Here is a 56,230-nt window from a genome sequence, read left to right on the forward strand (position 1 = left end):
TGACCTTGCCCCTAGGTATTCCTGCACCATGTAAATCAGATGCTGGCGATGGTTGCTGGAACCGATCAAAGCTTGGGGCTGCGGACAAAAAAATTGTCTGAACGCATCGGTCAGACGGCCACCTTCTCCACTGCTCCTTCTGACCGATGCCTCAGCAACACGTTGTCCAGGACCAGGAGTTTGTAACCTCCCAGTCTCTGGGAACGCGTTGCACATACCTTTCTGCAAGACCTCCCGGAGATGTCTCATCCTCTGCTCCCTCTGCGACTGCAAGATAAGGTCAGCAACCTTATCCTTGTACCGTGGATCAAGGAGAGTGGCCAGCCAGTAATAGTCCCTCTCCTTGATCCGAAGAAAACAAGGATCCTTCCACAGGCTTTGCAGGATCAGGGAGGCCATGCAGCGTAGGTTAGCTGAGGCATTCGGTCCGGAGTCCTCTGGGTCACTAAGAACAACATGATCCGCAGCTACCTCCTCCCAGCCACGTGCAAGTCCAAGGGTTTCTTGGGACTGTAAATCATCCCTAAAAGACTGCTGCTGCTGCTGATGCTGAGTGCCAGCCTCCACCTCCATGCTGACACAATCATCCTCCTCCTCCTACTCCTCCTCATCCTCTTCCTGTGTGATGGGTGGCACAGCAGGAACACTGTCTGGATAAAGGGGGCCTTGAGAGGCAAGGAAGTCCTCCTCGTCCTGCCTCTGTTCTGCCTCAAGTGCCCTGTCCATTATTCCATGCAGCATATGCTCCTAGAGGTGGACAAGAGGTACAGTGTCACTGATGCATGCACTGTCACTGCTCACCATCCTTGTGGCCTCCTCAAACGGTGACAGGACAGTGCATGCATCCTTGATCATGCCCCACTGGCATGGTGAGAAAAAACCGAGCTCCCCTGACCCTGTCCTTGTGCCGTAGTTGCACAGGTACTCATTGTTAGCCCTCTGCTGCTTGTGCAGCCGCTGCAGCATGGCCAACGTTGAGTTCCACCTGGTGGGCATGTCACATATAAGGCGGTTCTTGGGCAGGTTCAACTCAATTTGGAGCTCAGCCAGCCGAGCACAGGCATTAAATGATTGGCGGAAATGCACACAGACTTTCCTGGCCTGCTTCAGGACATCCTGTAAGCCCGGGTACCTGCCCAAAAACCGCTGCACCACCAGGTTAAGGACATGAGCCACACAGGGCACATGGGTCAGTTGTCCCTGTCGGAGGGCGGAAAGGAGGTTGGTGCCATTGTCGCAAACCACCATTCCTGGCTTAAGCTGGCGTGGCGTCAACCACCTCTCGGCCTGCCCCTGCAGAGCTGACAAAACATCCGCCCCAGTGTGGCTCCTGTCCCCCAAACAAACCAGCGCAAGCACGGCATGGCATCGTTTTGCCTGCGTACTTGCGTAGCCCCTGGAACGCCTACAGAGCACCTCTGGTTCTGAGGACAGAGCACTGGAAGAGGCCATGGAGGAATAAGAAGAGGAGGGGTGGAGGAGACTGGTACAACTGAATGCAAGCTCTATTTAAAAAGAGCAAGATAGCTAGCTATATAGGTGGATATAGCGGTGTATACTGTGGTCAGGGCACGCAGACAGCACGCACAATCTCCTACAACTGACTGCAAGCTCTATTTAAAAAGAGCAAGATAGCTAGCTATATAGGTGGATGTAACGGTGTATTCTGCGGTCAGGGCACGCAGACAGCACGCACAATCTCCTACAACTGACTGCAAGCTCTATTTAAAAAGAGCAAGATAGCTAGCTATATAGGTGGATGTAACGGTGTATTCTGCGGTCAGGGCAGGCAGACAGCACGCACAATCTCCTACAACTGACTGCAAGCTCTATTTAAAAAGAGCAAGATAGCTAGCTATAAAGGTGGATATAACGGTGTATTCTGCGGTCAGGGCACGCAGACAGCACACACAATCTCCTACAACTGACTGCAAGCTCTATTTAAAAAGAGCAAGATAGCTAGCTATATAGGTGGATATAACGGTGTATTCTGCGGTCAGGGCACGCAAGCAGCACACACAATCTCCTACAACTGACTGCAAGCTCTATTTAAAAAGAGCAAGATAGCTAGCTATATAGGTGGATATAACTGTGTATTCTGCGGTCAGGGCACGCAGACAGCACGCACAATCTCCTACAACTGACTGCAAGCTCTATTTAAAAAGAGCAAGATAGCTAGCTATATAGGTGGATATAACGGTGTATTCTGCGGTCAGAGCACGCAGACAGCACGCACAATCTCCTACAACTGACTGCAAGCTCTATTTAAAAAGAGCAAGATAGCTAGCTATATAGGTGGATATAACGGTGTATTCTGCGGTCAGGGCATGCAGACAGCACGCACAATCTCCTACAGCTGACTGCAAGCTCTATTTAAAAAGAGCAAGATAGCTAGCTATATAGGTGGATATAATGGTGTATACTGCGGTCAGGGCATGCAGACAACAACCACTACAGAAGAGCAAGACCGCAAAATCGGCCGATAATGAACGGTGTATACTGTGTTGAAGGTACACAGAACACCCACTAACTCCTACAGACGCCAACACACTACACAAGGCCGCAGCGCTGGCGGCCTTATATAGTGTGGGGCGTGTACTACACAGCCTGAGCTATGATCATGGCTCTCCTCGCTGCCGGAGCTGTGATTGGCCAAGCATGTGGGGTCACAGTGCATGCTTAGCCAATCATGAGCCAGCAATGCACTGCGATGGCGCAGTGCATTGTGGGCCGTGAGCGCCACACAAATTTGGCGAATGGCCCATAACGTTCGGTATTCGCCAAACGGACGAACAGCCGATGTTCGAGTCGAACGTACTTTCAACTCGAACACGAAACTCATCCCTAGCAGGGAGCGTCAATAGTTTCAAAAAACAATTAGATGGGCATCTTAACTACCACAACATGCAGGGATACTGTATAAGAATTACTTTTGAAATAAACACATACACACACACCCACACAGGTTGAACTGGATGGACTGGTGTCTTTTTTCAAGCTTACAGACTATGTGACTATGTAACTATGTAAAAAAAAAAAGGGGAGAAGAGCTGCTGCAGATGTGCACAGTGCTGAACTGAGATAGGGCTCATGTGAGTATTTAGGAGGGCTGGGGGGAGCTACTACTAAAAGGTTTTTTTTTTTACCTTAAAGTGGTATTCATGAAGATTAATCTAAATATTACTCTAAATATTATTATATTAATCTAAATATATATATATATATATATATATATATATATATATATATATATATATATTGTAGACATGTCACTGGAGAAGTGATCGAGGGGGTGTACATCTCACCTAGGTTGCTACACAGTGTGAGATGGTAAATCCAGGATGGATCAGTTTCTCAGCAGCAATATGCTGCTGAGTTGTTATTTAATTTTGCCGGGCCTGGGTTTATATGGAATGGCAGGTAGGTTTGGTAGAGGGACCTGTCATTCCACATCCCCCGATCCAGTTCTGGGTTTGGGATCAGGTGAGCTTTGATCCTAATTAGCCTGGGAAGCTAAAGGCTCTGTAGGGTCTGCAGGTGTTTGCTCTCAGCCTGGGAATGAACAGTCTGTGTGTTGAAGGAAGCTGCAAGCACAGCCACTGCTGGAGCTAAAACTCACCCTGCCATATCCAGGCGAAAGACGCTGTGTTTGTAAGTGTCAGATAGGTGAGCAGAACCTGTTAGTAAGCGCCCAGCCGGGCTAGGACTTTTATTTTTGTTGTACTTAGAAAGCACGGTGTTGCTGTATATTTTGTTTGCTGGACTGTTTGTACCACGAATAAACGCCAAGATCTGCTTTATAAATTCCAAGTCTGCTGTGAACTGTGTCCAAACACACCCTACCCCGGGAAGATCCCTTACAATATATATATATATCTGTAGTGTTTACTATCTCTCTCCAAAGCTCTAAGCCCTTGTACACACGGTCGGAGATTCCGACAACCAAATCCGTCGGATTTTGTCCGTCGGATCTTGTCCGAAACTGTTGCATACACACGGTCGGACAAAGTTGTCGAAAAATCTGATCTTTCAGAACGTGATGACGTAATTTTGTTACGATGGGACTACGTTCAGGCTAGTAGCCAATAGCTTTGATGTAGGAATTTGATCTGAGCATGCGTGGCACTTTGTCCGATCGGAATTCTCTACACATGATCGGAGTATGTCCTATCAGTTTGTTGGAAAATATTTCCATCAAGTTGGAAAATTCTGGTCCGACGGATATTCCGATGGAAACAGTCTGATGCATACCACACACAGTCGGAATATCCGACAAAACGGTCCAATAGGACACATTCCGACGGAATCTCCGACTGTGTGTACAAGGGCTAAGTGTCGTTTCTCTCTGGTGCTCCATTCCTCTGTTATCAGCATGAGTCACTTCTGACAAGTTCTCTGACACATGAGGTAACAGCAGCTAAAAAATATGTGTCGTGTAGGGTGCTTAGAGGCAGAAGGGCAGAGAGCTGGTCAATTCACAGCACAGCTCTGCAAGTTTCTTCATTCCTCTGCCTATGTGAAGGGGGGTGTGTGTGCCTTTCCTCCAATCAGCTCTCAAACAATGTATGACCAGACTCCCCTCCCACTGCTGAAAGAGGAAGAAAGATATCTAACATGGTCACAATCTGCACTTTACAAAGAATGTAGAAAGCTGAAGACAGCAGATATACATGTAAAACTTATGTAGGAGGATTTGTTTCATCTCTGTGTATCATCTGAGGCTGTTCACTTCACTGGGTATCTGTGAGGATTTACATCCACTTTAATACAGAGGATGCTTTAAGGTAAAAAACAAACAAAAAAAAATGTTTATCTTTACAGCCACTTTAAACCAAAAAGCAAATGTTTATCATATTGCAGCTTACCAATTCTTAGAAGTGATGACTGCTTTGTTTTTTTTTTTTTTTCCATAAAGATTTTATTATTTTTCAAAGAGAAAACACATAACAATGATCATTGTTGAACAAATGAAGCAAGACAATCAGCAGGATGTATAAGCAAATAATACACAGGGTACATCTTATGCATAGCATATGGAACACACTGAACCGACAGCACACTCTTAGGAATATAGATCATAGCTCGTGGAGGGAGGATCTTCAATCCATATCCCCTCTCTCCCCCCTCCCCAGGCGGCAATCTGCAGCCCATGAGAGGGGGGAGTCAATCAGGTGATTCCGGTTCCAAGAGATCGCAAAGAGTATCCTCCGGGATAACTGGAAAGGGCCCAAGCGAGGCCTACTACCTGTGGGTGAACGTCAGACACTCCGACGAGATGGGAAGGGGAAGAGGGTTAGGACAGACAAAAGGGAGAAAAGAAGGAAGGAAACAAAGAGAACAAGAAAAAAGGGGGGTCTGGGGATGCTGCACGTCAGTCAGTCCCGGCGGAGCCCACCCCCCCCCCCCCCCGGGGCTCCCAGACAGATAACCGCTCTAACTCGTCAGCTGTCGATACCGGCCAGTGGTCGTAAAATGAACCAACACGCCCAGGTGAACGAGAATTTATGCATCCTGTCTTGCGAGGTGTGTATTAGTTCTTCCATTTCTCTAATGGCGGAGACCTTCCGAAGCCATTCACCAATTGTGGGTGCGCGAGTCAAGCGCCAATGTATTGGGATACAGAGTCTAGCCGTGTTTACCATGTGCATGGCCAGCGATTTAAAGTATGCTTTTCTTGTCAGGGAAGAGTGGTGTAGGAGAAATTGTTCTGGCGTATAGTCCAAATTATATGTTGTAACTTGTGCAATGATCTCACTGACCTCCTTCCAGAAGGGTTGCAACCTCTCGCAGGACCACCAGATGTGTAGCATAGTGCCTCCACTCTCGCCACATCTCCAACATGTATCGGGGATGGAGGGAGAGAATTTATGGAGACGCGCCGGTGTACGGTACCATCTAGTGGCAATCTTGTAAGCATTCTCCTGGACAGCTACGTTGAGGGAGCATCTGTGAGTGTTATCGTATATCGCCTCCCATTGGTCCGCCGAGAGGGGAGAGCCCAAGTCTCTATTCCAGGCTATTTGCGTGGAAATCAGGGGTGCGGACTGATTCGAGGAGAGGAGCGCGTATATAATCGAAATTAGGTGTCTCTGCGTCGTTTTCTGGTGACATAGGGACTCGAACTGCGTGAGCTGCCTGGACCAGCATGACTGGTCGGTGTGGGTCGTTAGAAAGTGGCGAATTTGGCGAAAGGACCAGAAGGAGAATGAGGACGTGTTTAAGATAGCTGTCAGGGCTTCAAATGAAAGGGGGGCACCCCGAGAGTAGAAGTGAAGGGCCAAGACATCGTCATGGGGCCATTCTCGGAGTAAGAAGGAATGCGCCACGCCCGGGGGGAAGGCCGGGTTACCCCTTAGGGGAGTCAGTGGCCCGGCTCCGAGGCAGCCAAGCCGGCCTTCAATGCCTGTCTAAAGGCAGAGAGGGAGGGAAAAATGAGAGGGTGCGAGCGGAGTTCCTGTGGCCAGTGCTCGGGGGAAAGCCAGGGGAGTTGGTGCAGAGGGGTCACTGAAGCCGAAGACTCCAAGGCTATCCAGGTTTTCCCGGAATCGTGGATGCTCCAGTCTACCAATCTTGTTAGGTGGCTAGCTAAGTAGTATCGTCGGAGATCTGGGAGACCAATACCCCCAAGTCTCCTCCGCAGAGTGAGCGTAGAGTATCTTATTCGAGGGGGCGAGCCCCTCCAAATAAACGCAGAGCAAGCCTTGCGATAGGTGGCAAAGAAGACAGGGGGGAGGTGAATCGGGATGGTTTGCATTAAATAGAGGAGCCTTGGCAAGACGATCATTTTGATTAGTGCAGAGCGACCAAACCAAGACACGTTCAGTCCCATCCATTCCTTAAGATGGGACTGAATCCCCGCAAGAGCCACCTGAAAATTGGCTGCGTACAAGTCCGTTAGTTTGGAGGTAATCTTAATTCCCAGAAAAGTAATAGTTTCCTCCTCCCAACGAAAGGGGAAGACTTCCCGGCAGTGAGCCACTTCCGAAGCAGGGAGGGTAACGTTCAGGGCTTGCGACTTAGTGTAATTGATCTTCAAATTAGAAAGGGTATGGAAGTGTTCCAGCTCCTTCAAAAGGTTGGGAAGGGTTATGCGAGGCGAACGAAGGGAAAGCAACACGTCATCTGCAAACGCAGCGACTTTGAACTCCCTGTCACCCACTGAGATGCCCTCAATATCAGGATTGGTTCTAATGCTATTAAGTAGGGGCTCCAGGGTCAAGATGTAGATTAAGGGGGACAGGGGGCATCCCTGGCGCGTGCCATTGCTGATAGAGAAGGCATTCGACAGGTGGCCATTAACCCTCACTCGTGCCGAAGGGTTGGAGTATAGGGACATCACAAAGGCAAGCATACGAGGCGCCAGACCAACAGCCACTAGCGTCTCCCGCATGTAATCCCAGGCCACTCTGTCGAATGCCTTCTCAGCATCCAGCGATAGAAGGAAACCCTTTGAGGAGGAGGACGTAAGCCAGTGGTGTATATTTAGGGTACGAATCGTGTTGTCCCTCGCCTCCCTACCTGGGACAAATCCTACCTGGTCAGGAGAAATAATCTCAGGGATCAGAGGAAGCAGCCTGTTCGCCAGCATTTTTGCAAACATTTTTATATCCACGTTCAGGAGTGATATGGGCCGATAATTGGAGACAAGGGACGGGTCCTTCCCCTCTTTTGGAATAACAGCGATATGCGCCATGAGCATGTCGCGGGGCAGGGTCTGGGGGTCTGAAAGCGCATTAAAGGTCGCGAGGAGTTTGGGGGCTAGCGTGTCTAGGAAAAGTTTGTAATATTGGAGCGTGAATCCGTCCGGGCCTGGGCTCTTGCCGGGTTTCATCTGTTTAATGGCCAGATCCAGCTCATCCCTGGTGAGCGGAGCTTCCATGGCTTGAGCTTATTGGGGAGATATTGGCGTCGGGGAATTACGCGAAAGGAACTGCCTAATGAGATCCAACCGAGTGGTAGACGAGGGCGAACCAGACTGGGGCCGGGATAAGTTATATAGATCGGAGTAAAAGGCCTCGAACTCTATAGCCATATCCTCATTCTTATTCAAAAGTGATCCACGAGCATTCCTCAAGTAATGTATAGTAGACGAGGCTTTAGAGGCCTGGACCGAGCGGGCCAAAAGGCGGCCGCTCTTGTTTCCCTGCTCGTAAAACACCTTTTGACCCAGTACGTATCGGCGCCTAGTTCGCTTGTTCAGTTCCTCTAGAAGGAGCGCGCGTGCATGCAGTAGCTCTTGCAAGGTGGACTGGGCTCGCGATTGTTTGTGTGCTGTTTTCAGGGTTGCAATCTTTTTGGTCAGGTCGGATATATACGTTTGGTGCAGCTTCTTAGCCTTTCCGGCTAGCGCGATAAGTTCCCCCCGAATAACGCATTTGTGCGCTTCCCAAAGAGAAACTACCGAAACGTCCGGGGAGGCATTTTCATCGAAGTAGAGGGAAATACGGCTCTTTAAGTACTCCAGCGTCACCGGGTCGGAGAGAACCGAAGGGTTCAGTCTCCATGTTTTAGATCTGGTGGTCCTATCAGGGAAGGTGAGTGAGATCGTGATGGGGTGATGGTCAGACAAGAACATCGGTTCAATGGTCATACGTTGCAATAGGGACAGGTCTGTTTGGGTGATAAAAAAATAATCTATTCTCGAATATTTATTATGGGGAGCCGAATAGAAGGTGTAGTCCCTCCCGGAGGGGTTTAAGGTGCGCCAGGCATCGTGCAAGGTCAGATTCTGAAGTTGCAATTTAATTTGCCTGAGAGCCATGTACGGTAAGGCCGAAGCTCCCGATGAGGAGTCAAGAACAGGGTTCAGAGGTACGTTGAAATCCCCTCCCAGGAGAACCAGGCCAGTCTGAAAGGAAGAGAGAAGGTCACCCAGTTTCCTGAAAAAGGAAACTTGGTGTTCGTTAGGACAATATATATTCGCAAGAGTTATAGGTTTGGAAGCGTACGTACCCTTGAGGAAGACGAATCTACCCTCCGGGTCGATCAGGGAGTCAGTTTGGTGGAAGTTGGCGTGTCTGGATATCAATATGGAAGTACCTTTTGTTTTTGCCACTGGGTTCGTGTCGTGAATCGCCGTGCGGTATATATGATTGGATAGTTTGGGTATCGCATCCGAGCGGAAGTGTGTCTCCTGGAGGAAAATTAAGTGCGCTTTATATTTGGACAAGGAGGTCAGAATTTGCGATCTCTTTTCAGGGGCGTTAAGTCCCTTCACATTCAGAGAGACACACTTCAGCTCGACAGGCGTGGTAAAAGCGGCTCTGTGCGGCATGTCAGCGGCCAAGCGGCTATGAACTGGGAAACCTCCAACCACAGGAAAACGGTAAGGAGGCTCAGGGACCCGAGGGGGGGGGGCGTACCGGGATCAAGGAACGGGCCCCACCAGGCAAGCAATAAGATGGGGGACGAGCAGAACCAGTCCCAGAAGAGTACAGAAAAACAGGAGGAAAGAGAAAGAAATAAAAAGTTAGGGGTAAGGGGGCAAAGGGAAGCAGGGGGGACAAGGACTGGGGAAAATTACCAGAGGTGAGAACAGAGACACTATTCCACCTAGACAAAAGTAGACTGGGAAGTCAGCAGGGATCCAGTATGGACCCGCTGTGTGGGAACGAGAGAAAGGACAGGAGAACCACAGGTGGCTCTGCAGTCCAGGGACCGCAGGGGTAGAACCCAGCTAAAGGAAAGTGCGTATAACATTGGGGAGTCAGCATGCAAAATTAGTGCAACAAATATACATAACACCGTAAACAAACCAAAACCTGAGTCTTAAACATGCGAATGTATTTTTTGTAACAGTTAGAGAGGCAAGGAGGGACATCCAAATTTGCAAGTCTCCTCCTGTCCCCTCCGTGTGAACCATGAACCTCCATGACTACCATATCCGGCACCTCGCACCTGTGGTCCAGGCCAATATAAGAGTAAATATCCTCCCCACCCACTCCACATCCAGGGGGGGGGGTAAGGGCCAAGGGGGAGGAGAGAAAAAAGAAAAAAGGGGATAGGGGGGGAAGGGAAGGCAGGGACAAAGGGAGGGCCAGAGGGGGACTGGGAGGGCCAGGGGGGGACCGGGAGGGGGGGAGGGATGAGGACGGGGGGAGGGAGAAGGGAAAAGAGGGGGACGGGATAGAAGGGAGAGGGAAGGGGGGAGGGAACCACCCCATAGTAGGGAGAGGAGGAAACCCCCGGGCGAAAACCTAGAACCAAGCCTCAAAAAAAAAAAAAATCCCCCACCCAGACACTGCAACAAAACAAATAACAATGCGATGATCCCACCCCCACCCACAAACCTCCACCCCCGCCCCCGGGACAAAGCAGCCCCCCATAGAGGGAAAACTGAGGGGAGTAAGCGGAGGGCAATCCGCGCCCGTCTCCCCAGAGGCACCAGCAACCAACGGGCCAGGTCACCTGACTAGGAGGACGTGCTCGGAGCCCCCCCCCCCCCTTGGTAATAGCAAACATCCAGTCCAAAAAAAAAAAAAATAGACATAGGGGCAGGGACAAGCCAAAAAGCGTAAGTACTTTAAGTAGGAACTGAGTAAACAAAGCAAAGAGGGCCAAAAACGTGGACGGGCCAGAGAAGGGCGGTTGAAGCACCTCCACAACCGAGCAAGTCACTGCGTAGTTCCGGCTCCGAGGGTCAGGGCACAATCGAGGCTGTAAGAGCTTAATGTGGGTCCCTGCTACAAGGGCCAGAGGACAGTCGTTCCCAGATCCATGAAGGCGCAGGGGCCATCCCTCAATTCAATTGTAAAGGCAAGGCAACGTGTCCTTTGGCAGGGTGATGCTATCGGAGTATCCAGAACATGGAAGGGGAGGGGGTGGAGGACATTGTCTAGGGGGACAGAAGGCAAGACATCCCCCGGCCGGGGAGCAGAAAAGCTTACCTGCCCTCGGAGCCGATCATACCCGAAGAAACCGGTCCAGAGAATATGGAGAGTTCGCGGCATCACCAAGAACGTCCAGGTCGAGGCAGGTGTCATCAGGGGCTGTAAAGGGCACAAGTCCTTCTGACCCATGGCAGGATCTGACAAAAACAAAAATGAAAGAAAGAGAAAGAGAAAAAAAAAAAAAAAGGGGGGGGGGGGGTGTAGGGAACGGGAGAATCAGGGGGGAGGGGGAGGGGGGGGGAAGCGAGGGGCAGTCGGCCAGAGAGTAGCTCCAGAAATCGGGCCTTGTAAGGGTGAGGGAGTAAAAGATCATCCATCAGATGGCTTGGGCATGGCAGCATGGAGTAAGGATAAGGCGAAAATCTCAGGCATCCAAACGATCCCTCCTGGCCGAAGGTGAGGACGGAGAACCAGGGCCCTGCTGGTACAGGTCTCGGCGGGAGGAGCGGATACCCGGGGAAAGAGGACCATCCCGGTGTCTTCTGGATCTCTGTCGTTGAGATTTCGGCGAGGGGTTGACAGACACCGGCAACCAGGGTTCAGCTGGATAATAGAACGAGTACCAGTCCGGAAGGTCCACACGAGGAAGGTCCAGTTGGTCACAAAAAGCTGGTAAGTCTTCTGGCGTACGGAGCAGGGCCGTGCGTCCCCTGGCGGACGCAGACAGACCAAACGGGAACCTCCACCTGTACTGAATGTTGCGAGCCCGTAGGGCCTCCAGCAAGGGGCGTACTGCTCTCCTGTTTTGCAAAGTTATCTGGGATAAGTCCTGAAACAACTTAATTTCTGCGCCATCGTGCACAATGCGCCCCCTCTCCCTGGCCTTTTTAAGGATCTCCTCTTTCAGGGGGAAGTTTACGATGCAGCAGACCACATCTCTGGGCGGTTCGTTCTCCCTGAGTTGGGGGCGCAACGCTCGGTGTATCCTCTCCATGTCAATGGGGGAGTCAGCTGGGCGATCAATTAATGAATTAAAAATGTTACTCACAGTTTGCTGGAGGAGTCCCGGGTCAATATGTTCAGGCACGCCGCGGACCCTGATGTTGTGTCTGCGTCCGCGGTTATCCAGGTCCTCGACGTGCCTGTGCAATTCCAGGAGGTGGGTGAGCTGGGCATCGTATGTCCCTTGAACCTGGCGTATAGCAGCAGCATGGGTTCTCGAGGCCTCTTCCACTTCACTGATGCGGTGCGCCACGGCCTGTATGTCTGAGCGGAGGTCAGCCACTGCCGCCATCACGGTGGACTTGATGTCCGTCGCAAACTTCTCCAGATCGGAGAAGGCTCGGCGGCTGAGAAGGAGGTGGAGACCGTGCGCCCGTGGTATGCATTGGCGCGGCCGGGGGAAGCTCAGGCGAGTCCGGTGCTTGGGCCTGCGCCGCCGCGTGGGAGGCCGCCAGCGCGGCCTGTGATAGTTGGTGCTGTGTCCGGAACAGCTCCGGGATGTTACGGTGCGGCTGTGACCCGGTTTCCACCGAAGCTTGGGAGACAGAAGAGCTTCTGGTGGACCTGCTCATATTCAAAAGTGCGTCGGGCTCCCCAAATTGTGCCGTGCAGTCCCCAGAAGGCAGGAGCCCTGAACTCAAGCGGCCATCTAGGTCCCCGTCCAGGCCACGCCCCCCTGTTTTTTGTTTTTTATACTTTTTTTTTTCTTTTATTCTTATCTGGTGATCCAACCAATAAGTTAGAAAAACCTCTCCTGCAGTTGTATCAATTAGAATGTTGAGATAGGCCATTTACCACTGACAGGAGTGCTTACAATGATCAGCTTTTCTTTATTCATTTAAAACCTTTATCCCAAAATAAAATAAAACCGAGTTGCTGTAACTGCTTGTGTAACTGCAGTGTGAGCTGGAGTTTGGATTGAATTTGTTAGTGTGTCTAGACTAGTCCATCTAACACTCCCCTCCCCCAGACTGACAATGCCATTGTCAAAAGGTGCCCCCTGTGTTCCTTTATATGGGAACACTCTAATACAGGAGGTGTGTTACTGACGAGATCCTGCACTGAGGGGAAGTGATGTCACGAGCCCAGGCACTGAAGAAGGCAGACTACGAAGGACCCCCTAGCAACAGCCATCTAGAGGTGAGTTAAAAAAAAAAAAATTCCAATTTTTTTTTTTTTTTAGGAATTTTGATATTTTTTTTTTTTTTTGTGCAACAACACTTGGTGAAAAACCTTGAGGGTTTTTTAACCACTTCCCGCCCGTTGGCCGTCAAATGAAGGCTGGGCTGCGTGGCTCTCATTCTGGGAGGCCATCATATGACTTCCACCCAAAATGACCACTCATGCGCGCCCGTGGGGGCGTGCATCGCGGCGATTGGTGGTGCGGTGTGTCAGTCAGACACACCGCTACACCAATCTCAGTAAAGAGCTGCTGAGGAAGGCTCTTTACCACGTGATCAGCCATGTCCAATCACAGCTGATCACAATGTAAACAGGAAGAGCCGTTGATCGGCTTTCCTCACTCGCATCTGAGAGATGTAAGTAGAGGAGAGCCGATCGTCTGCTCTCCTGACAGGGGTGGTCTGTGCTGATTGTTTATCAGCACAGCCCCCCTTGGATGCCCACCCAGGACCACCAGGATGCCGCCAGCACCACTAGGGATTGGCCCCACCCTGGACCACCAGGTATGTCACCCTAGACCACCAGGGAAATGCCAATCAGTGCCCAGTCAGCTGCCAATCAGTGCCCATCCCCAATGCATGCCAATGCCATCATTGATGCCTATCAATGCAATCTATCTGTGCCACATATCAGTGCCCATCAGTGCCACGTATCTGTGCACAGCAGTGCCACCCATCAGTGCCCAGCAGTGCTGCCTATCAGTGCCCATCAGTGCCCAGCAGTTCTGCCTTTCAGTGCCACCCATAAGTACCCATCATTGCAGCCTATCAGTGCCAACCAGTGCCACCCATGAGTGCCCATCAGTGCTGCCTATCAATGCCCATCGGTGCTGTATAGCAGTGCCACTCATCAGTGCCGCCTACCAGTGCCCATCAGTGCTGCCTATCAGTGCCCATCATCAGTGCCACCGCATTGGTGCTATCTCATCAGTGCCACCTTACCAGTGCCCATTAGTGCCCACCAGTGCCACCCAGGAGTGCCCATCAGTGCCGTCTATCAATGCCCATCAGTGCTGTATATCATTGCCACCCATCAGTGCCACCTACCAGTGCCCATCAGTGCCGCCTATCAGTGCCCATTGTCAGTGCCTGTCAGTGCCACCTCATCAGTGCCAACTTATCAGTGCCCGTCAGTTCCGCCTTATCAGTGCCCATTAGGGCCGGTTCACACTGCGGCGCGAGGCGAGGCGACACGGCTCGCCTCGCCTCGCTCCCGCAAGTCGTCCCCATTGAGTACAATGGAACCGTTCTGAGAGGAGCGACTCGAGTCGCTCCGACTCAGAAAAAAGGTTCCTGTACTACTTCGGGGCGACTTCGGGGGCGACTTGCATTGACTTCTATGCAGAAGTCCTCTGCAAGTCGCCGCTGACCCCCCCTGCAAGTCGCGGCGAGGAAGTCGGAGACGCCTCGCTGCGGCTCGCAGTGTGAACCGGCCCTTAGTGAAGGAGAAAACATACTTATTTACAACATTTTATAACAGAAACAAAAGAAAAAACTTTATTTATTTTTTAAATTGTAGGTCTTTTTATTTGTTTAACAAAAATTAAAAAAACACAGAGGTGCTCAAATACCACCAGAAGAAAGCTCTATTTGTGGGAACAAAATGATAAAAATTCTGTTTGAGTACAGTGTAGCATGATCGCGCAATTGTCATTTAAACAGCGACAGCGCTGAAAGCTGAAAATTGGCTTGGGCAGGAAGGGGGTATAAGTACCTGGTATTGAGTTGGTTAAGCCATAGCCACGTTTATAATGTGAATATGTAACTGATTGTTATACGGATATTTAAGCTTTATCATTCAAAATATGATATGTGCATTATGTATTGTAGGACGTTGAGTTATTACGTGTCGCCGTGCTGTGAAATGCACGTGGGCCTTGTTAATTATCCAGGACAAACCAAGGTAACCTCAATGGACTGTAATTAGGAGAGGGAGGGGGTGGTATTGTTTGTCTGTATAACTCTTATATAAAGGGCAGGTAGTGTATGCAGTACAGGGGAGACGGACAGAATGAGGTAGGTGCATAGGAAGATAAGAACATCTTTTTTTTTGTTTCTCATATTAGGTCTTTTCCAATATCTCATTATGGTTGAAGGAAAGCTGCACTTTGCATGGGAATTTTCCCCAGAGCTTATCGAATAACGTGAAGCTCTGCTGACTACCATCATCCAATCACGTGCAAGCAAAAATGCTGTATGTTTTTATTTTCCGTACATGTGATTGGGTGTTGCAAATTCCCTTGCAAAGGGAACAGTCTTGCTCTTAGTATTATTATTATTATTATTATTACACAGAATTTATATAGCGCCAACAGTTTATGCAGCCCTACTTGAGGTTAGACAGTAGGGTTGCAAATTTTTCTTAAAGCCAAGCCTGAACACTTAAGCGGCGCACAGCAAATTTTTAATTTTTTTTTTTTAGTATACACAGACCTGGGACACCTTTGGTCGCTCCAAAGAGAATAGCCAAAAAGCATCGCATAGTGCCCCCCTCACCCTCCTGTCATGCCCTGTTCTTAGCTACATGCATATCTGAATTATAAATTCAAAATGATATATTTTTTTTATTAATTGCTTTTAAGTGTAAATGTGAGATCTGATGTCTTTTTGACCCCAGATCTCATATTAAAGAGGCCCTGTCCTGCTTATTTCTTTTACAAGAGATGTTTACATTCCTTAGAATAGGAATAAAAGTGATCTTTTTTTTTTTTATTAAAGGGACAGTGTAAAAAAAAAAAAAAGTAAAATAAATGAGAAAAACATTTTTTTTCAAGTGCCCCATTCCTCCGAGCTTGCGCGCAGAAGCGAACGCATAGGCAAGTTGCGCCCACATACAGTATGTAAGCGGTGTTCAAACTACACATGTGAGGTATTGCAGCAATCATTAGAGTGAGAGCAATAATTCTAGCCCAAGACCTCCTCTGTAACTCTAAACTGGTAACCTGTAGGAATTTTTAAAGCGTTTCCTATGGAGATGTTTAAGTACCAAAGTTTTTTCGCCATTCCCACGAGTGTGCGCAATTTTAAAACATGACATGTTAAGTATCAATTTACTTATAGTATATAATTTACATTATAGAAAAAATTGAGCTAACTTTACTGTTTTCTTATTTTTTTAATTCAAAAAAGCGTATCCCCCCTCCCCCAAAAAAAATTATATATATATATATATATATATATATATATATATATATATATATATATATATATATATATATATATATATATATATATATATTAGCAGAGACCCTAGAGAATAAAATGGAGTTCATTGCAATAATTAATGTCACATCGTATTTGCACAGCGGTCTTACAAAAAAATACAAATGGGGGAAAAATACACTTTTTAAAATAAAAAAAAATATACATAATGTTTGGGGTTTCTAAGTCTCGCAAAAAATACTGATTTTAACTTGTAAAGAAGTAGGCTTGGTCCTTAAGGTCCCTTTCACGTGGGCGGCTGTCCTGCTGCTGTTAGAAGCATGTTTTGTTATTTTGAAATTCCAAGACTCCGGGCACAGCGATCACTTCACTTGTACATTGCGTTTAGCAGTGTTTACTTGCATTTACATGTGGCTACCTACCTATCTACCTGCTATCCGCAGGTGAATTAGTACACTGTGATTACCTGCGGTTATGTGCAGAGAGCTGCGCTAAATCGGTCCTGGACGCAGTCAAATTTATTTTTTCTAACCGCAGAAAAACGCATGTAACGAAACTGTTGCTAAACGCAGTGTGGGAATGGGGCCATGGGAAAGAAACCCAAACTCGTGTGAGTTTTAGTGCGGTAGATAACTTCATCTATCCACAGCTAAAAGCTGAATTCTATCCGCCCGTGCGAAAGGGGCCTAAGTGGTTAAACTCTAGCATCTTTAACTTTGCTGTACAACTACATTACAGGCCTCAGCTAGCCTATAAACATTATACGTGAGGTCAGGCGCTGATTTTAGACAAGTCTAATCCATTCTAATGCCCCATGCACATGAAGACGTGGCCCGCTGATGAAGAGGTGTTACGAAACGCGTATGGGCATGTCTATGCAGCTGTCCTGTGTCCAAGCATCAGCGTAGGTTATCCCGGGGGTGAGACTTAACCAATTGCGGCTACAGGATACTTCTAGTGTCTTTATATGCGAGAATATTGTGTTTACAATGTAAGCAGATTTTATTATGTGTGGAGTGCGAATTTTAAATAGTAAACAGGTTTCCACTATGGACTTTTTTCTTGTTTATTTTTTTCGCATGATTATGGGGATAAACAAATTGAGTCACAAGTGAAATCCTGGTGTGAGCAGAGTTCCGGGTTGGATATTCCTCTGATGGGTGGATTTTATAGTCTGTGATAATCATTTGAGCAACACATTGTGAAATATTTGCAGCGCCTGTGATTAACCCTTTAGGGGGTAAGTGCATAACCAAAGGGGGTCACACTGAGCGTGAGGTTCTTTCTACCTGCATGGTGTGGTGTGCATTTTTTCTGAGGATTTCCTATTAACCTAAGGGTTCCTGGAGCACTTCACTCACTTTATGAACTTTGATCTTATTTCTGGGACTTTTTTATGAATTATATGTCCTATCAATTTAACTGTAAGACATGTACACAGCCGAATAGCAGAGTAGGTGCAGGACATACATGACAGGGTGTAAGTAGCTTACGATAACAAGGGGTTAAGAAAGGAAGAAAAAGAAGTTTAGGTCTTACCGGATTGGTAGCCGGGGCAGTAGGGGAGGAGTGTAGTTGATGTCCAAGGAAGGGTCGAGCAGAGGTCAGCAGTTTGGGAAGGAGAAGCGAGGTGAGAAGTTCCCGCCCGCCCGCCCTATGGTTTTTTGAAGGTACACAAGGGTAGTGGTTATGGGTGGTAAGCGGCGTTGTGGTCTTTGACGACAAGGAAGAAAATTTAGGAGGTATTGGTTAAATGGTGGGACCTATTTCAGGTGTGGAGTCCTCCCGGTGGTCTGGTTGAAGTATAGACTACCGGGTAACATAATTTGGTGGGGTCTGTGGTCAGTTAGTGGTCCCCGAGGCAATTTCTGGCGGCTCGGGGCAGATACTAACATAAAGGTATTACAGACCAAAAAAGTTGGAAGATGGGGTCGTCAGGGACCAGCAACAAAAAGGTATTGAGATTGGAGCTGGAAAGGTTTTTGTTGTAAATAAACTTTTTGTTTTTTTATTGAGTTTTTGGTTATTTATTGTTAATAAAAGGCAGAACAGGCCATTTACATCCAGCAGGTATCAGTGTCATTATTAATAAGTGTAAAATCAGTAAAACATGTTTTGTTTGGGGTAGTAAGGTATCTGACTGTCCTAGTCATGAGTATTCAGTGTATACTTTTTTGCATGTATCTATTGACTAATAGATTACAGCGCTGTTAATGCTATAGTACTGTTTATGATTGTGGTTTTGACTGTATTTATGCATATTTTTAGATTTAAACTTTCTTAGATGCCTGAGCTATTTACAAATGTCTTCACCTTCTTAATGCTGTGAACTGGAAAATTACCTTTTTTTTGCCTAAACAAAGAACAGACTGGCATCTGATAAAAACCATATCTAAAAAATCAGGCTCTTTTTAGAGTGTTTTATTGTTTTTGCAGGTTGATGCCCCATCTGTACCAAACGCTCTGGCACCTTGTTGTCCTGTACAATGTCCCGACCTCATACTCAGATGGTAACCCAACAGACTTACCTCCCAGCGGGATATTGGTACCTGGAGATGTGCTCATTGGGGCTGTGATTCCCCTCCACATTGACTATCTTAACCAGGAATTCACCTTTCGAGAGAAACCTCACACAGATGCTTGCTTAATGTAAGATAAGTCATAGAATTTCTGTATATGGGGGTAGGTTGTGTGTGGAATCTCAAGCCATTTTTTGGGTCAATTATTATTTATTGATAATTTTCTTATGTACGACTAACCTTTACTGTTATCAATCTGTTATATCTATGTATTCTCTTTCTACTACTTTTTGTACCAAATAAAAATAGTTTGTAAACAAAAAAAAAAAGGAAATAAAGTTCTTACATAGTGTTGAGTGAACAGTTCCAGCCAAGTAAAAGTTTTGGCCCAAACATTGCCTGTTCTCCTGTTCGGTGAACACCCGAGTTTGTGAGAGAACATCCCGCCAAGCATCCCGCTGAATGCCCCACAATGCATTGAGCACTTCACAGTGCATTCTAGGACCCTAATTGGATGAAGCTGTGCTTTCCCAATTAGGGCACGGAGCACTGTCAGAGTCCTGATTGGACAAAGTGATGATGACTTTCTCCAATAACGGCTCAGTGCTCATAGTCCCACTCCACACTATAAAAGGTTCCTTCCCATGGGAGCAATAAATAGAGCAAGGCTCAGTTTGCTACTAGCGAGTTAGTGTGTTCACTTAGTGCCGGTTCACACAGGGGTGGCTGTAAAGTCACCCGACTCTCATCCGACTCTGAAGCTGCCCCAGACAGTGCGACTTCAGTGCGGCTTGCAAAAAGGCTTCTGTATAGAAGTCAATGCAAGCCGCTCCGAAGTCGCCCCAAAGTACTACAGGAACCTTTTTTTAAGTCAGAGTGACTTGAGTCCATTGCAATGCATGGAGCGCGACTTGTCAGGTGGCTAAGTCATCTGACAGGTCGTCCCTGTGTGAACCGGCACTTATTGTGCCTCTGAGTGTAGAGTGTTAGTGTAGTGTTAGTAATAGTGTCAGTATAATGTTCCAGTATAGTTTAGTGTCAGTGTAGCATGTTAGTGTAGTGCTGTGTTTAACACAGCATTACAAAACATTTAATGCTGTATACAGTGCTGTATACCCTTTTTTTTTGGTTGCTGTGTTTGTTTTTGTTGTGTTTTTTGTCCCCTGCCTGCCCACTTTTTTTTTAAATTGTCAGCCTCAGTTTTTCTGGCTGCAGTGCTGGTGTTGCACCTTTTGTTTTTTTTTGTTTTTTTGTATATTTTTTACATTTCTCTCAGCATCAGTCCTCAATTTAAAGTGCACCAAACACAACTTTCCATTCAATAAAGTGCATCCAATCATCCATTTTCCAGTTTCTATTAGATTTGGGTAATAAGACCCCCCATCCTGTCTGCAAGGCCAGCAAGGGGAGGCAGACGTTCCCATGCCACTATGAGGGGGCCAGCAGCATCTGTGTCCCCAGGCAAAGATATGGACATGGTCAGTCCTCAGGCAGGGCACATTTGTCCCAGTTTTGTGATGTTGCTCATGCTATCCAGCCACAGCATACAGAGGAGGGGATGGAGTGGCTTACTAAATCATCCTCTATGACCTTAGCTGACACTAGTACGCAGTCCACCGCAGCTGCCAGAGTGGCTTTTTCTGCCTCCTTGTCTATAGCTACTGCTGCCCTAGCCCCAGCCTCATGTATGGAGGAGTCAGATGAATTATTTGAACACACCGTCATCCACTTGCTTCTTGAGGATACACAGACATTACTTGATTCAGATGTTAGTTCTGAGGTAGAGGGAGGGAGTAACATGAGCCAACAGAGAGGGGAAAACACTGATAAACAACAAATTGGCAGTCATGTTCCCCCATCTGCTGTGTATTGACAATTTGGCTCCAGTGATAGGATGAGGATGGAGGGGATGATGATGATGAAGTCACTGATGCGACTTGGGTGCCGGAAGAGCAGAGGAGAAAAGTGAGGGGAAGAAACAACCCCCACGAGGCAGGATCTCCTCCAGAGGCAGCTATCATGGAAGAGTAGAGAGAAGTCATCCTATTCCATCAGATTGTGGAGCTGTTATCTCCTGGCCCACTTCTCACAGCTCAGCTGTGTGGGCCTTATTTAGCACATGTTGCAATGCTGATCGCACTGTTACATTTTGCAGTCTTTACACCAAGCAGATCAAGCAAAAATACCAGCCATTTTGGTACCACATTGACAAGGCATTTAACCTCCCACCACTCAGCCCATTGGCAAGAGCACCTGAAAACCAGACACAATTCTTCTATTCTTACTCCTCACATTTCATGTCTACCCCTGCTATATCTCATGACTTCTCAGCAGCCTCCACTGACAGGGATGATGATATAGCAAAGAGTGTCACAGGTCCTTGCAACACATCGCCAGCAGCACACCACCAGTTGTAGAGTGTAGCAGGCAAATTTCTCTGCCCCAGTTGCTGCATCGAAAAAAAAATGCATTCCCTGCCCACATGCCCAGTGTCTAAATTTCTGTTTGTCCAAAGTGCTGGCTTTAGAACTCCTGCCTTTCTGTCTGGTGGATTCTGCCAGCTTCTGTGAATTTGCCGAATGTGCTGTATCACAATGGCAGGTTCCCAGTCACTATTTCTTTGCATGAAAGACAATCCCAGCTCTGTACCATCCCATGAAAGGCAATGTTTTGGCATCGTTGGGCAAGACAATCAGCCACAAGGTCCATATTAGGGACGATATATTTAGTTCACAGCACACTGAGTAACTCTGTCTGCAACTAGGAAGAATGCAGGACAGGGCTCAGTGCTGGGGTTGTTTTGCTGCTATGACTCTATACAGCTGGTGGGTATGATGCAAGATCTGTCAGCTCCACCCTTTCCTCCTCCTCATTCATGCCCTCCCTTGCTGGATTGTCCTATGAACCACCAATACCCACTAAGTATTCCAGGAGTCATTTAACAAGTCAGGCAAAAAGATGTCATGCAGTACTTCAGCTGGTCTGTCTAGGGGACAGGAGGCACACTGCAGGGGCAAGCCCAGAGGTGGTTCACGCCACGGAAGCTTGAGCCAGGAATGGTGGTGTGCGATAATGGCAGTAACTTTCTGTCCTCCCTTCCACAGGGAAAGTTGACACATGCCTGGCACATGTCCTCAATTTGGTGTTGCAGCATTTCCTAAACAGGTACCCAGGTTTGCAGGTTAGATCTTCTAAGGCAGGCCAGAAGAGTCTGAAGCCATTTCAGGCGGTCATACACAGCCATTTTGGTTGGCTGAAATTCAACGGGAATTTGACCTGCCCGTAAACCGCCTGATTTATGACATGCCTACCAGGTGGCACTCAACTTTGGCAATGCTGCAGTGGCTGCACATGCAGCAGAGGGACGACAATGAGTACCTGAGTATGGCACAAGGACAGGCTCAGGGCATCTCTGCTCTTTGTTCCCCATGCCAATGAGTGCTATTAAAGGGTGCATGCACAGTACTGTCACCATTCGAGGAGGCGACAAGGATGGTGAGCTGTGACAATGCTTGCATCAGTGTCACAATCCCACTTGTGTTCCAGCTGAAGTATACTCTGCATTGCATTATGGACAGGGCACTCGAGACAGAGCAGCGGAAGAAAGAGGAGGACTCCCTTTCCTCTCAAGGCCTGCTTTATGCAGACACCATTATTGTGATGCCACAGAACAGACAAGAGGAGAGGAAAGAGAAGGAGAAGGAGGAGGTGGATTCTGGCAGTTTTGTCGGCATAGAAGGAGAGAAAGACATACGTCCAACCTTAAGGCATGGTTTTCAGTCCCCAGAAACCTTGGAAGTAGTACGTGGCTGGGAGGAGGCAGTTCCAGATACTGTAATGGGCAGTGACCCTGAGGACTCTGCTTCTCATGCCTCCACAAGCTTGGGGTGCATGGGCTCCCTACGTCTTCAAAGCTTGTGAAAAGACGAGAGAATTTGTGGCATCAAGGAGAAGGCTCATTATTGGTTGGCAACCCTCCTTGAACACTGTTACCAGTAGAAAGTCTTGGAACTCATCCTGCCCTTGCAGAGGGAGCACAGGATGAAATATATTGAGGACACCATAAAGTGGAGATTATGTAACACCTTTCCAAACTCTGGTAGGTTAAATCTCATGTAATAGGTATTTTTGAGGCTTCTGTCTGTCAAAAGAGGAGCAGTGGTGCATGTTAAAATGCTGTCAGCTTCAGGATCCCATTGGCAGCATCTGCATCATATGGTGGAAGATTATCTAGGGGTGAAAACAGACATGGAGAACTTTCCAATAGACAATCCACTGGGTCATGACAATAGACCACTAGCCAGAACTTGCCCAGTATGCAGTTGAGCTGCTGGGCTGCCCAGCATCCAGTGTGCTTTCGGAATTGGGCATTCAGTACTGCCAGAGGTTTTGTGACAGATAAAAGAGCGTGCCTGTCCACAGACTCCATTGATCGGCTGACATTTGTCAAAATGAATCCCTCCTGGATTAGCAGCAGCTGTCAAGCCCCTCATGCCGGTGTTGCCGGTTAAGTGTTGGGATCTCAAATCTCTGCAAGACTGTCTAAGCTGCCTAGCTCTGTTGGTGTTGATTTTATCTTGAGCACAATTAACACCCAAGGACCAATTTTTCCACACCTGTTTGACAGGTGCATCAAATTAACATTTTTTTACAGCAAGGCCAATTCTTGTTTTCATCAAGAGTATCTCTAGAAGGTTACAGGGTGAAGGCACCACCAACACCCAAAGACCATTTTTTCACAGCTGTGTGACAGGGGCATAAAATTTAAAGGGTAACTCCACTTTTATGGAGAAAAAGAAATATCAAATAAAGAAAAATTAATATAGCGTATACAATTGCAACACAAGTCATATTGTAATTGAATGTTATTAAAAAATTACCTTTCCATTTTAATCTGCAGCTGCTGTAATTTTCTGTAAATGTAGTGCAATATAGCTACCTGGAGTTGTTCTGTACACAGAGTGTGTACTGACCACCCCCCAGAAACATAATTTCCTGCTTGTGTGACGGGTTCACAGATTTTCCCACAAGTCTACCTAAGATAAAAGTCAGATTTCAGGCATCCCTTGCTTCAAAAATGTAAGTTTTGGTGAGATACGCACTGAAGGAACACATCTAAAGGGATGCAGATCCTGCAGATTTCCTCATTAGTGCTGTGCAGGTGCACAGCTGAAAGATAATTATAAAACCACTCCCATTAGACTCACTCAGACCAGAGGCAGAGAGGAACAAACAGCAATTTCTTCAGAATAACAAAAGGTAGAAATCTGCAACAAAGGTTGGTATAATCCTTGCAATGTACATAAATCACCCAGAAGGGAATTTTTTTTCTCAACAATAGTTGGAGTTTAAATTTTATACAGCAAGGCCAATTCTTGTTTTCATCAGGAGTACCTCTAGAAGGTTATGGGTGAATGCACCATCAACACCCAAAGACCATTATTCCACAACTGTGTGACAGGGGTGTCAAATAATTTTTTTTTGCACCAAGGCCAATTCTTGCTTTCATCAAGAGTACCTCTAGAAGGTTACAGGGTGAAGACACGCCAACACCCAAAGACCAATTTTCCTGCAACTGTGTGACAGGGGCATCAAATTAAAATTTTTTACAGCAACGACAATTCTTGCTTTGATTAAGAGTACCTCTAGAAGCTAACAGGGTGAAGGCGCCACCAACACCCAAAGGCCATTTTTCATTAACTGTGTGACAGGGGCATTCAATTTAAATTTTTTAGAGCAAGGCCAATTCTTGCTTTCATCAAGAGTACCTCTAGAAGTTTATGTGGTGAAGGCACCACCAACACCCAAAGATTATATTTCCACAACTGTGTGACAGGGGCATCGAATATATATATATATTTTTTTACAGCAATGCCAACTCTTGCTTTCATCAAGTGTACCTCTATAGGGTTAGGGTGTGAAGGCACCACCAACACCCAAAGCCCAATTTTCTGCACTTGTTATTTCTACCCAAAGTCTGCAAAAGAGACACCAGACTTTATCTTTAAAAAAAATATTAATCTTGGCCTGAGTATACTATAATTTGGCTTCTTCACATAAGACTTGCACAATGTGGTGCAACAATTTGTTATTTCCATCCAAAGTTTGCCAAATAAACACCAAAATGTATCCAACAAATCTCTAATCTTGTTCGGAGTGCACTAAATTGTGGCCTCATCATACAGACTGGCTTCCCAAGCAGTAGTTTACAAAATAAAGAAAGCTTGCAGGGAAAATCAGATTAAAAGTAATTTTTTTTTTTATAAATGTTAGTTTTTCTGCAGCAGATGCACTACTTTACAGGCAGACTAAGGGGCCCCCAGGCACTAAAGTTAAAGGATTTTTTATTCTTTGCTTTACTTTAGGAAATCGTTAAAATCACTGCTCCTTTTAAAACGATGTTTTGTTTTCTGCATGGGTACATACGCCATGCCATTTTTATGGTCAATAACTTGCATATAAGCCTTAAAAATGGGAATTTTTTAAGTTTGAGTCCCATAGACTTCAATAGGATCCAAACTTTTGCGATGGTCGAGAATTTTGCCCCAAACGAACTGGGGGGTGTTTGGCCCATCTCTATTCTTAAGTTATCCTATCTCATAAGGAACTAAATTACAGCACTGGCAGAAAGTACATGGGGCCCCAGTACAAGTTCTGTTATGGACCTCACCTAAATGAGTCCACCTCTTGCTGCCCCTTCCTTTCCTGAGGGGAACAAATAATGAAAAATCATCTCTGAGCACCAGCATTGGGGAGTTTTTGTTCACATTATATACAAATGAACAATTAGATTAAAGCAGCTCATTGATTGGGAAAATGTTAACTGTAGATTGTTCAACTTAGAAACAGGTTAAGTGCAGAATCTGAAAGAGGTCAACTGCAGGTTGATGCAACTTAAAAGCATGTCAAGTGCAGGTCATAAGACGGACAGCTGAAGGTTAATGCAACTTAGAAACAAGTCAAGTGCAAGTCAAATGGAGGTCACCTGAGCATTGATTCAACTTTGAAGCAGAAGGAGGTCAACTGCAGATTGATGCAACGTAGGAGCAGACCAAGTGCAGTTCAGAAGGAGGTCAACTGCAGGTTGATGCAACTTAGAAGCAGGTCATGTGCAAGTCAGAAGGGTGTCAACTGCAGGTTGATGCAATAAAAAAACAGTTCAAGTGCAGGTCAGAAAGATATCAGCTACTGGTTGATGCACCTGTCACTGAACTCTGGATGATCTCATAAGCAACTCAAACTGATGTCAATTGCATTTGCCCATTGACACCAGCCCAAAGTTCCTCAACACATGTCCTGGTGGTGCTTTGGCATCTTTAGCACTGCTTTTTGTAATACAGAACTTGTGAAATTGTGGTCCAAAAATCTACACACCACTTCATTATAGAGTGGAGGAGAAGTCATAGTATCCAGTATCACACCTACAATCCAGTGAACCTGGGAGGTTCTCTTGCCAGCCAATGCAAACATAACACCAATAAGCTAATCAGTGCCCAGTGTTAAAGTTGAACTCCTTGCAAGCAGCTAAATACACAGATGAAAGACCTACTGTATATGAGAGCTATTTTGAGACTCACACAAAACTGCCAAATAGCATCAGTGACCCAACTTTCTTCTTCTGCATTTAAAGCAGTACATATAAGTAACCTTCCTGACCCCTGGACAACGATTGGACAATGAAAGAGCAGCATATGATTAATGAGGTAATCATGCTGTTTTTTTTTTACTGTTTCTTTCTGGATTATTGGGAATGTATGTGCAGAGTGATATTATGAGAGATTAATAGTGATATGTTCCAACTGTTGAGATAAAAATATTAACAAAAAGGTTTTTGTGGTCTTACACGCTTTTCATTCTTCACTTTCAGGTTCCTCTTTGAACAGTATCAGTTGTTGCAGGCTATGCGGTTTGCTGTTGACGAGATAAATCAAAGCGTCAAACTTCTCCCCAATATCACTTTGGGCTTCTATGCTTATGATTCCTGCACAGTACTGCAGAGGGAGCTAGAAAGCACCCTGTGGATGATGACGGGTCAAGATTGGGTCATACCAAACTATTGCTGTCGTGACCATCCCCGACTGGCAGCCATCATCGGCCACTCAACATCCACATACTCCATCCTCATGGCTCACATTTTGGGGTTGTATAGATACCCACAGGTAAGACACATAAGCCTCTAGAGCTGTGGAAACCAAAGTCACTGGGGTACAGACTGGAACAATGTAGAGATACAGGCCGTACCACCACTACTTACTTCTTATTTTTTTAAATGTAATGAATAAAAATAGCAACATCCCACTGGAAACCGGTTCCTCCACTAATGCATTTCTCTATGATATAGGGCTTAATCTCAGGGCCTCTAGGATTAGGCCCCATACCATGGACTGAAGAATTCTTTGGAGACAAAGCCTGTGTCTGACAAGTTGTGGCTCTATAGACAATATTGCTCTTTGGTAAAAAAAAGTTTTAGAAATGAAAAAAAAAAGTAGCCATGATACTGCCTGTGCCTTCCACTAAATGCATTGTTCCAATAGTGGGACATACCCAGTATGTGCCTCAAGACTACATGGCTGTTTTTTCCACAAGCATACTAATTGGCCTGGGAGCAGTACCAAGATTGTTACTACAGGTACAGTAGCTCTAGCAAAGAGTTCCCAAGTGATACCAATAAGATCTCACATGATTCTTAATAGTTGCACCCACAACCTGATTTCCAATTCTTTTCAAAGAGTCATACTGGACTTGAATGCCCCATTCATTCTGTTGCTATACAACATGCTTCTGCTTGGCAAAATCATGGAGTTAAAGCCAGCAAAGTCCATTATAGTAGAGAAAGATTTATTATCCACCCAAAGAAGATCCAGATTGCCAGCCATAACAGGCACAACACTCAAATTTGAGAACATTTTTTTTCTCAATCAAAAATATTTTTTTAACATAAAAGTACTACACTATAAGTGGTCTCTCCTGTATCTCCACCATGGCCACCCTTCACATGTTTTCTATTTTCCTCCATAGCAATATTACAAAACCTGACCATAGATTTTTTGGGAAAATTATAATTTGCTTGCAAATTTTTACTCAACAGATAAGCTATTTTTCAACCAGTTCTCTTCTGAGCAACAGGGCAAAGTTCCCTTCCTTCTTCAGGACCGTTCCAAGCGATGCTTTCCAGTCTCAAGGACTGGCACAGATGGTCATACATTTTGGATGGACATGGATAGGTCTGGTTGCTGCTGACAATGATTATGGCCAAGAGGGCATTAAGATCATTAAGCAAGAAATTGCAAAATCTGGAGCTTGTGTGGCATTCACAGAGTATATGCAGACCACCTACAGAGACATCCCTAGGATTGCCAAAATAATCAAGACCTCAACAGTTAAAGTTGTGGTGGTTTTCTCTACGGACGTCTATCTTATTCATTTACTTGATGAACTTTTGATACTTAACACAACTGGGAAAGTCTTTGTAGCTAGCGAAGCTTGGTCTATTACAAACGTACTCTCAATAGATAAGTATTCTTCCATCTTGTTGGGAACAATTGGTTTTGCATTCCGCAGCTCAAAGATCCCAGGCTTCCAAAACTATCTTAACAACATTGACCCGTACAATACTCCAGGTTCCTCTTGGGCCAACATTTTCTGGGAAGAAGCTTTTGGATGCACGTTACCTGACCAAAAGATGGTTAATGGATCAAGGAATGCATTCAATGTATGTACTGGAGATGAGGACCTTAATAACATCCATAATCTTTATAATGATGTGTCAAGCTTGAGAGCATCTTACAATATTTACACTGCTGTCTATGTTATAGCTAAAGCTCTTGATGACCTTATGTTTTGCAACAACGAGGAAGGATCCTTTTCAAAGAGAAAGTGCGCAGATATTGGGAAATTTAAAGCATGGCAGGTAAAAGGCTGTCCAAAAATGTTTTTTTTCTATGTGAGTCTGACAATACATAAGTCTAGCGCCACCCCCGAAGGAGCCGCTGGCTACATTTTGGGTTCTCTGTTCAGCGCCTCGACTCCAAGAAAAACATCAGCCCCCCTGGTACACCTGGTTGAATAAAATTACTGCAAGCACAATTTACAACACAAGTAAGAAATACATTTCGCCTGGCTGTGGGATATGGCAATAAATACACACACACACACACACACCTGTTTAGTGGTAAATACACTTAATCTATTGATTGACTATTATAGCGTACGTAACAGTTAAACCAAATTGAACACTCTCAGCAGGCAGGTTAACAATAAACAAGGCATATAAACTTTAACCACTTACAGACTGGGTGATTTGGCTGCTTAATGACCAGGCCATTTTATGCGATACGGCGCTGCGTTGCTTTAACTGACAATTGCACGGTCATGCGACGCTGAACCCAAACAAAATGTATGTCCTGTTTTCCCACAAATAGAACTTTCTTTTGGTGGTATTTGATCACCTCTACGTTTTTTTTTTTTTTTTTGTGCTATAAACAAAAAAAGAGCGACAATTTTGAAAAAAACTATATTTTTTACTTTTTGCTATAATAAATATCCCCAAAAATGTTTTTAAAAAACAAATTTCTTCCTCAGTTTAGACCAATATATATTCTTCTACATATTTTTGGTAAATAAAATCACAATAAGCGTATATTGATTGGTTTGCACAAAAGTTATAGCGCCTGCAAACTATGGAAAAGATTTATGGGGGCGTGGCTTGGCGCAGAACGGTGATGGCAGCCTGATCTCAGAGCTCCGGCGAACGGGTCCTCGGCTAGCACTTTCCCATCAGCGTTGAGGCTAGCAAACAGGTCGGAAGGGATGGCGGGGAAGTCCACACCAGTCCCCCGCTCGCAACCGGATTCGTGCTCGCAGCTAAACCGCACGATTCCCGAGCTGTTCCGGACACAGCATGGCGAGTCTCAGGCCGCGCACATGGCGGCGGGAGGAGCCCTCTCCAACGGCGCGCAAGAGGCCCGGGGGATCCCTGAGGTGTCCCAGGATAAACTCCCGGCTTCCTCCCTCAGCTTGGCAGACCTCCAAATGGTAGCGATGGACATTAAAGCCACACTTGCAGCGGCAATCACGGACCTTAAGGCAGAGGTGAAAGGGATGGTCACCAGGATTGAGCAGGTGGAAGCTGTGACGGCAGCACATGGAGCAGCCATTCAACAGGTACAATTTACTTCAGGGGCACAGGAGCAGATCATCCTTGACATGCACAGGCACCTCGAGGACTTAGATAACAGGGGGCGGAGACACAATTTGAGGTTCAGGGGTATCCCGGAATCAATTGAAAGCCCCCATCTCCAGCAAGCTGTATGGGCAATTTGCAACACACTCCTGGGGAGACCACCGGACGCTCCGGTGGAAATGGAGAGATGCCACAGAGCCCTGCGTCCAGGGCTGGTGCAAGGATTTTTGACACCCTAGGCGAAACCTCATTTTGCCGCCCCCCCCCCCCCCGCTCCACCCCTGACTTCACCCCTTTGTCCTGCCCATGTATACCCCACCTTTTTAATGAAGCACCCATCAAATGCAGCCCACCAGTGCCCATCAAATGCAGCCTCAGCAGCGCCCATCAATGCCACCTCACCAGCGCCCATCAATGCAGCCTCACCAGCGCTCATCAAAGCAGCCTCACCAGTGCCCATCAATGCAGCCTCGCCAGCACCCATCAATGCAACCTCGCCAGCGCCCATCAATGCAGCCTCGCCAGCGCCCATCAATGCAGCCTCGCCAGCGCCCATCAATGCAGCCTCGCCAGCGCCCATCAAAGCAGCCTCACCAGCGCTCATCAAAGCAGCCTCACCAGCGCCCATCAATGCAGCCTCACCAGCACCAATCAATGCAGCCTCACCAGCGCCCATCAATGTAGCCTCACCAGTGCACATCAATGCAGCCTACTTGTGCCCATCAATGAATGTTTGCTTGCTTCCATTCATTCAGGAGTTGGGACACAGACACAGTCCTCCGCCGCCACTGCGCCTCCAACGCTATGTACGAACTGAGCGGTGGCTGCCTGCTGATGCTGAGACTTAGTTGCTTGTTGCAAAGAGAACAGAGTAGTAACACCAGTGGCCAGGCGCCCCTAGGCAGCAGTGCGCACTAGGCGGCTTCCTAGTTTGCCTAGTGGTAGCACTGGCCCTGATGGGCAGACTGGTTGTACAGAATTTGAAAGATCAACTGACTTCAGTACAACCAGCGTGTCTTTTTTTTTTTTGACGATCACTGCTGGCTGCTATAGCTGCCAGCAGTGATCACTGTATTCTGATGGCTCGGAAACCTTCACCTAAGAGCACACACCCACACACGGCTCTTACGGAAGCTTGATAAATCAAATGCCAGGCTTCCCTAGCATTACACCTGTGCAGCTGCGACTAAGTCTGGGCACAAGCCAGCACAGGCTCCTAGAGATGCAGCATGGTGCCTAGTAACAGGAGAGCTGGGATATGACGTTATTTACATCGTATCCCTGCCACTCCTAAACCTGCTTCACTGCTGCACCAGGCCCACAGTGCCCTTAATCTGACCCTGGGGACTGGTGCACTGGCCTTTACAGAGAGAGAGAGACTTCTCAACATTGCTTCCACAGAGAAAATGCAATATGGAGCAATCTCTCTCTCTGTGTGGGCAATGTGGAGCGATTTCTCTCTCTGTGTGGGCAATGTAAAGCGATTTCTCTCTTTCGATGTGCTTGCAATGTGGAGCGATTTCTCTCTCTGTGCGGGAAATGTGAAGCGATTTCTCTCTCTGTGTGGGCAATGTAAAGCGATTTCTCTCTCTCTGTGCGGGCAATGTAAAGCGATTTCTCTCTCTCTGTGTGGGCAATGTAAAGCGATTTCTCTCTCTCTGTGTGGGCAATGTAAAGCGATTTCTCTCTCTCTGTGTGGGCAATGTAAAGCGATTTCTCTCTCTCTGTGCGGGCAATGTAAAGCGATTTCTCTCTCTGTGTGGGCAATGCAAAGCGATTTCTCTCTCTCTGTGTGGGCAATGTGAAGTGATTTCTCTCTCTGTGTGGGCAACGTGAAGCGATTTTTCTCTCTCTGTGTGGGCAATGTGAAGGAATTTCTCTTTCTCTCTGTGTGGGCAATGTAAAGCGATTTCTCTCTCTCTGTGCGGGCAATGTGAAGCGATTTCTCTCTCTGTGTGGGCAATGCAAAGCGATTTCTCTCTCTCTGTGTGGGCAATGCAAAGCGATTTCTCTCTCTCTGTGTGGGCAATGTGAAGTGATTTCTCTCTCTGTGTGGGCAACGTGAAGCGATTTTTCTCTCTCTGTGTGGGCAATGTGAAGGAATTTCTCTTTCTCTCTGTGTGGGCAATGTGAAGCGATTTCTCTCTCTCTCTGTGTGGGCAATGTCAAGCGATTTCTCTCTCTGTGCGAGCAACGTGAAGCGATTTCTCTCTGTGTGTGCAATGTGAAGCGATTTCTCTGTGTGGGCAATGTGAAGCGATTTTTCTGTGCAGGCAATGTGAAGCGATTTCTCTCTCTGTGTGGGCAATGTGAAGCGATTTCTCTCTCTGTGCGGGCAACGTGAAGCGATTTCTCTCTCTGTGTGGGCAATGTGAAGCGATTTCTCTGTGTGGGCAATGTGAAGCGATTTCTCTGTGTGGGCAATGTGAAGCGATTTCTCTGTGTGGGCAATGTGAAGCGATTTTTCTGTGCGGGCAATGTGAAGCGATTTCTCTCTCTGTGTGGGCAATGTGAAGCGATTTCTCTCTCTGTGTGGGCAATGTGAAGCGATTTCTCTCTCTGTGTGGGCAATGTGAAGCGATTTCTCTCTCTGTGCGGGCAATGTGAAGCGATTTCTCTCTCTGTGCAGGCAACGTGGAGCTATTTCTCTCTCTGTGCAGGCAACGTGGAGCTAATTTGGTGGTTAAATGGGCTACTTGACTGGACTTGCCCCCCAGGCCTAAGGCTACCAGCCCTCCCCTGCCACCAGCGCCCTTCAATGCAGCCTCACCAGGGCCCAGCAATACTGCTTCACCAGCGCCCATCAATGTTGCTTCACCAGTGCCCATCAATGCCGCTTCCCCAGTGCCCATCAATACTGCTTCACCAGCGCCCATCAATACTGCTTCACCAGCGCCCATCAATACTGCTTCACCAGTGCCCATCAATACTGCTTCACCAGCGCCCATCAATATCGCTTCACCAGCGCCCATCAATATCGTTTCACCAGCGCCCATCAATATCGTTTCACCAGCGCCCATCAATATCGTTTCACCAGCGCCCATCAATACCTCCTCACCAGCGTCCATCAATACCTCCTCACCAGCGTCCATCAATACCTCCTCACCAGCGCCCATCAATACCTCCTCACCAGCGCCCATCAATACCTCTTCACCAGCGCTCAACAATGCCGCCTCACCAGCGCCCACCAATGCCCATGAATACTGCTTCACCAGCGCTCAACAATTCCGCCACACCAGAGCGCATCAAAGCCACTTCACCAGCGTGCATAAATTACAGACTTGGGGGAACATTTGGCAGATCAGTCAACAGTCAATATAATAGATATATATACACTCACATTTTAAAATTACATTTCATGGTCATCACATTCACAAAATGTCATTCACATTAAGGCCCCTTTCACACTGGGGTGGTGCGGGCTTCAGCAGCAAAGCGCCGCTATTTTTAGCGGAGCTTTACTGTTGTTTTAGTGGCGTATGCGGGGGTTAAAACTGCCCCACTAGCGGCCGAAAAAGTGTTAAAACCGCCCGCAAAGCGCTGCTGCAGTGGCGCTTTGCCGGTGGTATAGCTACGCTGCCACATTGATTTAGATGGAGTGAAAGGGGCGTTTTTTTTCAGGCGCTATTTTTAGCGCTCTAGCGCCTGAAAAACGCCCCAGTGTGAAAGGGGTGTAACAGAGAGAAAGCAACAGTTTTTTACTTACCTCACGGTCACACCAGTAAGGCTGCTTTCACACTGGGGCGGGAGCGGCGTCGGCGGTAAAGCGCCACTATTTTTAACGGCGCTTTACCGTCGTTTTAGCGGCGGTCTGCGGGCGCTAGCGGGGTGGTTTTAACCCCCGCTAGCGGCCGAAAAAGGGTTAAACCCGCCCACAAAGCGCCGCTGCAGCGGCGCTTTGCTGGCGGTATTGCCGCGGTGTCCCATTGATTTCAATGGGTAGGAGCGGTATAGGAGCGGTGAATACACCGCTCCTTCACCGCTCCAAAGATGCGGCTAGCAGGACTTTTTTCACCGTCCTGCCAGCGCATCGCTCCAGTGTGAAAGCCCTCCGGCTTTCACACTGGAGTTAAAGGGGCCGGTTTTTTTCAGGCGCTACACAGGCGCTATTTTTAGCGCTGTAACGCCTGAATACCGCCCCAGTGTGAAAGCAGCCTAACACCTGTTGCTGGCACCAACTCCACTGTATTTGCTACTAATTGCTAATTAGTAATAGTAATAGTAATTGCTAGCTTGTGTACCTGCCTCGTGTGGTGCGGTGCCTCTTCTCTTCCTGTTCCAGGCTGCACGTAGCTGATGCTGTATCCCATGATGCATGCATGCTGCCTCTGCCTGCATCCATCCATGATCCATCCTTCGTTCCAGGAACTTCCAGGAGAGCGTGGGGGCGGGGCCAGGGGCTCCGCCTCCATGCTATCAAAGCCTTCACAGAGGACTTACAGAGAGCAGAGGGGCGGAGCGGCTGCTACTGTGCCTGTGTGTGAGTCACACAGACAGACTGATCATCATTGCTAATGTCCATGTCCCTCTCCCAGACCGTCGGACTGACAGGTGGGGGTGGGGGGCGGGAGGGGGAGCGGCTGCAGTGTGCCTGCCTGTGTGTGAGTGAGTGTGGCATAACTGAGGCTGACAGCGTCTGACAGAGAGCGGAGGGGAGGAGGGGAGGAGGGGAGGAGGGGAGGAGGGGGGCGGCTTGCCTGAGACACTGAGAGGCGGTGCGGTGCCCTATAGAGGTCTGAACAGTGAGGAGGATTACTTTGGAAAGCCAGAGCGCGGCGAGGGGGAGGGCGGATGGCGCCGCTGCTTGACAAGTTGACATGGCACGGACAGCAAGGAGGACATTGTGCAGGCAGCCAGGAATAAACTAACCAGCGGCCGGGCGCCCTAGGCGGCAGTGCGCCCTAGGCGATTGCCTAGTCCGCCTAGTGGTAGCGCCGGCCCTGCCTGCGTCCAAGGGGCCGTGAAGGGGACCCCCCCAGGGATGTCATTTGCTGCCTAGTTAGCTTTAACCAAAAAGAAGACATCCTTCGCCAGGCACGCACGCAAGGTCAGATCCTACATGAGGGTGCTCATGTCCAAATCTGTGTATATCTAAAGACTTCTGCGCTCTATGGAAAAGTGAAAAGTAACTGGTGGAAAAAAGCAGCAATCACTAAATGAGTTGTCTCTCACTACTAAAAAATAAGATAAAGGATGTGATGCGCTGATTTCAAACCATACAATAATCGCAATAAGCCACAAGTATGCAATTATAAAATTCTATAAAGTGCAACTGTGCATAAATCAATCAAATGATGCTTCTGTGAATATATAAAAGTGATAGCTAGTGCATAAACCATAAAGTGACTCTATGTGCAAAAAAAACGCAGATTTGTCATATAGACTAAAATACATATATGAGGTATGTAAACTTATTACAAAATGTATATAGTGAAGCAAAGACAAGTATCTGGGTATATATTAAAGTGATAACTAGTGCAAGGACCATGAAGTGACTTTATGTGCAAAGAAAACGCAGATTTATCATATAAACCAAAAAAAAACTATAAAAAGTGGGTGTACTTATTAAAAAGTGTAAAAAAATGGAGCAAAAACAGGTACAAAGAAAAAAGGCAAAATATAAAATATTCAATTCAAGTGACCAGCGTGATTGAAGGTAAAATGTCCCATACACAGTCAGATCATGCAATTCGGTAAATACACTAAGTAAAACGTGCAGCGTGCTGGGCAATCACTCCATCCGTGATGATCCGTGCAAAAAAAGTGCAAATGTTATGCAATTACCTCACTGCTGTGAGTAAACAGCAATATAAATGATGAATGCCAGGATGATTGCAGAAAAACGGCTGTGTAACACAATCTTTAGGAGACTTCTCTAACTTCCTCGTGAATGGCAGGTAAACTCAAAGGAATAGATTAAGAGGGACCGCCATAGTGTAGTATTTTAAACATATACGTTTTATTAAACAAGTTTTAAAACTACTCACAAGCGAAGCAGATATAAGCACATCAGACAAGCAGCATTAGAGTAAAACCGGATATGGACGTCACTTCCGGGTTCCTACGCGTTACGTCTTGGAGACTTCAACTGGGATGATTTACGGAGCCGTCTATAGCAGGGGAGGTGATTGGGTCCTTTCGCTAGCTGGTTATAGAGACGAGTCCAAGGGGCCGTGAAGGGGACCCCCCCAGGGATGTCATTTGCTGCCTAGTTAGCTTTAACCAAAAAGAAGACATCCTTCGCCAGGCACGCACGCAAGGTCAGATCCTACATGAGGGTGCTCATGTCCAAATCTACCAAGACTTGTCGGCCATTACTTTGCAGCACAGAAGGGAACTCCGCCCCCTCCTCACCGTACTGAGAGACAGACACATTGCATATCGATGGAAGTTCCCTTTCTGCTTACAAGCGACAGCTGGGAATCGCACAGCCTCTCTGCGTACTCCGGCGGACCTTACTGCTTTCTGTGACACCCTTGGGATCCCTAGAGTGGAAGTGCCCGAATGGTACAGCACCCTGATCAGACCGGATCCCTGGATCCAGATTCCACGGGACCTCACTCCCCGCTCTCATCGGAACAGACACAGGCGTCGTAGATCATCCTCTGCTTCTTCCCACAGAGGTCTGGACGACATTGCTGACCGTAGCCCGGGGGGGCTCCCCTCGTCCATCCGCAGGAAAATGGCAGATTGAGTCGCTCAGGATGAGCGCTGGGTGAGGACCTGCTTTTTTTTCATTACTATTGCACCCAGTTCTTTTTGGCAAGCTCATGGTTACCTCTGAATGTGACATTGCACGTTGGTATGGTTAAGCTTGCCCTTTGCTATCCACTACCGTTCTCTTCTGATCCTCCCCCCCTTTTTTATTTATTTTTTTGCATTTTGGTGACCTGATTGCGCCCAGACTGTTGCTTGGCACCCGGTCCCGCACCTACAGCGAGTCATGTGAAGAGGTTGCTTGTGGTCTGTTTCCTCATTGTTGACTATAGTTTCCTCCCTACAATTAGACGCCCCTCTTGAGGTGGTATCACACAGCCTGAAGTTCCACAACAGCGGTCATTTTTCTCGAGCTGATCAACAGGACTTCTGTTTCTTTGCTGCTGGGTGGGGGGGTGTCGTTTTTTTTGTTTTTTTTTGTTTCCCTCTTTCCACCCCACTTTGCTCTGGAGATGTGAATCCTTGGTTAAGAGCTGACTTTAGATTTCGCAGGCTCCAATTGGACCATGCTGGCTGCCCAGTAGACGATGGACCACGTGGACTTTACTATGCATTTAGGGGGTTCTGCTTTCCGATCTCTGAGCCCTCGGGGACCACTTAGCCTTTATTTGGTTTTTGCTGTTTTGTAGGTTCATGGGCCTAGTGCCCCGTTTCAATATATTTGGGTTATGTCGGTCCTGCAGTTTGGGTAACCTCTGCCAGGTTTCTGTAAGCCAGCGGGGTTTCCCTGGTTTACGCCTGGTAGAGGTTAGATCTGTGGTTTGTGATCTCCGGATACCTGTCTTGAGGTTAAATAACAAATTTGATGGTCACATAATGTGTGGGGGGTTATGGACCACAGTTTCCACATGACATGCTATTATAGATCATAACAACGGTAGTGAGATTGCTAGCTTCCTATTATGCAATATGTTATGTATATGTCTTGAGTTTGTCAGATGCCTTAACTAAGTTCTTCTTGTCAATTGTAGGATAATGTCTTATTGTTTGGTTCCCCTAGGCACCCTCAGTCCTCCCGGACCATCCTTTCTGACCCATGAACAGGCTTTTTAGCCCTACCGTCTACCTCACCTTCCAACTTTCTTATAGCCAAACTTCCCGGTTCGCTGCAGCGATTCCAGAGTTTAGTCCCCAGCCCCTGACCCCACACCAGAGAGGCAGGTCCTCTTTGACCTCTGCCGGCTTACCCTCTACTGTACCCCCCCCGGTCATCCGTCCTGCCCCTTCCCTATTCCCTACCTTAGGTGGAGTGGCAGGCTCTACAGCCACCTCCGGCGGATTGAGCCTACGAGCTCAGGTACTTGGGTACCGTTGTGCGTTTGTGCGGTGTGTGTGTTTTTTTTTTTTTGTTCTTGTTTCTTGTGATCCTTTTCTCTCCTCCCTTCTCTCTTCTCTCGCCCTCCTCTCCCCCCGTCCACAACCTGCCCATTCGAGGTAACGTATTATCAACAAACTAACTCTTATTTCATGGCAGATAAAATAGAGAACGTAACGCATTTATCTCTGAAGGTGTGCTCATTCAATGCGAAGGGCCTTAACAACCCATGTAAATGCAGCAACGTGCTTTCGGAAGCACATAAATTAAGATCACAAGTATTATTTGTACAAGAAACACACTTCAAACAAGGCTCTGTACCCCGTTTCTCGAATAGCCGTTTTCCTGTAGCTTTTCACTCAACCAACCCTGGGGCTAGATCAAAAGGGGTCTCAATCCTCTTGTCTAAATCCTTCCCAATGACAATCGAAGACCATTTGATAGACCGAGAAGGGAGATTCCTGTTTCTAAAAGGCATTTGGCAAAATAAACCGCTCACGTTAGCTAACATATACTGTCCAAACACCAAGCAGGTCACTTTCATGAAAGATATAGCATCTAAATTGTCCCTCTTCCAATCAGGCCTGGTAGTCCTAGGGGGAGATTTTAATATTCCCCTAGACCCTCTTGTTGACACCTCCACGGGCACCTCATCCCTTCCCTTCTCGGCCTTACGGCAGATCAAGATGCAGCTGACATCTCTAGCGTTACATGATTCTTGGAGAACGTTACACCCATCAGATCGCGATTACACCTTTTATTCGGCTCCACACAACAGGTATTCGAGGCTCGACTACCTGTTTGTATCTCAAACAGATTTATCTTTTCTCCAGCAGGCCACGATCGAAAGTATGGTCCTGTCAGACCATCACCCCATCACCCTAACCTTGTCCTTCCCAGAATCATATAAAACCACCAAGCTGTGAAGACTGAATGCGTCCACTCTAGCAGACCTAGAGGATCTAACGGAAATAGGAGATTCCATTCGGAACTTTTTCTCAGACAATGACACCCCGGAAACGTCCCCTATGACACAGTGGGAGGCCCACAAATGCGTGATCCGGGGGCGGTTGCTGGCTATCGCGGCTCGGAAAAAAAAAGCCCACCAAACCTTGATCCGGTCCCTGTCCTCCAAAATCCATAAACTGGAAATTAAACACAAGCGCTCTCTGGCGCTAGAGGTTGCACAGGAATTGGCGGAAGCGCGAACGGCTCTTTTAGAAGAGTTGAATAGAGTGACAACACGGCGGAATAACCTAACACAAAAGCTGTTTTACGAACACGGTAATAAACCGGGGAAGCTTTTAGCCAGGGCTACCCAACAACGTAAAACAATGTTTACAGTGCACCACATCACAGATAGGTTGGGTACAACCCATAGGAAAAATGAAGATATCGCTAGTCAATTTCAATTATTCTATAGTGACTTATACAACTTAAAGCCTCCTGGTCTTCCCCAATCGCAACCAGGGTTACGGGAGAAAACCATCAGGGATTTCCTAAACGCACACAGCCCGAATGCCCTGTCAGCCACAGATCGTGAGGCCTTGGAAGCCCCCATTAGATGTGAGGAATTCCTGGAGGCTTTGAAAACCGCTAAACCGGGTAAATCACCTGGCCCGGACGGCTTCTCAGCCCTTTATAACAAAACGTTCGCAGAAGTTCTTGCCCCAAAATTCACCAAAGCATTTAACACACTTTCCACCAGCCCATGCGACTCAGCCAGGCTTTTGGAAGCATATGTTGTAGTAATCCCCAAGGAGGACAAAAACCCGGCTGAGGTAACCAGCTACCGCCCAATCTCCCTATTAAACGTAGACGTCAAAATCTACGCAAAAATTCTGGCCACACGTTTAGCACACCTGGTCCCAGGTTGGGTTGGCCTGGATCAAGTTCGGTTTGTCCCTGGACGCGAAGCCAGGGACAACACCATCAAGGCGATTAACCTGCACCACTGGCTGAAGATCTCGGGACAGGAGGGCTTCTTCCTGGCTCTAGATGCGGAGAAGGCGTTCGACAGGGTAGCGTGGGACTATATGGCATCAGTTCTGGACTCAATTGGGGTAGGCCCACTGATGAGAGCCCGCATTATGGCCTTATACGCCAATCCCCATGCTCGGGTCAAGGTAAACAACCACCTGTCGGACGCCTTCTCCATACACAACGGGACGAGACAGGGGTGCCCACTGTCCCCCTTGTTATACGTGCTTTCACTAGAGCCATTTTTGTGCTGCATCCGGGCCAACCCAAACATTAAAGGTGTAAAAGTACACGACCAGGAATTCAAGATTGCTGCGTTTGCAGACGATATGCTTTTCTCCCTCACTTCCCCCGTCACGTCCCTACCTAACCTGCTTCAAGAACTGCAACACTTCCAATCGATTTCGAATCTTAAGATCAACTATAAGAAATCGTACGCACTTAATGTTTCTCTATCACTAGACACGGTCAAACAATGTCAGCTCAACTTTCCCTTTTCATGGAATTCTGACGCGATTCAATATCTAGGCATTCAACTACCATCTGATCTCACCCAACTCTATAACAAAAATTTCCCGTCAGAAATCAGTCGACTTAAGTTAAACACACAAAGGTGGGATAAGCCACACATATCTTGGTTTGGACGCGCATCCATTTTTAAAATGACGGTCCTGCCCCGACTCTTGTACAAATTACAAACAATACCGATTCACATCCCCCCTTCCTTTTTCATTACGTACAAATCCATTTGCCGTTCCTTTATTTGGAGGGGGAATAGGGCTAGGATCAGCTGGGACACATTGACTTGCGCGAAAAATGTGGGGGGCATTGGTCTACCTGACCTACACCGTTATTATTGGGCTACACATTTAGCCCGTATTGTGGACTGGAAGATTCATAGTAGCTGTAAACAATGGGTGGGGTTAGAGAACCTGATTGCCAAAGCGGACCTCCGTTCTCTTCCCTGGACTATGAAGACCACCACTCTGAGCGGGGTCCCAACACATCCCCTTATTGCCCCTACACTTGAGGTCTTCAAAAAAGCTTGTTCCAAATACAATGTTTCCGCCCAACTTTCCCCCATCACTCCCCTGTGCAATAATCCAGACTTTGCCCCGGGCTTGGACAGAAACTTCCTTGAGAAGGAATGGCCCTTTGAGGAGATACTTGCCAAACACTTCTTTTCCAGAAACAGGTTTATGAGCAGAGTGGATCTGGCGGGGATCTCCAAATCGGGCTCCTTTCCATTTTGGTCTTACCTCCAAATCAAGCATTTTTTAGACGATCCGAAAAAGAAAAGTGGGTTTACCAGAATGCCTACGACTCTGGAGTCGCTCTGCTCGGGTTCCTCCCCCCAGAGACATGTTATCTCTATTTTATATGGCTCCCTCCAGGGGCCCATTCCAAAGAGCCTACAGCGGGAAAGGAGATTCTGGGAGAGGAGCCTTGGCAGAGAGATTCTGGATGATTCGTGGGAAAAAATTAATTTCTTCCTCCATAAGGGTACAATTAACGCCACCATACAGGAGAACGGCTACAAACTGAGGACGCGGTGGTACAGAACTCCGGATTTATTACATAGGATCTCACCCACCATTCCAGAGCATTGTTGGCGTTGCGGTCAGGAGTGTGGCACCCTGATCCACATCTGGTGGTTTTGCCCCGCAATCCAGCCATTCTGGAAAAAAATCCACGAAGTTACGTCAATGATCTCAGAGCTTCCACTAGAATTTGACCCTGCCCAGTATCTGCTCCACCTTACAGAAATTCCCAAAAAGCACTACAAGTCCTCCGTAGCTATTCATTTGATTAACGCAGCCAGACTATGTATCCCTAAGCATTGGCGAACCACTTCCATCCCGACTCTTTCGGAATGGACAAATCGTATCAATCAGACAGCAGCTATGGAAGAAATCATACATACAGCGTTAGATAAAATGTCCTCCTACGCATTGACTTGGCACCCTTGGTTGTCATTCAAATACTCTCAGGCTTATAAAACTCTCAGAGAGGGCCCACCCTCATGAAATGGAAAGTTGGCATGGATTAAACCTGCCCTTCTAGGAATCTAAGGGCCCTGGGAGAGGGTAGTTGGAGTGGAAACACCCCCCTCTCCCGTTGTCCGGAGCTCCAACCATGGCTTTCCGTCGGGTTCGGCGGGATGCGGGGAGCGCGGAGTTGAGAGAAAACTTCCCCCCTCCCTACTCCTCCCCTCCTCATTTATTGGTCCGTATCCCTCCCCCCCCCCCTTTTTTTTTTTTTTTTTTTTTTTTTTTGGGTGTGTGTTGTGTTGTGTGTGTGTTATCTTTGGTTTGCGCAACTATTGACACTCTAATTAAGCAGGGGCCTTAGACTTAGGTCCAGCTCCCAGAATGGGTTTTTTTATTAGCATGCCTTACAAGCAACATGTTTGTGTGTTCTTTTGTTAACCAGTTTTCTTATATCACTGTTAATAACCTTTTGTACACTGTACTTTGGAATACAACTGCATGTGCATTACTTGTATGTCTGCATATTTCTTGAATAAAAATTGTTTATGGGAAAAAAAAAAATAAAAAAAAAAGATTTATGGCATTTTTATTATTATTATTTATTTTACTTGTAATGGCAGTGATCTGCTATTTTTAGCGGTACTGCGACATTATGGCGGACAGATCGGACACTTTTGACACATTTTTGGGACCATTGACACTTATACAGCGATCAGTGCTATAAAATGCACTGTTTACTGCGTAAATGTCACTGGCAGGGAGGGAGTTAACACTAGGGGGAAATCAAGGGGTTATATGTGTGTTCCCTGGGTGTGTTCTAACTGTGGGGGGATAGGAGTGACTGCTCTCGTGCACGCAATCGCATCAGGTTCCCCACAGCTGCCAGAGGGGTGCAACTGCTATAGCCCTTAAAGGTAGAGACATACCCATACGGTGATTCAGGGGAACAAACCACTTTGCCGACGTAATGGTTAAATGCAACAAGGGTACTTATAAATGCACAAGTTTTGAGTGCACTCAAACGAATAGACAGAGATATAGTACCCCTTTAAACTGGCGAGCATATAGAGCTTCAAGGTAATTACAACTAGGGGCAGTCCTTAGTTCTAAGTTTCGTTGGAGCTCATTGGCGTGCGTTGCGGCCGTCAGTGAGACCTACAGGCAGTATTAGAGCTAAGGGGTCACTGGTTAAGTAGCTCTTAGTGACTTTATTCCCTAGCAGTGGTAGAAAATATTGTCTGCAAGGCCTGCTCACCAGTCCCGGTAACACTGATTTAGTCGCCCCTCCGATCAGGCATCAACTCGCTTAGGATGCCTAGGATGACTCTGGCAGGCAGCCCGGCAAAGACAGCGTCCCGGGAGTGGCTCCGTATCTCCATGATCCGGTCCCAGAACTGCTTCCCCACACTGTAGTAGCTTCCAATGGCACCTCGTCCTCTCTCCACACTGGCCCCTATAACTCACTGCAAACTTCATAGATTGCTCAAATGGCTGTGGATTTCTGCCAACTCAGACTCTCTCTTTCTCTAGCTGACAATCTTGGGTGCAGTTCTTCTTTCCTCACTGTCTCTGCACTGTCACGTCAGAGCCTTCCTCTCAAATCACCTCACCTCAGCCTGTCTAGCTCTTCCTGAAACACCTTTTTCCCAGTGTCCTCTCTGTCTGAGTTTTCTGGAAGGACAAGTCAGCATCTCCCTATCTCCATGTTGTAGCCAAAAGGAGAAATTGCATGACAATAGTCTTTCATTGGTCCATAACAATATGCCTGCTACATAAGCAATCCAAGATCTTGGACCCAGTGACCCAGCAACCCAGCAAATAGCTGACTGGTGGTTAATAAACCTCTTCTCGCCTTGTTAAGTCTGCAAACCCAAACCCCTATGAGCAAAAATATACAATAACGGTCTATTTCCCCAAAGGGGGCCGAGGGATCCTTTGGTCAACAATATTAAAACCCCGAAACCCCTCTATTTGGTCATTCATAAAAGAGAACTGTATGTGTTTGTATTGTGAACGTATCTGGAAGTTTGTTTATCCTTGGTAGCAAATTAACGCCTATTGGTCTTCCTTTGTTTTGACTACTATAAGCTTCTAAAAGCTAATTAATTATTATGGGTTACACTACATACAAATTGTTCTATGCATAATCTAATGATGAAAATTTGAGCCACATTTATTGCTGGGTTGTTTCTATCTTTACAGCTTTTGCACTACTTCAAGAAAGTACGGGTTGAACTAAGTGATAAGAGAGAAGTTTTCTTTGATGAAAATGGGGATCCGCCAGCTGTGTATGATGTTGTGAATTGGCAAAAGAACCAAGAGGGTGCCATGGTCCAGATAAAAGTTGGAAACTATGACAGTGTTGCCTCATTTGGAAAAACTTTTTCCATAAATACAAGTTCAATGCAGTGGCCAAATGGCAGACAGGAGGTAAATCCATACATCTAATGTTAAATCTGTTTGTAATTATAATAGTACAAAAGTGATCAAAGTTGCAGTTTATGTAAGTCTAACCATAGTTTAAAAACTAAGCATTTACTTTTCCCAGGTTTTTGTAATTCCAGGATCAGGGTCTGGAGCTTGGAGGCCTTGAAGAGCTGTGGGTGGAAAGAAGACTCTAATTCTGATTACAGGTCTTGGCAGAGTTCAGCAGGCTGAGTGGGCAGCTGTGCACACCTGTTATAACCAAGGGCATAGCAGCATTTTTGGGTTCCAACTATAGACACGTTCCCTATTGTAGGTATGCTGGTTTTAGTTAGTAGCTGGCCCAGGCTGGGGGGGAGAGAGTTAATGTGAGTGCTGTGGTTCCTAAACTTTTTTAATCCAGCCTATCCAACGGTGGTATAAATTTGGGGGAAGGCTTGGTTCAGGGATCTTTGGTTCAGCCGCACTAGCAGGACATGCCGTGACTTCTGTAGAGGAGAAGTGCTATGCCTTGCAGTCCATCAGAGGCACTGTGGATCTGCCAACACTGGAAAGAACACCAGTCATGGTCTACTACACACAGTGGAGTATGAAGCTCAGCTACTAAAAATGTCTAATCGGCAAGACAAGCAGGAATAGTAATGCAGTTGCTATGGGTAACCATAGAACAAGGTATATTGCATACAGTCATGAAGCATGGTAACCAGCATAGGTGATAGGTCCTCCAGTAGCGAGGTGGGTTGATGTTCTGACTCCCTCCTTAGCGATTGGTTTCCAGTAGCAAACGGGACCAAACCCGCCATAGGGAAATCCATGACCTGGTCACGTTGTCGCGTTGTAGGACCCCGTTGTGCTAACAGAGGTACGCTGGACTGATGGAGGGCATGGGCTCACCATTGGCTCACCAGTGTCCCTCATAATTGCAACATTTATTAAGCTAAGGTGTGTAGTGACATGGGACAGTGCTTTCAGAGGAATTCTGTATTTTTATTGCTACACACGGTGATATGGCTCATCTCTAAGTCGGAGAACTGCCTTAATGTTTGACTTTCACATGACGGCAGCCCCCCGCTCAGGGCCGTCTTAATAGCATCATGGGCCCCTGGGCAAAGCCATCTCCACACCCCTGGATTCTCAACCCCAAAGAAATAACTCCCCAGCACTCTGACCCCCCTACGCCCTGGATATCCCCCCCAGCACTGTAACCCCTCTACAACCCAGACCCCCCCAGCACTGTGACCCCTCTACACCCCAGATATCCCCCCAGCACTGTGACCCTCTACACCCCAGACCCCCCCCCCCCCAGCACTGTGACCCCTCTACACCCCAGATATCCCCCAGCACTCTGATCCCTCTCTGCACCCCAGATATTCCCCCAGGACTCTGATCCCTCTCTGCACCCCACATATCCCCCCAGCACTCTGACCTATATACACCCTAGATATCCCCCAGCACTCTGACCCCTCTACACCCTAGATATCCCCCAGCACTGTGACTTCTCTACACCCCAGATATCCCCCCAGCACTGTGACCCCTCTACACCGTAGATATCCCCCAGCACTCTGACCCCTCTACACCTTAGATATTCCCCCAGCACTGTGACCCCTCTACACCCCAGATTTCCCCCAGCACTCTGACCCCTCTACACCTGAGATATCCCCCAGCACTCTGACCCCTCTACACCCAAGTATCTCCCTAGCACTCTGACCCCTCTACACCCTAGATATCCCCCCAGCACTGTGACCCCTCTACACCCCAGACCCCCCCAGCACTGTGACCCCTCTACACCCCAGATATCCCGCCAGCACTGTGACCCTCTACACCCCAGACCCCCCCAGCACTGTGACTCCTCTACACCCCAGAAATCCCCCAGCACTCTGATCCCTCTCTGCATCCCAGATATTCCCCCAGCACTCTGACCCCTCTACATCCAAGATATCCCCCTAGCACTCTGACCCCTCTACACCCCAAATATCCCCCAGCACTCAGACCCCTCTACACCCCAGATATCTCCCCCAGCACTCTGACCTCTGTATATCCCCGATATCCCCCCAGCACTCTGAACCCTCTCTGCATCCTAGATATTCCCCCAGCACTCAGACCCCTCTACATCCCAGATATCCCCCCAGCACTCTGATCTCTCTCTGCACCCCATATATCCCCCCAGCACTCTGATCCCTCTCTGCACCCCAGAAATTCCCCCCACACTCTGATCCCTCTCTGCACCCCATATATCCCCCCAGCACTCTGATCCCTCTCTGCATCCCAGATATTCCCCCAGCACTCTGATCCCTCTCTGCACATCACATATCCCCCCAGCACTCTGATCCCTCTCTGCACCCCACATATCCCCCCAGCACTCTGATCCCTCTCTGCACCCCAGATATTCCCCCAGCACTCTGATCCCTCTCTGCACCCCACATATCCCCCCAGCACTCTGATCCCGCTGTACACCCCATATATCCCCCCAGCACTCTGACCCCTCTACACCCCAGATATCCCCCCAGCACTCTGATCCCTCTCTGCACCCTAGATATTCCCCCAGCACTGTTACCATATACCATAATATACCCCTTGTATTGTTACCCCCACTACATCCCTGATACACCCTACACTGTGGCGTCTCTATATCCCTGATACCTCTGGCACTATAGCCACCCAAGATGAACAGCTGGGCTCGCCATGACACCATCCAAAATGCCACTTCAACAGGCGGGCTCTCAGTGCTGCCAATTCCCCTCCCTGCTGGCTGTGAAATAGGTAATGTTCTGCACAGCACGGTGCACTGCTGCCAGCCTGTCTCCCCTGTGTATCCATCAATCTCAGTGCCATCATGGGGCCCCCAATTTCTGGGCAGCGTGGGCTCAAGGAGCAGCTTCTTTGGGGAAAGTGCAGGGGCCCCCCATGTAGCTGGGGCCCTTGGGCAGTGCCCAGGTGTGCCCTCTCATTAATACGGCCCTGCCTCTGCTTGGTCCCAGGCGTTCACAAAGAAAGGTACCCCCACGTCCAGGGTGAGTAGCCCCGCCCACACAACAGCACAGTCAGTAGGACCCTAAACTCAATCCAGTACTCACAATGTCACAGGATCCCTGGATGCCCCCTGCCAATATTCACCGGACCGTCTTTAGTGAGGGAGAGGTTAATGCCCATAATACCACAGGACAGTCAGACCCTTTCCAAATTCCGACGGGCACTCTTCAGTGATCTCTCCAGATAAGATCCTTAGCTGAGGCTTCCTCTGATTAGATTTAGAGAAGGATTTATAGAAGTAGGGACCCCAGCTATGTCACAGGTCCTCAATGAACATACAGCAAACTCCAGCTTTCTGATCAGAGGAGCAGAGCCCCTCAGGATAGGGACTTCTCCTGCAAGATTAGACCCAGGACTCTCTCACCCCTGCTACAAGTCTCAGACTATTTGTGTGCTCTTCAGCCACCTAATGGGCACACCTCCCCAGGGATTGACTGAAGCACAATAAATTATTCAAGTTGCTAATTTGCCTTGCTCAACCTCCTATGTCCCAGAAGTCTCTAGAAAGCAGGGGAGAGCAAACCTGCAGCCTGCAAGACTCAAAACAGCCCAAAGCAATCAACATTTGTTCCACTGATTACAGAGGAGCCAAAAAGAACAAAATGTATCTAACATCCCAGCAACCTAACAAGGAGGATGCTACAGGAGTTTATTTCCATATATTATAGTGATGTTTGGAACCCCTCCAAGGGTAACCATTTTATTTGTTGGACTTTCTTTTCTTTCTGAACCACTTGCTGAGCAGCCAACAGTAAGTTTACTGGCCAGTGGCTTGAGCAGGCACAGCGACATACCTGTACATCGCCCCACAAGTGTGCATAGACTAAAAGGATTACAGTGCATAGTATTGTCCTGCTGTGAGCAGCCCAGATGCCATGTTTTCTCTGTGAGCAGCCCAGATACCATGCAATCGCTGTGCGATCACATGATACCTAGTAAACAACAGTTATGAACGAAGTCCATTTGTGGCATCATTGTTTACTACTGTGTGTGATCTATGATTGGTAATAATCACACAATATAAAGGCCAATCACAGCACCCTGTACCATGTGATAGCTGTGATCAATCACAGCATTACAATTATTAGTAAACAATGAGTCAGGAATAAAAGCAATTCATGACAGTTCAAACAATTGCCGTTACAGTGGTCATCACTGTAACAAACAGTAACAGTGTTAAAAAAAAAAAAAAATCCCGGTTACCCCCTCAGAGTAGTAAACCCCCTCTGTCGTGACACTGAACTACTCTGCTGAGAGTATTTCAAAAAACTTTTTTGTTTTCTATTTTCAAAGTTTTCAGTATTTTTTTTTTTAATTAAATAACCCATTGGTGAATAAATACCACTGTAGAAAGCTCTATTTGTGTGGGAAAAAAATCATATACATTTAATTTGGGAAGAGTGTTGCATGACCGAGCAATCACCAGTTAAATTAGCACAGTGCTGCATAGCAAAAAATGCCCTTGTCAAGTGTTAAATAAAAGTGGTCCAACAAGCCCCAAATAGCATTGCATGGCCTGAACTTACTAGTAAGCTCTACACTTTGAGCTATCAAACCCCCAAACATCACAGCATGCTGATGGCTATGGTTAGCCTCGTGCAACAAGTTTCCATCATGTTCTAACATGTTCTCTATCTAGTCGAGTTATTAACAAACTTCATACACTATTGTACCACAATAAATTGTAATCCATTCTTAACTTCTTCCCAGGTTCCCATCTCTGTTTGTAGCATTAGTTGCTTGCCAGGGTTCAGGAAGGCACACCTTAGAGGGGAGCCTATATGCTGCTTTGAATGTATCCCTTGTCCACAAGGCGAGATCTCTAATAACACAGGTAAGATGATTTATGACAATAGCAGTGAAGTTGAAGTGAAGGCACATCGAAATGTCTCTTACTTTCTTTGGTTTTAAAATGCAAACCCTGTCGAAATATAGTTTTCGTCTTGGATAAATTGAAAGAGGATTCAAATCTGTGTAAGGTTTTTTGATGTCTGGTTCTCTATGCCTAGTCATGTAGTCTCACTATTTGTCCTCAGGGACCAATGTCACAATATAGAAAGTGAGTGGGAATTAAAAAGCTTTATGGCTGGATCAGTCAGTGATGGTATGTTCCAGTAGTAGGGACTGTTGTTTCAATTAAGAACTGTCAGTAGTGAGATTTTTTTCTCCATTATTTCCCATTCTTCCTGTTTTCTATCTTATGAAAGAAAGTATAGGGATATAAATCTCTTCAGTACCCAGACAGTGACTAAGTCCTGACAACTGTTCACATCCTTCCCACTTTATAAAAATACAAGTTTTGGCTGATAGGTTGTTGGTTTTCGTGCATAGCTAAGTCTATGTTATCCCCTTATGCGGACTGTTCCTATTTAGCTCCCTCTCCTTAAAGAGCCTTTGGAGCACCTCCTAAATCCTGAAGCTCTTTTCTCTCTCTGCCTGGTCCTCCCACACTGCAGGCTCCCCTACAGAGTCTACACATTAAAAGGATTTTCCCTTTTATAACTTTTTATAAGGCTTCCTTTGCACCTGCAGGGATATGGCTGAAAAACCCCTATTATAACATGTATTTCCCTCTAAAGGACAATATTAACCAATCTTAAATTATTCATTCTAGAGTTTATTAGCTAGTGGTGCAACTGCATTTCAGTTTGACATCCTATTCCCTGATATCATTTGTATTACACCTACACTAATTCCTATTGTGTTTCTTGACATGGCATGTTCTCCTTTTTTTGATTTTGATGTTTGGCCTTGATCATCCAGGCAACAATCTCCCCACCTGGGGAAATATATCCTTTAGTTTAAGCTCACCCAGGGGTGGACTGACCATTGGGCCACTCGGGCACTGCCCGAGGGCCCCAAGCCACTAGGGGGCCCCATCAGGGTTGCCAGCCTCAGTAAAACCAGGGACAGTATGTAAAAATCTGTGTTTTTTTTTACATCTGTCTCTGAAATGTCCCTTACCGACATCCTTTTGGTCTAAAAATCCCGAGATTATAGCTGCCCCACTTCTCTAATACCTTCTCAGCCAATAGAAACATGTCTGTGTATACTGTTTGTACATGTATGTGTATACTGTGTGTGTGTGTGTGTACTGTGTGGCCCCATAATCTTGGATTGCCTGGGGGCCCCATAATATCCTATTGCCTGGGGGCCCCATGAGTTGTCAGTCCACCCTGAGCTCACCATTTCCTGTCTAGCTGTTGGTTTCCACCCCTCTCCCCTTGAAAGTTATACATTCTAGAAGCAACCTAGCACTATGCTGCTATGCTGCCTTTGGCGTCAGAGCTTCTCTGCCAGGGGACCCTCCTCAGCGTCAAGCCTGCTCGCTTAAGTGGCTGTCATTCTCCTCCATTCTCACCTGGCCTCCTGCCACCCATGTGGTCCACCTCCCCTGGTCTTCTGCACAATGCTGCCATACAATTGCAGTGGTCACTTCTAGGCACTTGGCTTGACAAAATTGATCTCCCACAAAATGTCACTGTGACAGACCTATCTGGGACAGAGGCTGTTGGAGGGGACAGAATGCGAGCCTCTTGCTTTGCGATTATGGGCCCTGGCATTTGGGGGAACGGTGCTGTTTGTGAGCTGTATGCCTGGGGACCCCTGAGGTGGTGTTACTTGGATTCAGATCCATGCCCCCCCCCCCCCCCCCCAAAGACACACAGACTCTGGATATGAATTTGCCATATTAGCAATAGACTGAATCACACTGTTGGGACACAAAGTGTTAGATGCTAATGTCATCAACTCCAGCCACCTGTCTGTTGTGTAAATGAGTCTAGTCTGGCTTGTAAGAGTATTCCACACATTGTTGTTTGTGCTAATTAACCCTGTGTTTATGTTTATGGTAATGTGTATTGAACAGTCAATCAGTGAGCTAGGAGACAAAGTCTTACCCTGAAAAGTCTTATCTCTCAGACAACTAGTCTGGGTCAATGATTAGATAATTAGCTCATGCTAATTAGGTTAGGTTTTAGTCTTCTACTGTATTATAAATACTTGTCATTTTGGTTCTAATAAATCAGTCCATGTTGAGCAGCTAAGCAAGTGTCGTCTTGTTTTGTGCTTGTGAGCGGTTGGAATATCTGATATCTATATTCAGACTTAGGAAGCGGTATACTGACGGAAGCACTCAATCAGAGTGTGGAATCGGTTTAGTCACAGACACATCTCTCAAAAGGACTATGGCTATCATTTTTGTGTGAGGCCAGTCAAGATCCTCGTAGCAGACACTGTGAATGTTTAAGAACATTCTGCAGTTTATTGTGGAGGACCTGGGGAGAATTAAAGTGAGCATCAACTAGGTGGGGGGGCAGGGCAGAGTTTATGATACATGCATCTCAGTACATGCACTGTTGACATCAGACACCATTGTGAAGTTTGATTAATTATGTCTACAGCACTTGTGGGTCAGCTGCTATAAGGTGACCATGCCTTTGTCATAGGCCAGAAGGTGAGAGGAAGGACAGTGTTATTGGTCCTTCTCACTTCATGGATTTTTTGTGCTTGACAATAACTATATTATATCTACCTGAAATGACAGGTGCTTGTAATATGTTTAAGCTCTGACAGCACACTTATAATTACTCTCCATCTGCAGATGCCATAGATTGTTCCAAGTGTCCATGGGATATGTGGCCGAATACAGAAAAAGATCAATGTATTCCAAAACCCATTGAGTATCTTTCATACAGTGAGCCATTGGGAATTACCTTAATGTCTACAAGCCTTTCCTCTTCCATAATCCCAATTTCCATTTTTAAACTTTTCATTCGGTACAAGACCACACCAATTGTCAGAGCCAATAATTACTCTGTGAGTTGTATTTTGTTATTGTCCCTGTCTCTCTGTTTTCTCTGTTCTTTTGCATTTATTGGTTATCCTGAGCCTGTGAAGTGCCTTCTGCGCCAGGCTGCCTTCGGTATGGCCTTTGCTCTCTGTGTCTCCTGTATCCTGGCCAAAACTATAATGGTAGTTTGTGCCTTTTTGGCCACTAAACCAGGAAGCAACCTAAAGAGATGGACCAGTCCTTATGTATCGTATATGGTCATTGTCATCTGTTCTCTTCTACAGTTTCTTCTTTGCAGTATTTGGGTGGTGGCTGCTCCACCGTTCCCTCAAAATAACACAGAAACACAACCTGAAATAATTGTTGTTGAATGCAGTGAGAACTCACCCACTGCCTTTTGGAGCATGCTGGGATATCTTGGCCTCTTGGCCTCCATCAGTTTTGTTGTTGCATTCTTGGCCAGAAGACTCCCTGATAACTTCAACGAGGCCAAGTTTATCACTTTCAGCATGTTGGCCTTTTTAAGTGTCTGGATTTCCTACATCCCGGCCTCTCTCAGCTCAAAAGGAAAATACACTGTAGCCATGGAAATCTTTGCAATCCAGTCATCATGCTGGGCTCTAGTGGTCTGTATGTTTTTTCCTAAATGTTTCATCATCCTGTTTCGACCACAAATGAACTCCAAAGAGCATCTCATGGGGAAAGACAGAAGCCGGAAATAGAACATAGATAACGGTCCATGAAATTTGTGTTTTTCCTAAAATTAAAAATGGTCAAATGATCACTCTCCCTGGAACATTTGTGCAATTTTGTAGCTTCAGATGAAATGTAAAAAAAAAAAAAAATGTATGTATTAAATAACCGTATTATTGGGCATTATCTGGTTCATTAATTTTGTTTCTGTGTGTTCTATACAAATAGTACCTAATATTTTCTATTTCAAATACATTTTAATATCAATGAAACTACAGCCTGAATGATTTTTACACTTTGCCTTACAAAACATAAGATAATACATTTTGATTTATTTATCATTGCTGTAAATATTTTTTAATACCCAGCTGAGCGTGGAAGGTTTAGAGCCTTTGTTATATTTGAAATCCCATCTCCAAGCAAATTTAAAAATAATGGTGCCCCAAGTGGTGTTTATTACAAAAAGAAATCAGCTCTCACTGCAGCACTCACCTCCTCTCTAGTGCTGTCCCCAACAATTATTCCTTCTGTCCTTGATAATTTGACCCAGAGTAATGTTGTCCCTTTTCTTCCCAGAACTTGCAGACCTCATATACAGTGGGTGAGGGATGTTCTTACTCCCAGGGTCTCCCTCATCTTCTGTTATGTCACATATCAAAGCCACGGAGGAACCTAGTAGCAGTTTCCCTTAGCTCTGAACAGTGCCGGGACAAGGTCATCCAGCGCCCAGGGCAAAGATGCCAAACTGCGCCCCCCTTTCCCTTAGGTTTACGGTCAGGGTGCCCCCTATCCCTGCAATAAACCATTGTGCCAGGGGCAGCCGCCCCTCCTGCCTTGTCCCGGCCCTGGCCCTGAAGTCTATTGCTGTGACATGCAGCCAGATCAGATGCTTCAGTGGTGGGCAATCCCAGGGTTGGGAGGTGCAGGGTATGTGCCCTGTGTGCCCAGTGCTAGTGATGCTCCTCTTAATATTCTTAGAATTTGGCACTTTTAACAGTGCCCCCCCCCCCCCCACCTATAACTGGTCTTTGCAGCAAGGAAGAGCAACGTATGTTACAGTGTGACAGAAAGTATTGCAACGACTGCCATTTTATTCCCTAGGATGTTAGAAAAAAGGTATAATGTTTAGAGGTTCAAAGTAATTTTCTAGCAAAAAATAAATAAATATTTTTAACGTGTAAACACCACATCTAAAAAAGAGGCTCAGTCTTAAAGTGGTTAAAGGCGGAGGGGCACGCTGAACATCCAACACATAGCACTATGGCAGCAAAGGTGTCAGTGCATTGCCTGACCAATATATTAACAATACAAATGAATGGCCACTGCCCCCACCTATGTCTGACCTTTGTAGGAAATTAAATCCAAAATTTATGTCCCTAGAAAGTATAAAGATGCGCTTTGGATTTTGGGCTCCTCTACATGGCTAGGCTGTAAAAAAAAGTATCACACGTGGTTTCCCCAATCTTGGAAGGAGTAGCAGAATGTGTTTTGGGTTGTAATTATAAGTATGCATATGCTGTGTGAGAAATATCTTGTTAAAACGACTATATGGGGGGGAAAAAAATTGTTGCAAAAAATACTGTATTTATCGACGTATAACACACACTTTTCCCCACTTAAAATAGGGGGAAAATTGTGTGCGTGTTATATGTCGATATAGGCTGCCTTGGAGGGAAAGAAGGGGACGAGTGATGCTGAAACACAGAGCCACAATCTCCTGTGTACTCGGCTCTGCTTGGCTGGTAGTCACGCCCAGTCCCGCCCCCTGGACGGCTTCTAGCGTTGATGTCCCAGCATTGGATCGCTGTTATGTCCACCATAGGAGCTAAGCCAAGGGGCGTGACTGCGAGCCGAGCCAAGTACACAGGAGATACAAAAGGAAAAACAAGCAGCGCCAACCTAAGTGCAGTAGTACAATACACGTTTTATTTGGTTGTAGTCAGAATGCACTCACTCTGTATTGGTTAAAAACAGGCACTTCTTAATGATGAAGTCCCGGTGGGCAAGTATAATGGGTGATCTGGCTCCAGAGAAGGTGACCCTGTTGCGGTGTGCAGTCCCGTCTGGCAGGGCCGGTGGCTTCCAGTGTCCCAGGCTGAGGTCCGCAAGGAGCAGCGGAGGATCGTCAGTCTGTAGGGGTCCAGATCGTGCTGTGATAATGCTAATAGCGTGCCTTCGTCAGGCATAGCATACTCCATCTTTGAAGTGGTAAATAAAGGGAAAGACGAACGGATGGGCCAATGAAACCAGGGCACTCCCCATCTATATTTCTCTCAATTAATTGGCTCTGGGAAGCCAGGGGGTGGGATTATGACTTCAGTCATTGTGTTTGGGGACAGATAACATAATATTGCGAGAGAAAGATAGAGAAGTGAAATGGAGCTGTGAACGTGGTAAACACACACACACATAACACACAAGAAAGAACAGAACTATGCAGACAAGGAACACATGAATGATGTGGAAAGGGATAACATAAACCATAACATGATAGAAGCAATGACAATAATTTTATTATTCCATAAAGGATATATGGTATGTATATGGATGTATTAAAAATACATACACATGAATATATATATGTGGGAAAGAATTATATATATATATATATATATATATATATATATATATATATATATATATATATATATATATATATAAAAGGATTTTTTTCATATATATAAATAGTAAAAAAAATAAAAAAATATAAAAAATATATAAAAAAAAGAAAATAATATATATATATACCGTATATATATATATATATATATATATATATATATATATATATATATATATATATATATATTATATGTAAAGAACATATACACACACATTGCTATATCTTCACACATATATACACACGGATGTAATCCCGCATTAGTACCCTTGATGCAGATTTCTTTTCCTCCTTCCTTTCAGCCTTTTGAACCATGTCATCCAGTCTCATGTTCCCTTCATCACCCACATTCCAAATCTAACAATTCCTGATCAATTGAGCCTCCATCCATACATCACCCTAAGTCTCCATTGGAACATCACACTTATTCTTTACAACCCAAACCTAAACAATATAGAAAACCTAAAATAGTTACTCAAGCCAATTATATTAGTCACTCAGAACAAAATTGTATTGCCTCCATTGATGCTGTACCCAATAGTACTATGTTAGACACTAGCCATTCCAATATTCCCAGTGTAAAGAATATTGATCCACCACTCCCTATAGAATCCTCCTCATCCAGTGATACTGCCATCCTTTGTACACCAGGTACTCAACCACTCATGGAATCTTCATCTAGGACGAAACATGAATCCCCCAAATCTTTGGGTCTCCATACTCGAGATGCTTCCCCTATCATTCTTTGTCAGTCATTGGTCAATCATCACACCGATCCATCTGCACTAATCAC

The 56,230-nt window shown here is 46.5% G+C and overlaps 1 protein-coding gene across 1 annotated transcript; it reads left to right on the forward strand.

Moving 5' to 3' along the window:
* Positions 1-18,614: 18,614 nt before the first annotated feature.
* Positions 18,615-53,042, forward strand: LOC143961382 (extracellular calcium-sensing receptor-like). Its single transcript, XM_077470648.1, has 6 exons — positions 18,615-18,823; positions 26,561-26,852; positions 27,782-28,603; positions 44,081-44,308; positions 49,043-49,166; positions 51,936-53,042. The coding sequence occupies exons 1-6, from the start codon at positions 18,615-18,617 to the stop codon at positions 52,844-52,846; spliced, it is 2,586 nt and encodes an 861-aa protein (XP_077326774.1). The 3' UTR covers positions 52,847-53,042.
* The last annotated feature ends 3,188 nt before the right edge of the window (positions 53,043-56,230 follow it).

Source organism: Lithobates pipiens, unplaced genomic scaffold (assembly GCF_037356315.1).
Source record: "Lithobates pipiens isolate NorthernLeopardFrog02 unplaced genomic scaffold, aLitPip1_a1.2 Scaffold_8, whole genome shotgun sequence".
In the NCBI taxonomy this organism is placed as follows: Eukaryota; Metazoa; Chordata; class Amphibia; order Anura; family Ranidae; genus Lithobates; species Lithobates pipiens.

What these genes read in the sequence shown, in the direction of transcription:
- LOC143961382 (XM_077470648.1), top strand. Translation starts at nt 18,615, where the DNA reads ATGCCCCATCTGTACCAAACGCTCTGGCACCTTGTTGTCCTGTACAAT. An exon ending in CACACAGATGCTTGCTTAAT is followed by an intron (nt 18,824 to 26,560) that starts GTAAGATAAGTC and finishes CTTCACTTTCAG; the next exon opens with GTTCCTCTTTGAACAGTATC. An exon ending in CGAGATCTCTAATAACACAG is followed by an intron (nt 49,167 to 51,935) that starts GTAAGATGATTT and finishes CTCCATCTGCAG; the next exon opens with ATGCCATAGATTGTTCCAAG.